This window comes from Trachurus trachurus, assembly GCF_905171665.1.
Source record: "Trachurus trachurus genome assembly, chromosome: 10".
NCBI lineage: Eukaryota > Metazoa > Chordata > Actinopteri > Carangiformes > Carangidae > Trachurus > Trachurus trachurus.
Window position 1 is genome coordinate 7,686,569 of NC_139894.1, and position 63,357 is coordinate 7,749,925.

The 63,357-nt window shown below is 40.8% G+C and overlaps 2 protein-coding genes across 2 annotated transcripts; one reads left to right on the forward strand and one right to left on the reverse strand.

The window, feature by feature from the left end:
• Positions 1-36,544: 36,544 nt before the first annotated feature.
• Positions 36,545-43,972, reverse strand: gask1b (golgi associated kinase 1B). The gene is made up of 4 exons (XM_083981061.1): positions 43,059-43,972; positions 41,686-41,903; positions 40,118-40,344; positions 36,545-37,660 (listed from the first exon to the last, which is right to left on the reverse strand). The coding sequence occupies exons 1-4, from the start codon at positions 43,957-43,959 to the stop codon at positions 37,453-37,455; spliced, it is 1,554 nt and encodes a 517-aa protein (XP_083837187.1). The 5' UTR covers positions 43,960-43,972; the 3' UTR covers positions 36,545-37,452.
• Positions 43,973-45,877: 1,905 nt separating this feature from the next.
• On the forward strand, positions 45,878-52,686 carry tmem144b (transmembrane protein 144b; the record flags this gene model as incomplete). Its single annotated transcript, XM_083981186.1, has 12 exons — positions 45,878-45,905; positions 46,023-46,190; positions 46,358-46,480; positions 47,252-47,351; positions 47,489-47,569; positions 47,703-47,781; positions 47,995-48,074; positions 48,552-48,670; positions 49,035-49,154; positions 51,206-51,303; positions 52,326-52,379; positions 52,603-52,686. The coding sequence occupies 12 exons, from the start codon at positions 45,878-45,880 to the stop codon at positions 52,684-52,686; spliced, it is 1,134 nt and encodes a 377-aa protein (XP_083837312.1).
• Positions 52,687-63,357: the final 10,671 nt, after the last annotated feature.

A 63,357-nucleotide genomic window follows, 5' to 3' on the forward strand; every position in this document is an offset into this window, starting at 1 on the left:
CAAAGCTTTTGTCCACGGCTTCTGGAAACTTCCCTTGTGCTGCTCTACTGCGCATGTGCACTGCCGAACCTCTGCGTTAACTCTCCAGCAACAGAATGTTACGAGTCCAGTTTACTCAGATGAACTTAGTTTCAAACCTCTTTAAGGAAAAATGACTACATACTTACATTCCATGAGTTAAGTCAACAGGATAGGGACAGATAAGTAAAGTACACTTTTATGATTTAAGTAAGCACAGTTGTTACCTTTTAGAGTGTGGGACTTTGACACATGAGAATGCTGCTTGCATCCAGTGTTGTTTTCTTTTAACTATGACTGCAATCTTTCCCCAATTAACGAAGTAACTCTTTTATCTTAAAGTGATAGTTCAGGTTATTTGACACAGTTATGCAAAGCTGTTATCTGTAGTCAGTGTATTACCTGCACTAGATTCAGATCAGAGCTCCCAGCTTTGCCAAGCAGCACCACAGCATCGTTATCTTGCCATCCTGCCATTTTTTGATACGCTGAACTAGCATCGGTATGCACAAGCGCGCTCAAGCTTTCCCAATGTGCGTTGCAGTTTAGCGATAGGATGAAAGACTAAAATATTAGTTTTCAGTATTTATTTTTGCAGATTGCCGTCCACAGCAGCACATCTCTCAGCTTCAGTGCCGGTGCTCCCAGCTGCTTCTCCAAACTGGATGTGCACTGATCCAAATCTATTGTAGCTAACGCACTGACCATAGCAGATAGGCACTTCATACTTTATCACTTTAATACATTTTGCACCTGTCTACAATACATCATATTACAGTTCGTCTGCGCTCTGTTTCCTGTGTGTTGACGATTATTGTCCACGTTTATTGATTTATCAGTCGACCTCGCATACAAGTTATAGAACACAGGCTTGTTTCAGTTGTGGTGGGTTTATTTGTGTTATGATCTGCAGAAAGGGGTCAGCCTCATTGTTGTGATGTATGATGTTGTTGTTCTCTTTGTGGTGTAGGTGTGGAGCGTCTGCTCAATCAGTGATATTGGAAACAGGTGTGCATCATTAGCTCCTCTAAGCAGTGACTGATGGGCTACTGCCAAGTGGTCAAAGAGGGGTAATATTGATCCGCGGTAAATGGCATTCTGGTCAAGTTGGTGCACTCGTGGGTGTGCATGTGTGCCCATTGGTTTAACAGTGATTTCAGTAGTAGATTAATTATTTGTTTTGTTTGTTTTTTTATTTTTTATTTTTTTGCATTTTCTAGCATCTGTCTGTGAATCCTCACCAGAACGGATGGAGGGGAGACAGAGGTGTTTAAAGGAGGAGTGGGTGGCAGCTTACTGTGAGGTACATTTTCCCCTGATTTTTTCTTTCTTTCTTCCCTTCCCTCAGTTTTAATTTGTTTTTGCCAAGCATCCAGGGGTTTGAATTTGCATCTGTTCCATTAATATTTTTAATAAACACCACATTTTGATACACAAACTCTTGCCTGAAGAACATTTTCCCTGCGCCAACCAGCATCTACTGCGCCTCATAACATACAGCTGTGTTGTAACTTAGCTCAGAGGATTTTAATACACTGTCTTCAAAGAAAGCAAATTATATCACACATCAGAAACATAGACTCTCCATCCCCATAATGATGTGGTTATTGTTGTTTTACATGTATCTGAGAAGTTCTCATGTGAAATAAAATGTATTGCCAGTATGTTGGTGATGGCCAAACCATCTCTGAGTGCCTCTCTCTAATTATATCTTCTCCAAAATTGTAAAGAAACATAATTTCTAGGAGACACACTCAGTATGTGAGCATCAGGGCACACACTAACACACACAGACCTTGGAGTGGGTTCTTGAAAGCAAGCAAACCGTTTCCTATTACTATCTTTCTTTCAATTTACATGACAGATGGAGTGTATTTGTTAAACACACCTGACTCCACAGGACACAAAACAGAAATAAAACAACTGTGTAGAGCGCGCTGCCCTGCAAGGTGTCACGTTGCCATTCAACAAAAAGGGCACAAAGGTGTTGATCCGAACTGACATTTAAAGTTGTTCCATCAGGGCAGAATATATGCAGCCAAGCGTTCACTTATAATCTGTCACTGTCTGCTATTGTTGCATTTAAACAAGAAAAGAAGATAAGACCTACGTGACACCGAACAACTCCCAGAAACACAGCTGGCTGTCAGCTATGTTAAACTTTGTCTCCCTGCTTCGGTTCAAGTGTTAGCTAAAGAGGCGTGACTGTGTCTTAGCAAGCTTTGCTTTTGTTTTTTTGTTGTTTTTTTTCTTCTTCATATACATAGGCTATCACAGCAGGTTGTCAGTTTCATATTATTTATTTCAGCTGTGATTTACTTTGCTCAGTCGAACTTTTCAATTTTCAAATTCAGGAATATTAATTTCAGCTGTTATGCAGTCCTGTGCATGTGTGTGTGTGTTTCATGACATTAACTGGCTGAAGAACTCGTCTGCTGTGTACACCTGCTAGGAGTTCCTCCGAGGGCCAATGCTGAGCTTTAATTGAATCTCATTCTCTCTCGGAAGCGCTGTGGCGACAGTGGAAATCTGATCTTTGACTTGGCGTCACTCCATGACAGGTGGAATGCAAGCAAACTGCTGGCACACCAGCTGTCATAAAGTTAGGACTGGGACTTTAATATGGGCTTTTTCTAAAAGTATTTGCCACCGGTTTTGATGATGGCATTTTAATGAAGACTGTGTATGAGCCATTTCTGGTTTTTGTGTGTATTGGGCCAGTAGGTGTCCTCAGCGTATATACTGTAGGTGGGAACTATCCTTCAGGTGTAAGGTGTTGCTAGACCGTTTTCAGTATGCACAAGCGCGCTCTCTGACTGCAGTGGGGACCGCTCATCATGGATTTATGGGACTGTTCCATGACACTACTGCGAGACTGACCAATGGTGAGTGCTTTGGGACGGGGACGGGGCCGCTAATCGTTGAAAACAGCAGTGATACGTGCGCTTTCAAGAGTCTAGTCAGAGTCAAACCAGAAACGTGTGTAACAACATCGGAAAAAGTCTCTTTTGACAAAAAAAAAGGAAAAAAAACTGACAGTGAGCGAGTGTCACGACTTCCTGTATCTGGCCCTTCAAATTAAAAGCCCTATAGCCTTTCATATACAGTTCAGTCATATTGATTTTGACTTGACACAGCTCCAATTTTTTTTTTCCTGCGACCAATCGACCAATGAAAATTTGGTCGACTAATGACTTTTTGGTCGACTAAGCTTTGTTGACTATTTGGGGGCAGCCTTAGTCTGTACTACCTCAAACAATTCACTAGAGGGCAGCCATGGGACATGGTGGATGAAGGGTCCAAACTTTTTGTGCAAACCAGAGGAGGGCTGGCAAATGCCATAGAGACTGCAGTAGCTCTAGATGACATAGAAGTAAAAAAGGAAGCCATGGTGAATGTTATCAATGTGGAGGGTTCACCTGATGCCAGAAGGACAAGCTTTGTCAGCAAAGGATCCTCAGGAGGTAGATGCCATCATCCAATACTTCCAGCAACAAAGATTTGGGGAGGAGATTGCTGGTCTGTCATCTGGGGGAGCTAGTGGGAGCAGGCAGAGGTATCTACAGGTTGGATCCATATTTGGATAATGGGCTTTTGAGAGATGGAGGGCAATTGATGAGAGGCTCCTTGCCAGAGGAAACTAAACATCCAGTTATCCTTCCCAAGGATCAACACATTGCCAGCAGCTTGGTCATAGTGGTCGAAGAGGAGGAAGTTTTGGGTCACGTCAGCCAACTCAGCCGTGAGAAGGGTCATAACAGAATGTGGTTTCTGCAGGAGGCATTATGGAAGAGCAATGGAGCAAAAGATTTCAGATTTGCCAAGAGAAAGGATTCTTCCGGACGAGCCAACGTTTACCAATGTTGGGACTGACTATTTTGGACCTATTTTTGTGAGCAAAGGAAGAGGCACAGTAAAGCGTTATGGTGAGATTGTGATTGTGAGTGGCTAAGTCTTCAGATACAGATGCATTTATCAATTCCCTTCGCCATTTCATCTGTAGGAGAGGTCAAGTTGCCCTCGTTCGGTCCGACAATGCAACCAACTTCATCAGAGCAGAGAGAGAGTTAAGGGAGGCTCTTGCATCATTGAATCATGCACAAATTCAAGGAGCTCTGTGGAAAGATGGGGTTAATTGGTGTTTCAACGTACCAGCAGGCTCACACCATCTTGGAGCAGGTAATCCGCAAAGTGAGGAGGATTCTGAGTTCGGTACTTCAACAGCAGAGATTGGATGATGATGGACTTCAAACAGTAATGTGCAAAGCTGAAGCCATTTTTAATGATCAGCCCATCACCAAACTCTTGGATGATCCAAACAATCTGGAGCCATGCACTCACTCCCAATCATAACATGATCTGTATGTAAAAAGAAGATAGAGACAAGTTCAGTACATATCTGACCTTTTCTGGAAACAATTGGTACGGAAGTACTTATATATTTATTTATTTATTTATTTATTTATTTATTTATTTATTTATTTATTTATTTATTTATCTATTCATTCATTTATTGCACATTTCATTTCGGACATGTTAGTTAAATCAGACTTCATCACACATCATCTCAGTTTAAGTAATACAGCAACATGGCCGAAAGGGAAAGCGGGAGAAGCAAAAAGCTTATCTAGTCCCGCCCCTGGTACCCTCAGAATACATTCTCTTCATCAAAACTTAATGGATGCTACAGCTCCACGAGGTCTTTGACCACTAGGAAGAGTCTTGGTTGGATTTTTATTTTCATGACAATAGGGGACTTGTGCACTCAGTGCGTCTGCTGACAAAGTTCAGTGTTATCGAGCGTCCTGTGACAAAGCTGCATGAGGTTACAGAGTAACAGGTCATCCCATGGTTTTGTATGTGTTATGAAACCATATTGGGTAAAGTGTGTTCATTGTACTCATTTTTGATTATGGCTCATTGATGTGTATTTGAATTAATTGTATGTCTGTAAGCCATTTCAATTAGGGGCCGGTATGTATGAGCCATTTGTGGTGTGTATTGGGCCAGTAGGTGTCCTCAGTGTACCAGAGAAAGTAGGTGGGAACTATATTTCAGGTTTAAGGTGCTGCTAGACTGAGGAGCACACAGTTTTTGACCGTTCCGCTCCACCACACTACAGCAAGTCGAGAGTTGTATCTGGTGAATGTTGCACAGACTTTGCTCACAATAGTAATGGATCTAACACATCATTATTGTGAGGAATAAAGAAGCATTGCTGGAGATGCCAAACCGGAAGTCGTCTGTCTTCTTTACTAGACACATAACAGACTTGCAGTAGCTGGTAAGCGAGTCGATTTACGTTTATCCGCTCCATGCAGCCCCTCAGTGGCTTTAAGCTTTGGGCTTAGCCTCTACACTGAGTCTGGTTCATAAACTTACCGAGGGCATCAGTAATTTCACATAAAAACAAACTGAGTCAAATGCATCTGCAACAAACATACCATCATGTGTGATAAGCTAAGAAGGTATGAAAAATCAAAGTTCCTGTGATGCTGAGGGGTTCGAGCACTGCTAGCCTCTGCATTTCAAATAATTTATAAAGAGAAATTTGGCTTAAAGGCTCCAGAAGGTTAAAAAAAAGACTAAAGAAGTGAGAAGACAGTGCAGGTTATGTGGGTGAAAGCAGCTTTTACTATAGAAGAGAAAAGAGAGAAGATGTGGTTCAAAAAGATGATAAAACCAGGGTTCATTATAGAAGAACAAGCAAACAGGGTCGTTCAGTATTTACCATGGGTGGCGCAGGCTGATGGCAATGCATTAAAGACCTCCTGTAAAAAGGCACTTGTTAAATGAACTGCTTCACTTTTAATTATAGATGATTCACTCAAGAAAGCCTTGACAAAGCACTTCAGAGCATCACCACCACAGATATAAGAAAAGGCCACTAGTGAAATCTAATGCCATTGACTGCGTTTGATTTTCTTTTGGTGGGAAAAGAATAAGATTCATCAGAAACATGCTTTTCCCCCCTATATCTCTTTGTGAGAAAGTAAGAATGACACACTAATGACTGTGCCTCATATACATATACAGTGCACAGGAAGACAGAGGGAGCACAGAAGAGCCACATAGATACTTGAACAGGTATAAATTGAATTGTTGAAAGATCCAGGCTCAAGCTGAATTTTTCACTGCCGCTGCTACAAGAAGTGAGTGGGCTGGAGACAGAAGTCCCAGCATATGATTAAGACTTTAAGCGATTATTCTGGCACCCACTCCATAGAACTTTTGAATTATGTTCTCGGTAGAAAATGAATCATGCATTTAGCTTTGTTAAAGTGAAATATCACCCACAGAAAGAACTGGGCCAAGTCATGATCTCTGGAAAGAGGAGATCGATGCAAACTTTTCTGTTTTGGATGAACATTTGGAGAGGTCCGGCCTTCAGTGAAAGAAAGTTTGACTTGCTACCACTACCTACCCTTGATTTTTCTCTCAGTTGTGTTTTACTTTTGTAAACAAAAAGTGGATAGGCCTAGTTGATTCTGTGACTTTAACTTTTAGCTAGCTGTGGATAAACAAGTCGTGATTAGTAATTGTTTTTTGTGCCTAGTGACATGTGTGCTGTTACATTCTGTATCCGTGGTAACGTCTTGTCCTGAGTAAATATCTGTGAAGTGAAGCCGCAACATTGTGTCCACCACTTCTCAATTTTGATAGGGTTAGTTCAACATTTTGGCAAATTCGCCTATTGCCATAATCCCTATAGTCGGTTCATTACCTTTAATCATTGATGCATGTTGTTTTGAGATCAGCGGGGCAGAGACGCGAGCTGCTCAGCGAACACGATGGAGGTGAACGGTACTGGTCCCCTGTCCCTCATCAAACCCATCAAATACACAATCCAACAACTCCAAAACGCTCAGTCCAAGGCTGTCTGACTTGGTTAGTATTTCCTGAGAAGCAGCCCAATGAGTGGTGAAAGGAACCTAGCTTGACCGTGAACTGGTCTTTCTCTCTTTCTTTCTTTTAAATTTTTGAGCAAGTAGGCTATATACAGAACCAACAAGGTAGGCTATAGTTATCTGTTTCGTGGCGGAGGAGGGGGGAGTGAATGTTTCATCTTGGTTTTGGATGAGAATGGTTTAGTGCGACATCTGGTTGCTATGGATGACCATTTACAGCAGATTTATGCAAAGTATGCAATGAGTATGCAAAGGAAATATGCAAGGAAACATATTCTTATTTGACCACAATTACCAGATCTTAACACTAATTAAAGGGATAGTTCACCCCAAATTCAAATTTCACTCATTATCTACTCACCCTCATGTGGACTAAGGGCTGGGAGAAGTTTCAGAGTCCTCCGTGCCTTCTCTGAGTTACAGCGGGGCTCCGTGCAGCACTGCCATATGGCGGTAGCGAACGGGGCTCACTTTTCTTCATCCAAAAAGACACACCAAAAAACATCCAAATACCTCCATAGTGCTCGTCTGTAATGTCCCTCTTGTATTGAAGCCCCAACATGAGAAATTGTTCCGAAAAAAATTAAATAAGTTTATATTTTCAGCTTGTTTGTAGTGGAAGCTCCCAGTGTTGCTCTGCCGGAATCTTGCGCGATTTGCGGAGCCGTGAACTGGGTGTCAATGCAAATCGCGCAAGATTTGGACTTAGGAAGAGCAGTGCTGGGAGCTTCCGCTACAAACAAGCTTAAAACATATACTTATTTAATTTTTTTTGGAACAATTTCTCATGTTTGGGCTTCAATACAAGAGGGACATTACAGACGAGCACTATGGAGGTATTTTGATGTTTTTTGGTGTGTCTTTTTGGACGAAGAAAAGTGAGTTCCGTTCGCAACCGTCATATGCAGTGCTGCACGGAGCCCCGCTGTGCATGAAATTTGAATTTTGGGTGAACTATCCCTTTAAGGAACATTTGTTGTAGATTTAATATTATGGAGCTTCGAAGTATGACTGTGTACAGGTCTTTTGACTGTGTGTAGGTGGAGTTTTAAAATAATGCCTGTAAGCTGTCTGGGTTGAGCCTGTCTGGGTTGAGCCCAGCAAAAAATCGACCATTTCAATGCCTATATCCTCAAGCAGTGAAACAATCATGATGTGATTGACTTGAGTAATACATTTTACAGTAGTCTGAGTTATTTTGTAGCTGAAAAATATTTAGGGAATCAGGCTCCTAAATGCCAGCATTTAAAAGTGAAAGCTCTTGCTAAATATTTAACTATGCCTCTGTTTCTCTAGGTTCCCAGCGGAGTTACAGTTGTGTGTACAGTAACTGAAGCTTAAAATGTTTCTTTGAAACAATACACCTGTTCTGTCAATCTAAATCACAGTGATTTTTTTGCAGTGAAAAAAAATGTCCTATTACTCATTATAATTAAAACAATTCATCAGTACAGTGTAATTTCCCTAAAGTGAAGGACAAATTAATACCTCAAAAGCCTTGTCTTGGAAACAGCAGCAATCAGACCGTTCCATCCAGAAAATGCCCAAGTCGACCTTATTAGATCAAGTACATCTTTCATCTCAAAGCATCACAGGCTGGCTGAGCTGGTGAACATGAGCAAGCTAGGTGTACTTCACAGTGGTTTTGAGTATGAAGTGTATTTTCTTTTTTCTTTTTCATTCCTCGAGCTGTATTCAAAGTGCCCTCCAGGCACTTGAGCATTTATGGTGGCATCTGTAATTAAATCAGAGATTTGATTTCAGTGGTCCAGCAATTTCCTTCAAAAATGTCAAGTTATTCTTTTGTGATTGACTGGCTGCGTTGACAGCTTCTAACTGGACGTGTCCGATGGAGCCACAGCTGCAGAGATTGTGGTTGAGTAGCTCAGTTTATCCTTAAAATGATTAAGCTTCTGTGGGTCTCCATCTCTGTCTCTCTTGTCACTTCAGTTCCACATATCTGCTTCTCCCTCTCTCTCCCTCTCTCTCTCTCTCTCTCTCTCTGGTCTAATTCCCTCTTCAGTTGGAGTGACATGTCTTGTGGGAGGGAGTGTGTAACAGTGGGGGTTAATTTAATCAGCATCATGCTTGGGTAAGGCAACCATTTCTCAGCCAGTCCACTCACTGACCTCAAGGTAGTGTTTGTGTTTGTGTATGTGTGTAGGTGTGTGTGTGTGTGTGTGACAGGAGATTGATAGGAGGAGTTGATTGTATCTCCTCACTATCCCTGGAGACCTCAACTCTCTATACCTCGATTCACCTCTCCGGGTCCGTTGGAGGTGGGTGGTGCTTCTGGGTCTCGAAGTCTCCAGCAATGGGAAATTTTCTGTCAGGAGTCTAGGAGGGCAGTGTGTTTTCTGACTTCTTTTTGTGTATCAAGTATTTTGTGTGTGTGTGTGTGTGTGTGTGCATCAGAGGGGGGCTCAGCATGGTAGCTGTGTTGTGCAGCAGCTTCTCCACCTCTCAGTGTGTGTCTGAAGGTAGCCAGCTATCCAGGTTCATCTGTGACGTGCTACACAGTGGGGCTTTGTTTTTCCCTTAAATTGGCTTTTAGAAAAGTGGTTTGCTCAGCTTGAAATTGTATAAATTAGGGATGCGCCATATTAAAATGTTCACCAGTAGACAATAATTTCTCTAGCTGTTCCATCTGATACGCTTTTTAATTATAATTATTTGCAATAGCACCACTTGTCTGTTTTCCACCAGGAGAGTGATGCTTGGAACAGGTGTAAACACCCAACAAACACTGCATCATTTCCAGCTGTCTGTAAGAAAACAATGAGTGTGTTTTTTTTTTCTTTGAAAATTTCCTAGATCTGGTAATTAGCAACATTTTTTTATGAAGTTAATGAGCATAGGGAAATTAATCAACAAAAACCGTTAAGAGTATTCATAAGGGAAGCAATCAACTTGGTTTTCAGTGAAGAAATGTTTAACATTGTGGTTACTATTTAATCCAGTCTCTTTTTGAGGGTTAGATGAGAGTATTGATACCACTCTCATGTCGCGTTAAGTTTGGAGTAGCTGTAGCCGGGAGGGGATTAACCTAGTTTAGCATTAAGGATTAAAGCAAGTTGGAAACAGCTAGGCTGAACGTTTAAAAATACACCTTCTACCACCTCAAATATGTATTTATTAATTTTCTTAAATGCACACATAAATGATATTTTTCCTTATCCATTCCTGGCACTTCTGTTCAGCATTTATGTTTAAGGTTGCCAGATGTGCTCACTGAAGACTGCCAGAGGTGCAGGAATTATGGCACCACAACTGCCAATTTAAAGAATGATTTGCGCTTCTTCATACATAAAAGTAAAAGAAAGGATGTGTGTGTGCATGTGAAAATGCTGGGAAGAACTATACTGCATAAGCTTTGCTAAGCTAGGCTAATTGTTTCCCAGCTCTAACTTAATATTTAATGCAAAGGCATTAGATTGAATCAATTTACTCATGTAGTTGAACGGCTCCTTCTGACAAAAATAGCCTATTGTAGCGAAAGTCAACCCAGAAATGCACACAAATGTACTTGCAGTACATGAATGATTTAATAAAAATGACCATTACCTCCACATAATGTTTACCATTTTACCAGTTTTAGAAATCCAATTGAATGAAGAATGATAAATCTACCCTGGACTATGCATATCAAGGGTTTGTGGTCAAATGTTGTAACTTGCATTTATAATATAGCCACATTTTCTCAATCCTCAATCCCCCACAGTGCTCTTCAACCACCCCCAGAGAACATGCTAGACTTGTATTCAGCTACTGAAGAATTCATGTGTAGGCGGAGGGAGCAGGAATAAGAGCAAGAGTTGCAGCTTGAGAGAAGAGCAAGGTAATGCGACTGATGTTGGAGAAATATTTCTCCCTGATAGATCATTTCCCATCTCACTGTCAAATATTGATGCTACTAGTGAATCTGGATAGAAGCCTTTTTTGTTTATGTCTGAGGGACTGACAGATGTGGACGTTCTAGATGATTGAAAAATGCTGTATAGCTGTATTAGGACTATCTTTTCTGTCTTTATAGAGTCACATAAATAAGACAAATATACCACAAAACATCACAGTAGACACACTGATGCATCTCAAACAGCTGTTTGTGAAGTGTTAAGGCATTTTATTATCATTACAAGGGCGTATAGGCCTACATGTTGCATTTAAAGGTCTAATCTTTCATTCATATTGTGCAAAGAGAAATGTCAGTTAGAATCATGGACCAATCATATTTTATTTGCAAATATACACAGGGTGTCTGTTACTGCAGACTAACACAGACAAAGAGATGTTCAAAAGCGACATCTCACGATGTGATTAACAAGCCGTGGTTTGTCCTGAGCTTACATTGATCCCGGGTTGGAGGGTGCAAATAGATTTTTAGTTGTGGCGGAGCAAAGTTCCTGTTTTGGGAGTGGCAGTAGTTTTCTGATAAATTAGTAATCTGGGTGAGCTTGTCAGATCAGGCTCATTGCTCTCAGACAAATTAAACTTTGACAGGAATCCACATCTTTTAGCGTTTAAATGTTCATTACACTGAGTCATGCAGCTGAAACATCCTCGGGGGGGGTATCCTCTCTGAGAGTCAAAATGTAGTTGTACGTATGTTGTAAATCTGTTCCAGCTTATCCAACAGTGCAGGTTTAGCATCATCAGACTTATGACTGCAGCATATAATTGCGGTGGCGTCTTAAATCCACAAAAATGCAATCACTCTTCTATATTCTCCCTCATGCATTCACTGCTTTGTCAGCATTTGCCCACGCTAATATATTGTCTCTCCAACCTGTTGATTCAGATCTATTGCCGTCCTCTGCTGGCTGCTGTTTGGTTTTAATTGCAGCCGTGTCCTGTAACCTCCCTTCTAACATATATTTTTCAGATTCACTGCCTATGTAAATCTTTGGAAATTGCTGTGCGAACTACTCCTGCTCCCCTCCTCCCTCCCTCCCTCCCCTTAAAGTGAGGTCAAGCCTGTCTCCTCTCTCTGAATAGGGATTGAAGTGCAACAGCACAACCTGGTGGATTCAGATTCCTCAGTTATAGAAACATCAGTATGTGTAGTCTTGCTTCATCTTTAAATTTGTATTCCTCTTCTTCTTCCCATCCCATATGTGTCGCTTTCATCATTCGCTTCCCATCCTCCAGTTTCGTTTCTTTTTTCCTCTCCACCCCCTTGTTCTCACAAGTCCCCAAAGCCTTTCTTTCAGATCCTCTGTCTGTCCACCTTCCCCCTCTGTTCTTTTTGCCATCTCCTTTCACAAATTTTATATAGGATTTTTTGAGTGGGTGATATTTAAAGCATTAACAGCTGGTGGTTCACACGGTGTGCCTCATGCGGCACCAAGTGTTCCTCAGCGCCACATATTTGGCAGATGACTCATTATATCTGAATCCTTTTTTTTTTTTGTATCTCCATCTAACAGCTAACTGATGATGTGATACATGCTGTAACGGAGCATCATTAAATTGTAGCTTGAAGAACAATACAGTCTAAGAGGGTTGCTTTGATGATTTTAACATGATCACCAAAATAAATACCTGTGTAAAGGCTTTAAATCATTGCCAAATAGTGCTATGATAATGATGCTCTGGTCTGGTCTGTTACCTGTGTAGATAAACCTTAAGTTTGAATTTGTTCAAAATAATCAAACACTTTATTTGACTGCAGTCCACACAAGCCATTACTGTAAGATCCAAATTGATATTGTTTATAATGGTTTAGTATAGTTTTCCTTTAAAAATGTTGAAATGCTCCTTTAATGCTTCCATGCTGCTGGTGACATCACAGCCACTTAGTTCTCAGACAAGGGTTGAGCAGCCTATAAGGAGCAAGACAGTATTTTTTACCGAAGCACCGTTGAGCCAAGAGTGAATCTTGTAACTTTGTTTTTGCTTTTTAAAGTTGTGGTGGAAATTTTAATGGAGTCCTGTTCTGCGAAAGTCTGTTAGAATGATCAGTGTTAACCAATTGTATCCTGGTATGGTGAACCCTCTGTTTAAGGTGAAAGCAACAGGATGAACTCTGTATAACCTCCTCTGAGACTGATTTAGGTTGTAAATTGCTAAAGTTAAGCAACAACTGGGGTTAACATAACACCATTTAGGGGCACACATCCGTTGAGCATTGCACCCTGATTGTTTATTATTACCTATGTGAGCTCATCTTATGACTGGGAATGAGATAACCAGAGGCATAGGATGGAGAAGGGGCTGCAACCACTGCTCAGTGGGCGCAACCCTGAGCTACTAGACTGCTGTGTGGTTCTGTGTTGTGTCCCTAGAGATCCCTTCTCTATACCTCTCTATAGAGAATAAATCATTGCGCATGATGTTTCATTGGTCTTGTTTTTTGACTCTCCCCAGGCAGGCCTAAAAATTTCCACAACAAAGTCAAGTTACTGCCTCAGAAAATGATTTTCGTGTCAAGCTTATTGCCAAGGTGATCTGCTTAATAGTGGCGGTAATGTGGGGTACTGGGTGGATGAAAGATTAATATTTTTTTATTGATTTGAAGCAAAGGTGATACATTTTTTATTAGTGACAGAATTTTCTGTTGCCAATGCCATTTACTCTGCATTTTATTCATCTTTGAAATCTTAATTGTGTCAGACAGCAGTAAGAGGCTAGTATGAAGTTTGTTCATTAAATTTCAAAATGTCCGTAATGTCCTACAAGGTCAGTACTATATTTTCCCTTTTATTGACCATTGCCACATTAAAGTAGTATAGTTAGTAGTATTGAGGGATTGATCACACACTAACTTCCTGTCAGCCGATGGAGGTAGCAGTCCCCGCCCTCGTCCCTACGTCACCACATTCACGCGCATCCCTTGACTGCACACAGAGAGGACGCCCCTTCATGCCGTTCTCACTCCTCATTGGATAAAGGTTGTAGGATACAAGGAAAGTTTTCTCCTCGGCTTACAGCAGAGCAGAGTGACTGACAGACCCGTGTTTCAGACCAAACACTCTATATAAGTGATTTCCGTCGGAAGATATAACTATTTTAGACTTATATTAACACAAACATTCCGCTTACTTCTGCTTCAAAGTGGCAAATAGCAACAGAAGCTGGGAAGCTCAAACTCAACTGAAGATTGATATATTTGGTCCTCTAATGAGAATTTCTTGCAACAGGACAGTGGTTCACAATCATGTGTTCATGGTAATGACAAAGGTATATTACTATGTAAAATGTGGCTCATTGGTTTGTTCTAGTTTGCACCACTACCATTTGAAGCTACATATGTTGGCTATATCATTAATTAAAACATCAGCTGTTTTCAGTTACTGTGATCTAGCTTAGTTAGACAACAATTAGTCATTTATTCAGTTGTTTTAGATAATCGAGAACTTATTTCTTTGTTTGTCTTAAAAGGATAGTTCAACATTTTGGCAAATTCGCCCATTGCTGTAATCCCTAAAGTCAGAGGAGTTGGTTCATTACCTTCAATTGTCAGTTCATGTTGTTTTGAAATCTGTGGGGCAAAGACACGAGCTGCTCAGCGAACACAGTAATTTAGGTAACGGTACATTGTCCCTTGTCCTTCAAAACTCATCAAATATACAGTCCAACAACTCCAAAACACTCTTGTGGACAAGTTGTGACCTGCACATTCACCGCACTATGAAATTATCATGTATAATTATGTAATATTACGACACATAAAGCAAATACTCTGAACTAGTTGTGCTTTTGAAATCACTCTGCCCAGCACACTGGAATGTCTGGAATGTAGTTTGGCTACGCATTTGCCTCGAAAACAACTCTGTCACGTAATGTTACATTATTATTTCATAGCGTGGTAAATGTGCAGGTCACAACTTGTCCACAAGAGCGATTTGGAGTTGTTGAACTGTACAGCATATTTGATGAGTTTTGAGGGACTTCAATTGTTTTACGTAGCTGAGCAGCTCGCTTCTCTGCACAGCACAAAACAACATGCACCGATAATCTCCTTCCTTTCCGATAAAACTCCTTTGACTATAGGGATTGTGGCAATGGGCAAATTTGGCCAAAATGTTGAACTATCCCTTTACAGGTAACTAGTTTTTACAAACTCAGTGGTATCAGTATCTGTAGCTTCTTTATGCTGACTGAATGGACTTTTATCAAGTCATCATTGGTATATCAGACTTTTTTCTATCAGACAAATGTGCAGGAAATACTTGTTGCCTGCATTGTTGTGGGAAAATATAGAATTTCACAAACTAGATGTTTTTGCAATATGGCGATAAAGGAGCCTGTAACATGTGGTGAAGATAGCCTACAGTGTGGGTGGATTATTACTGAAACAGTGATATGATATAAGATTTCCTCAACTTATTATCAGAGAGAGACGTGACCATCTTATCTGTATGGATTTCCTGGGCCACACGATCAGCCACATGTAAATTAACAAATATATATATATAATGTTTGCTGTGCTGCAGGTGGGAGGAAGTAATCTCATTCTCACTGCTTCATAATAGACATTCTCCCCACAAATCCAAGCTCTCAGCCTTGGCCTGTGTCATGTTCAGTCCCCAGAGCTATGACATCCATCTCTCTTTCTCTCCCATGTCGTTCTTTCGTTATTGTGTTTGTGTTGTTACAGTATGTCTGTGTCTGGTATTCCTCCTTGTTCTTTGCCTTTGACTGTATCTTTGTCTTTGTTTCTTGTCACCATTTCTGTGGATAGACTTTTCTCTATACTCTGTCTTTGTTTTTCCCGCTGTGGTGTGGTGGGAGGTTTAGTGTTTGTGTCTTGAATGTGTTTATGTGTGAGGGGTGAATATCTTGCAGTTTCAACTTTTAAGGTAGTTAACCATCTCTGAAGCTCTTGTATATATTTTTACATTCTGTGCAAAGTTCAAAGTTATTTGCACTATAGTGTTTACATTCAGGTATTCAGACAGGAAGCATCTCTCATATTTGTCTATTAGCGCCCATCGGCAGCTGGTGAGCTTAATTGAAAGAATAGAAATCAGTGTAAAGAAAACATGCCTTTACATGAAAATGTCTTGCACAAAACCACTGTAAAATCACAGCTTACCATTTTTACACTTTTGTGTTTTCCTCCTTATACTAAACTAACCACAAACTTGTATTGAATCTTGGGGCCCTAGTTTCGTTGACCGAGCGAAGTCTAAGTGCAGCGCAGCTTCGCCACGCCAACGGGGCTGGACCAGGTCCATTTCGCAAGATTCGTGGGCCGCGCAGTCAGACTTAGACCAGCGTAAAACCTCCCCTCGTCCCTCCCACCGGCGCAAACGGCGAAGAGGGAGGAGAGAGGGCGGGAGGGAGACAGGAGGAGGAGAGAAAGGCGTGGAGTGGGTTTGACACAGCCGAGTCAGATCTTCACCAATCAAATGAGCTCCTCTCCTCACCTTTAACTGCGCGGAGGGCGATGCGCGCTGCAAGTTTGTCATTTTATACTTGGACTGGACGGAGGAGACAGCGACGCCAGAGGCCGAACCTCTCCCCGGAGGAAACAGCTGTTTCCCCGGAGGTCCGAGCTCAGAGTGACCAATAATGAGTTTACTAATAATAATACAAATATCCTTAATCAGGTTTGATCTGATACACTGAGAACCCCTGCCCAATGAAAGAAACAACAACTAATAAACTAATAAAGAAACTCACATTTATTCAAACCCTGTAAGCAAGATGAGAGGTATAATACAACATAAACAAACACCATGCGTAACGGATAAAATCAGCGTAAAGGACTCTCTCTCTCTCTCTCTCTCTCTCTCTCTCTCTCTCTCTCTCTCTCTCTCTGTCCTCCTCTCTCTCTCTCTCTCTCTGTCCGTCTCTTTTTTTCTCTTTTTTTTTCTGTGATAGAGATGCTGAGTATACGGCTATATACTGACTATCTGATACCGAGGCTGTGGTGGACTAAGAGAGATGAAGATTTGTGTTTTGTTTTTCATTACTGTACGGCTGCCTGATGCGCTAATGAATTAATAAGTAAATAAATAAATAAAGCGATCATCACAAGGGCAGAGTGGTATCTCAACACGGCACGACATGCAGTCATCCACCCTCAGTCCTGCTTGGGACATCCACAGCTGCTTTTCAGTGCCAGTTCGTCCCTGCTGTGTTAATTCAGGTGGAGTTTCCTTTACGCGCCGACAGCCTTTGATCTCTGCTTTGATCTGACGTCAGATGTGACGGGACAATCTATATAGATATAAATTCACGTGTTGATTCCATTAGTTGCATTAAATAGTGGTTATTGTGGATATTTATTGCATTGAAATGTGTCTGGAACTGTGGAGATCTGCCTGTGAGGTCTTGGTGACGTGTGTGCACTGCAGGTCAGTCAGCCAAACTTCCACTGCACCTGCTGCGCTCCGCTCTGCGCTGAGACTAGACCTGGTTGGAGGTGGCGAGCTTTCAGCGCAACCTCGGCGAGACATTTTCGCACAAAACTTCCACTGCACCAAGCTGAATCTGTGACGCCTCCCCCTGCTGCGCGGCCACGCCTATCTCAGCGCAGCGCGATCTACAAATCTCCCAATCTGACTTTGCGCTCGGCTGCGCTGGTCGAAACTTGCATTAGACTGGCTGCGCTACCTTGCGCCACCTGCGCTGCGCCAGCAAACTAGGGCCCTTGGTGTTTCTTTTGAATGTTCTGAGCACTGACACTTTCAGTTTTTGCACTTGCCTTCTCTACTGGAAATTTTTTGCAGTTCTTCTTGCAGTTCTTTTTCCTGCTTTCTTTGTTTTCATCATCTTTCTCCTTCCTCAACTCATTGTCCAGTTCTGTTATTATTCCCTCCACTCCCCAAAGGAAAAGAGAGGAGAGAGGAAGGCCCCGCTGTCGACTTTGTACTGTCTAAATGTTATTTCATCTCATTCATCAGCGCCAGCTTGTACCCTCAGTGGAGAGGCAGGATGCTGGTAAGAGGGAGGTGATAAAAGCGGTTTGATAGACACGCTAAATTACCGGCTGTTCCCAGTCCCCCTGGACTTTTTTTTTCCTGTGGATACTCTGAAATCGCTACTGTCATGATTTCAGTGTTAATTAAGTTTTCTTAAGATGTCACTTGAAATATAGCAGCACTTATAAGGAAAAAAAGAAATCACTTGAACATCCTCAGATTGCTTCCCTGAGGTGAAGACTTTCCTTATAGCCATTAGTAAATGAGACCGCATGTATTGTGAATTATCGGTATATCTCAATTCATATCATCAATTCAAGGTGGAAACCCACACAATGTCACAAACACATGCAGGCATATGCCTGTGTGTGTGCTGTTGAATTCAGATTGTCCATTTCAGGCAACAGAAGGTGTCTTGTACACTGATTGTGTCATCCTTCCCCTCCCTTTTTTATTGCCATATCTCTTGCAGATAGGAGTTTGTGCTTAATGTGTATCTTCCGTCATTGCACCAGTGGCTCAGCCCATCTGCTGTGCCACCAAACTGAGCATATTCTCATGTGAATGAAACAAGATTTATGTGCTGTCGTTTCACGTGTGACGATTCAATCAGATTTTGTTGCATGTAACCTAATTTTGACTCTGAAAATAAACATGAGATTATAGCTCCAGGCTCATAAAAAAAAACAACAACTAGGGACGATCTTCCAATGGCATCACTCCTGCTGTGACAGCCATCAACATGTTGACACACCAGCACATGGGGACTCTGTATTCATGGTCAGTGGACCACATCCACTGTCAAACCTGCCCTTCATGGTACTTGCCAACTGACAGGTCCTACATACTCGTTTTCCATTTTTTTTGTTTTGGTAATAAAAACAGAAAACTGGTAATTTCCTGTTTTTGTTTCTCAGTTTCTAAATCGCAGTCAGGAAATGAGTCTTTTCTCTATTTTGTTTTTCTCGTTTCAAAATTGTGTCTATCAACTCCATAAATGACTATTGGTTTCTATTGATAGACAGACTTATACCAAAGGTGAAAATATTACTAATACCTGTGTTGTGAGGAAGATTCAGACACTTGAGTAGCTGCGCTGTGGAAGCGATTCTCAATAATATTTTACTGTCCCTGCTGCAGTGTGTGCCCATGAGAATATCTATTTCTCCTTTGGGCCACACATATCAACATGCATGCTGTTTAAATCAGCAAGTGGGTAATTTTGACACATCTGAAGCCCAATGTGAAGCAATTAAATTCATGAGATCAAAACTGCTGTTCATGGGTGCATATTTAGCATTTTCCCTCAGTTCCTGGAATGAGGCCTTTGTGTCAAACTGTCTGTGTAAAGCGGTGACAGCATCCTGCCAACTGGTGTCCTGTCTCATTATCTCACACCTTCCTTGAACTCATGCTGCAGACGAAAACTACCTGACATCCTCAAAGTCAAATGAAGGGGTTTTACTGTTGGCTATATATTGTTGATTTGGAAAGAAATGTACAGGGTTTTAACAACACGTTCAATGTTTTACGTCCTTAAAAAGACGAAGGGAACAGTGAGCAACCTGCAAGTCTGCAAGTGTTGTGATTGGTCAGCATGGGCTTTTTATTATACTGGAAGGGAATATTGATGGAAGACTATGGAAATAATTTAGAGAAAAGGCCCAGCTGTCCTCTTCTGTTCAGCAACAGACATCTGACACGGCCATTTCCACTGTGAATCCTTGGCGAACTGCATCCCCCATGAATGAATGAAACAAGGTAAATCGGACAAACCACAGGGAATAGAGTGTAGTTTGGCAGTGAAACAAGGCAGGCACAGTTTCTCATGTGATGGAAAACAATGGAAATGAAATGAAATTAATACAAATCATGCTCCGTTTCGTCTATGCACCCATTGAGAGATGCATAGGCCATATCAACAAGTCAATTATAACTTTACATTGTAAAAAAATTGTAAAATTATATTATACATGGCAGTTAAAAAAAAAAGGGTATTGATATTTTATTGTGAATTAAAGTTTTTTGAAGTACTTTTCTTTTGAGACTGTGTTAGCCAGTCTCTCTACTTGACAATCACATTTGATTTAAGTGAGGTAATCAGATAAAGAGCTGTGACTTATTAATTTAGATAAAACGGATGTTGACAAAGTTTCCCAATCGGGATATAATGTTTGCAAAAAGGAACAATATGTCATTTAAAATTGCAATAATAATATATTGTGACTTAAATATGTAATGACATCATCGTATTTTGATTCCCACCCTTAAGAATCGTAAAGACAATCACTAGTAGTGTAGGACTGGCAGACAGTGGCACCCATAAACTCGAGCTCCCAGTCTGAAATATGTTACTGGAGTTCACCAAGGTTACAATTCAGCTTCAGTTTTTGTTTTTATTTTGATAGATAGCAGGAGAGACTAGTGAGCCCTGCAATCTCCAGGTGGTCAGCCATGTGTCCTTGAGCAACACGGTGCAGACCTGTGTCATATCTGTCATATTAACCCATGTGTCTTCATGGAAAAAGTCCTTGGAGGGATAAAAGTTATTTTGCTCGGTCAACCTTTCTTCTCCGCCTCATCCAGTGCTTGAGTGGGACGTGAGGGTGTGTGCGTTTTGTGGAGAAAGGTTAGAGATGTGAAGTGGAGCATTCAGCCATTGTCAGTTTGTCACTGTCAGCCGGGGCCACCAGAGAGCTTCGCCCTGCGTGGCGGGATGGGGTTGGGGGGGTTGACACAAGGAGGTCGAGGTATTTCTAGTTTCTCATCTCCCAGAGGAGAAGGCATCATGTCAGAAAAACTGCATGAGCAGAGAGACAAGCGAGAAGACACTTTGTGGGTCTAAACGATGCATTTTTCATCACACAGTGTGGACGGTGGCCATGTTTAGCTCTGTGGGTAGAAGGTGGCAGTGCAGGGATTTGTGCTTGTGTTTGTCGACCAGTTCCAAGAGTTCCCAGAGGAGGAGGACTCCGTCGCCATGCTACGTGAGGATGATGCAGGTTTTTTTTTCTTTTTTTTTTACACCTGTAAAAGCACTTGAGGAATTAAAAGGGATAGTTCAACATTTTGGCAAATTGGCCCTTTGCCACAGTCCCTATAGTCATAGCGGTAGGTTCGTTACCTTTAATTGTTGGTGCAAGCTATTTTTAGAACGGTGGAGCAGAGCCGCAAGCTGCTCAGAGCTACGCTACAGAGGCTCATGGGATTTCTTGGTTTCCCTCATCAAACTCATCAAATACACGATCCAACAACTCCAAAACGCTCTTCTGGACAAGTTGTGACCTGCACATTCACCACGCTATGAGATAATAACAGAACGTTACCAGACAAGTCATCGAGGCAAATGCAGAGACTGCTTGCCAAAAAAACTGTCCCAGACGGAAACGCGCATAAGCGGTTTTGCGTGAATTTACCTCGAAAACAACTCTGTCTGGTAACGTTCCATTATTATCTCATAGCGTGGTGAATGTGCAGGTCACAACTTGTCCACCAGAGCGTTTTGGAGTTGTTGGATTGTGTATTTGATGAGTTTGATGAGGGAAACCAAGAAACCCCATCAGCCTCCGTAGCGTAGCTCTGAGCAGCTCGCGGCTCTGCTCCGCTGTTCTAAAAATAGCTTGCACCAACAAATAAAGGTAACGAACCTACTGCTATGATAATAGCGATTATGGCAATGGGCCAATTTGCCAAAATGTTGAACTATCCCTTTAAACTTGGGCATATTTCTTTCCACAAGATTGCAGTTAGAGAGCACAGACAGGGTCAGACTGGTCTTCCATGTTATTAAGATTAGCACCGGGGGGTTGTGCGCCGGTGCCATATTTATATGGGAAATATTCCACATTGTGTTCGTGACGGGGTTGCGAGTGGACATGTGCACGCAGTGATGCATGCGTCTCACACTCGTCTGTGACACAGCTTCCCACGTCCCAGCGGTTGCTATGGAAACAGTCCCACAAGCCTAAGAAACACTCCATCACTAAAGTGATTTGGTGCAGATAGAGAGCGCCTCTGAAAAAAAAAAACTCACTCACACACACAGGTTATTTCTTCTGGCTTATATTTCACCAGACCCTCGGGAAGCAACAGTTCATCAGTCAGTCACACCCAGAGCGTATACTGTACTGTACGCAGAAGTTAGCAAGAGCAATGACAAATGGTAGGGAAATGCAGTTTCAAGGCATACAGCAAGTAATACAGCTGCAGACATCTTGGCAGCATAACTTCACACTGTAAAGAACATTTTCTGTGTGTGAAATTTCCAAGTCTCTCTCTGGCTGAAAGTTAAATACTGATGTGACTCCAGCTAGTTAGTTGTCTCAATCCTTCCTCCCTCTCTTCGCCCACTTTTTTTTTTTTTTTTGCCCCTGTTCATTTTGTGCATAAATAATGGCAAGCATTCAGTAAGTTCCAGCCTGATATCTTATTTAAGATGCTATTTATTCCACATTCATGTGTTACAGTATAATATGATTTTAATATGGGCATTAATGGATAATTAATTAAGCACTTGTGCAAAATCCCAACATAATTAACTTTAGCTGAGAGTGAGCAAAGATGAGGGCTGGAGCAGAACAAATTAATAATTTGTCAGTTTAAAGAGAAATACACAAAACGACTGTTAAGAAAAAGATAACAAAGATCAGAAGTAGCATAATCATGAATCATAAATCAAATCGACTTTTATAAAAGCAACCCATGAGGGTATTCCATGAATGGCGACAGCTCTTTGCAATTAGAGGAATGATGTTTAATGCTGAACTCACAATGTTCATACTCATCTAAGTGAACAGGTGTTAACTTTAACACTGGCCATGTAGCAGTAGCAAAACCTATATGGCCCCTTTAAAATAGCTAATGAGTTCAACCAAGAGCTACAGAGCCATTATGGAGTGCTGCTGGGGGGGAAAAGCCTTTTCAACTCATAGGACAAAATAAACATAAAATACAATGAGCATACTTTGAAAACAAATTCCTCAACTACAACATACTGAAAATTGTTGCCATTGCTTTTTAAAACCACCCATAAACCTAGTGCAAAATACAAATGGGGAGTTTAATGTAAACATCACATAACAGAGAGTCCAACAGTTCCATTTCTTTTTAATCTTTATAAGCTTCTGTACTGCAGGGACCTGTATGAACATTGTTAAACTGGCTTCATTTCACCCTAAAGGCCAATAATGTATGATAGTGCTAACTCAGGCAGCAAGCATCTTTTTTTCTTTTTTCTTCACAGCCTAACATTACACTCATTCCACCACTAGATGGCAGTAGAGTAGCTCTTTAAAAATGGCACTCCTTCCTCCGTTAAAGCTCCAGGTGCTGTCAGTGAATTCACTTGATTAATAAAACCCTGCTTCCATACTGAAGCAGCCTCTGCGAGTTTGTTCAGCTTCCACAGGGACATTCCTGTAGTTACTGACTTCACTGGAGCGGATCATTTTACTCAGCTACATACCGATGTCAAGCTCCTTCTGCTCACGTGTTCGGGGTCAGTGGCATGCAGCATATATCTAATCTGGCCGGGGGATATTTTAAGCTCCACAACCACTGTCAGTGTGAAATGTGATATTTGTTCAGGCAGCTGTAAATATATTGAAAAGAGATATAATCTAATGGTTCGAAGACTGAACCCTCCAGATCTCAGTCAGATGTGAGGAGATCAAACAGTACTACTGTGTGACCAGGACACTCGTGTTTTTTTCCTTGATATTCTGTTTGAATTTCTCTAGATGGCACTGTTTTCCTGCATATGGTGCAAATTGTGCTCATGTTGTTGAGGACTGTGCTTTATAATATAGACTACAATATATTTTTCTCTTCCTGTTAAATAAAACAATGCATAACACGTTTGAAGTTGCTTGAAAGTGCATTTTTACATTTTTGATGCACACTAACTAAACTTCTGTCTTAGTGCTAAGACTAAATACTTTATGTTCTGGGGCTGTTACCCATTGATGGAGCAATGAGTAATGAATTTCAGCAGTGAATTTTAAAAAAGTGTATTAAAAACTCTAATTTGAAACAAGATGGACAATATGAACAAAGCAAATTAATCAACCAATAAAGAAAAACAGGTATAAAAAAGGAAGAAGAAGAAGAATTTAAATGCACAGTGACAAGCTTTTTCCAACAAATTTGACATCAGCAGCTGCGATCAAAGAACCTCTTGTTGCGAATAAAGACCAAGTGTCTGGGGTCACGACCCATGTGGATGATGTGCGCCAATTGTATGTGGTGCTGGTCCACATTCAGCCTCCATGCTGAGTCATTTTCAGCATTTTGAGCTTTTAATCTGAAACAGAGGTTTTTTCAGTTGATGCTGTGAAAGAAAAATCAATGTTACAAGTGGTATTTGTGTGGAGGTGGAGGTTTGAAATGGCGCCACCCAAAAGGGAGGACACCAAGGATGCAGCGTCTGAGATGTCTGATGTCACAGGTTTCAGATTGCACTTTGGAAGCAAGGGTTAGAAACCACTCAAGCACTTTTTTTGAGAGTGAGAGACCTTGGGCATAATAGGAAGACTTAGATGAGTGAGCATCCACCAAGACATGAAGTGTGATAAGCAGATATAGAAAAAACCCATATTCTGGTCCCGGTTACAGTGGTCAAACACTTGCATGGATGAAAAAGCAGAATCATTGCTCAAAAAATTGTGTTTAAATACAATGAGAAGATAAAAAAGAACAGGTTTAGAGCAGTTTTACTGCCATATAGGCTTTGACTTATTTGTCTGGGTTTATTGGACTCCCTGTTGTAATGTTTGCCCCTGCCTGCTCTCCCAAAATAGGTGAACTTCACTGTGTGTGGATGTCTGTCTCATGTAAGTGTGTGTTTTTTTACGCAGTCACACACTAAGTGATTTTTTTTTCTCTCTCTCACAGCAGCAGGTATATTACATTAGTAGAGTGTAATGCTTTGATATTGACCATTCATACTGGGCCTGCAGCAGGAAAAGGCCGTAGTGCACAGTGTATTTTCTCTTTAATTCAGCAGATAGCAAAGCTGTCCTTTTCATTTGTTGATATGCTATATATTTACATAAACAGTAATCATTCAAATGTCAGTAAGATGATAATCAGCATGAGAAACAAAGAGAAGGAAGGAAGGAAAACAATTGGTTACGATAATTGTTATTTTTATAATGGTCAGTCTGACTCAGATAGAAGTGATCACTGTGATCTGTATCCCCTGCAGTTATAGCAGCAGCGAATAGCAGGCAGTCATTTAAATCTGTTTCAGTGATATTTAGCCAGTTTAATAGTGCTGCTGATAGTTTGGCATTTTCTTATTGCTGAGGTTAATGGGTGTTTGTACTGCCCTGACCTGCACAAAAGACTCACACTGACATGCTTTTTATCTTGCTCTTGGCCTCCAGTCTGCCCAGGAAGTTGTATAATTAAGAAAAGAAAAAGAATTAATTAAAATGACTATCATAGCTCTGTCAGGGGAAGTGAAAGTCTCCTATTAATAACAGCAATTTCAGTACAAGAATAACAGAGCATGTCTGTAATGTAGAGAAACATCAGAGACAGAGATGACCAATGATGTTCAGATCCTATGAAATGAGTCATCGGGCTACGGCCTGCACTTTATCCTGAGTATGGTTAGAACACAGGATAGGGAGAGGTGGGTAAGCAAAAATATTGACTGACACTGATGATGCTGTTAGCCTGACAGAGAATATAAGTTTATTTCAAGTTGAACTTTAAAAGATAAAGTCTAGTTCTCATAAAATATTGTAATTAAGAAAAAAAAGTCAGACCCCTCAGAGCCGTGGGCACCATGATGTGTGATGGTTACTTCCTTGATGTGTTTGGAACTCAAATGAGGCAGTCAGTGACTGGAGCAAACCGATAAGCAAACATGACCCAAGGTGACATATAGAAGTGTATAACAAGTTGCAGTAAGCCTCTGTCGAGCACTTTTTAAGGAGCTGATACAACTGTTTCTGAAAACACAAACTAACTAGTGGGCATGACCATTAGACTGAACGCACCGCACCCTGAGGCCGGTCTCAGTCATTTCCTTTCTGCCAGCGCAGGCCAAGCTGTTCCTGTTTGGAGTCTCGCCTCAGCCACAGTGGTGCCACATTCTTTCCTCTTCCCTCTTCATACATACCAAGGATGAAACCCCGTCTGGAGATTCATGTGAAGAGGAAAGAGGACTTTTTTTTTTTTTTTTTTTTTTAGATAGGAAGGCAAACAAGCTGGTGGAAATGTATTCCATTGTATTTCCAAAGCATTCTTCTGCTCTGCATAGCACTGTCTGGATGGAGTCACTGTCTACTTTCAAGTGAAAATGTGTGTTTCAAAGTGTGTGTTCTTTTTTTTTTTTTTGATGGTGAGCTCTCGGACAGATTTTAATGTCGTCTCTGGTAGTGTGCTATTTTGTTATCATTCATAGCTGAAAGCAAAAATAAGTATATATTTTTAAAGTGTACAAGTCTTTCCACAATAATATTTTTAAACAAGAATGACTCATTTTCTTTCAGACTAATCTCAAATAATATTTTCTTTGAAAAAAGCAGCAAACTATAAATTCTTATGTTGCCCCGCAATTCTACCATGAAAATTTGATTTGCAACTCCACCACACTGCATTCCTATATTATTAGAGACATTTCCTTTTGAATGCAATCCTGTCAGTTTTACAGGGGAGTTTGCAGAGCGCTTACAGTGTCTGGCCCGCCTCTGATTTATGACCACTTTGCTTCCAAAAGAGTGAGTGGTGCACCGACCAAGGCCCAAGGTTTCCCACTGACCGTTTTATGCTCATGGCCTCTCGTCTATGCAGCGTCAAAATAGCACCTCCTTCAAAGGGACGAGCATGGCGGGACTAACTTTACTGCTTTAGCTGTTATCTTGGGCATTAAGACCTCAATGAATAAATCACCCCCATCAGAGCTCTCAGCACTGTGTATATTTGCATAGTAACATGAAACATTTTCCACGTGAATAAATGTCTATTTTTGTTGTGCTTATTTGACTTTTAGAAGAAGTCGCTGTACCATCCCAGATAGGAATATGGTTATGAACAGTTGTACCTTTTCCGTCTAAACAAACACAGTATTGGGGAGCAAAAGATAAGTTATTTTGCAAATAGACAGTGTTCTATAAAACCCACAACAACAGATTGTGGAGGCATTTAACAGAAAAGAGACAAAACTTTGAGGTTTGACCTTCATGACTATTTGTGTTTCTCTCCCATGGTGCAGTAAGACACTGAACTAATTTGAAAATTTGAGAGCAATTCGTCTCTGACAGCAACTGTTTCGAAGTCTGCTCCTCAAGATGAATTGGGAAAAGAAAGTTTGTTGTGCTGGTTAACAACAGAATCACCTATACGAGCATTTTATTGATCTGCCAACAGTACTTTTTAAAAAGTTTTTTAAGTTGAGGCAGCTGATTTATTGTGCAAAGAGGCCAGCTTTTTCCAAGATAATCAATTTCCTTGTCAATGGGTGTATTGGGTATTTTATTTACAAGTTCACTAACTTTATAAAAGTGCAATAATAATAATACTGGAGTAGGATCATTGCCTCGCTGTAGGAGAGCGAACATGAATCATCCCTGATGTGAGGAGAAAAGTGCTCCATGAAACACCTTCAGTAATCATCTCATCACTCTGATGCATTCAAATGAATGCTTCAAGGGCTCCTTTCTCCCCTCAGTCATTTTCTCAGTGATCAAACCATTTACCCCTCGTGCCCTATGGATGAGGTCTTTTCATCCCAGTAGAGACCACTCCCATCAGGATAGAAATGGTTCATTGCAGCATGAAGGTGATCACTCAGAAGAAGTTTTTCTGATTGGCAGTGACTCTTCCCTCTAAAAAGGACAAGTGGACCTAAACCACAGCATAACAGCTTGACCGGATCTTTTCACTGTGGGGGTCAAGTATACTCTTTTGGTGTGCACCATGCATACTCTCCCACTTAGATGACTCATCTAATGATGTCGTCTTTTGCTCCACTAATTTCTCAAATGTGCATCTGTCTTTGTAATGAGTCTGATCCGATTGACATGACAGCCACTTGATGAACAGCTTTCCTTCTGTCTCTCCTTTTACATTGCACTTGTACACAAGCATTTTGATTGTCACACCTGTACTGTCGACCACAGTGTCTGACCTGATTTCCGTCTTTTTCATACCTCTAAATGCAGATGTCATTTCAGTCTCTTTTCTTATTGAAACACTATCCAGTCGAGTATTGTTGTGACTGAAGCTCCTGCCATCTTCGTCCAAGCAATGAACCCTCGTTCAAAGTAACTTTGATCTTTTCCTTCTTGCTGCCATCTTGATGCAGAATCAGAATCAACTGGGCCTGTTCAGCATTTTCATACCTGCAGCAAAGCACGACTGAATGTTAACTGCTTTACTGGGCTACACAGTGCACCTGTGTGCATTCATTATATTACTCCATTCATTTTCCCTTTTAATTTGTTTCCAGTGAGAATCTTATATATTTCTACTGGTATATGCTATTTTTTTTTAATTTTCTGTATTCTAGGTCTTTTCCTGTGTCTTCGCAGTTCCTTTTACACGTCTCTGCTGCTGTGAGACAGCACTTATTTACCCTCGCTGGGATAAATAATGTGCTATCTGTATATTGTACTTTAAATCTATTCATCCACACTGACCTTCTTCCTCGGCAGTGTGCGGGTTTGCAAAACTTCTTGCTATTGAACATTACTGTTTAGCCTGGTGTGAAAATGTAATCATTGGCTTTTTCCTGCTGTTTGAATAAGCTTTCCTGCTGTATATAAGCAATCGATTTCAAAGTACATTGAGCCAGCACAGCCAGGATGTCTTCGTTCCAACCAAACTAAAATTCAGCAGATGGCGAGAATATGCAAAATGTCCCAGTTTACCATCCCTGAAAGGCTATAGGCTACTTCCTCTAAGACATGCCATAATTTGTTCCCACTGGTATAGAATATACAGTAAATTCCTCCTGTATGACTTGAGATCTTTCTATAGCTCATGGATGAGGCCCAGCTGAGTTAAGACTACTGCTGCTGGGACAGTTTTGACCCCAGAGAGACAAGCCGGCGATGGGGTAGGTGAGGAATGTTTGGTGCCTCTCTCTCTTCAGGCTGTTTACGCCTTCAACATGGTTGTGTCAGTTTAATAGAGCACACTGTCAGTTTTTGAGTGGCTTCCATTATCTTGGTTTACACTGTATGAGTTGTTTTTTTGCCTTTTCCTCTCCTCTGGGTCCTTGTTTGTTTTTGCTGGGATGTTTTCCACCAGAGATGGCTGTTGGATGGATGATCACCAGCTTCAACCATCTCCAGCTCAGCCCCCCAGGGTTCATATTTGGATGCTACTCAAACTGTACACACAACACAAGGCGCATGTGGGATAATATTAAGTACAGTGTCCTCCTCTGAAAGGGATAATTCAGTTTGTTTTGATGAGAAACTGTGTGAGGTGGTCATATTTAGATGATATATTCACCTATAGGAGAGTCTAATCAGTACAGTGCACTCCATAGGTGTGCTTGTTTATGTGTAGGAATATGGTAATTATAGTTGAAAGAAAAAAATGTTAAAGAGAAGTTCTGTTTCTTCTGGAAGATAAATCGCTGAAAATATTCTACATGAATCTCACATTTTAATGCATATTGAAAATATTTCAGTGGACACTTTTAAAGATACCCCTAGAAGTTTGCTTTTGGTAATAAAATACAGTAGTCTCATATTGATGTGGATGAATCTACTTTACCCACACTTGTTAATGGGTCCATTTTCAATAAATATATTGTTTTGTCTTTATGGTTATTTCAATAGCATTATTTAGTGGTCAACTCGCCCAGCATTTCCTAGTTTAGGTTTCCCGGACGCTGTTGATGGTCGGAACTAAGACGGCATCTGATCGTCTTCAAACCTCCTCTTGATTAAAGAAAACAGTCTTGGCAAATGTTTTCGCTTTCATCCGTCTTCCGCCGGTCCAAGAATTTCACTGTGCACGTGGAGGCTCATGGGAAATGTAGTGTGAAAACATTTTGCTTTCTGAAACTCCTCGTAGTCCCTTTAAAAGTTTCCAAATCACATTTTCTCTCATAGCCCCATTGACAGCAACACATACATCTACAGCACCACACAGTGCTCTTATATGACTACCTCTCACGACCCCATAAAATAAACCATCCCTTTGACTATAAATGAATCCACTCAAAAACAATCTGATAAACCACCTGACGTTGCCTCTAGGCCTTTCTCATTCTGCACTAGGTGTGTATATGCATGTACTAAGCCTTACTTTAAACATTTCTGAAAACAGCTATTGAGAAAAGTGGTAGTTGGACATTCGCTTGACTCCCGTGATCTGTTATTTTGGTTTTGAAATTAAGACTTTGTCTGCCAGTTGCAGATATTTTAGAGAAGTGGACGTCACATGCTCATGAAATGTGTGCAGCAGTACAACGCAACATTACACACAGTCCTTTTACTGTGCATCTACAGAATAACAGTTAACACACTTAACAAATGACTCCTTGAGGAGATATCATCAGATCTGAAACTATTAAAACAGATTTTCCATCATGTGATGAATTGGCAGCCGAAGACCAGAATCATATGAGGAATCATCCTCAGTGGTCTCATTCAGAGTCTGCTGCATGCTCCACATGCCACACCTCGCTCATCACAAGATCTCTAAATATAGAATGTGACATATTCAGCCCCACAACTGTTTGATTGCCCCATATATCTCTGGGAGCAGATGTTTGAGATGCCGGTCCATGGAGAGGCCTCAGCCCAGTTTTCATGTATGCACTCACTCATCCCTTTAATCTCACATCATAGCTGCTCAGGTTGTGCTTATGATGGGGGTTCTTCCTCTGATCACAGTTCTTCTTATTTAGTGTCTGTAGTGTCTGGTACATGGATCGATTCAACAAGTTATAAATGTTCCTCTCTGTCAGGGCTTCAACCAGTTCATGAAGGTTACTGCTCATGGGCCTTAAACCTGCAGGTTCACTGTGTCTCAGGTAGTTTCTGGCAGCTGAAAAACTGAACTACAAAACACACCATAAATCAGCGTTACTCTCCTCCCCGTAGAGGAATTTCACCTCAAGATTAAAATCTAGTCTGATTGCACAAATGAAATTGAACAGTGAGTGAGTTCTGCTCCTCTTGTTGCAGAAACGTTATAGTAGTAAACTTTACAGTGCAAGGAGAAACAATTCAAAGTCAACACTTGGCATTCAGTGCATGAATGTATCAAGGCCAAGATTCAAGAGTATTTGTAGGTGAAGATCAAGACATTTGACAAAAAACTGCTCACATCTCAGCTGCAGCTGAATTGTTGCTGTCTGGGTTTTGTGCAGGGAAAAACCTTTCTCCTCTTTTCAGGTCAGTAAATCATAGGCATGAAATGTTAACAGGAAAATATCTCCTCTAAACTTTACAGATCAGACAGGTGGTTGGAGATGCTGACATGTGGCCGACACCTAGATCGATTCCACCCTCACCTCAGAAGTCGTAGTCAGAGCAACACAGTGATTTTTAACCATCTCCAGGGGAAATGCTCTGCCACCGACTGTGCCCCCCCCCCACCCCACCCCACCCGACCCGACCCGCTGGCTTTCTTCAGAATGAAGAGAGGATTGAAAAGTAAGTGGGAAACACAGAGCTTAGTTCTGGGTACCTGACGCGGTGGAATAATTTATCCATGCATTTGGCAGGAACCTTCTATTCTCTATAATCCAATCACAGATAGGTGTGATCAGAGATGCACATCATTGCACTAATAGAGCCCACTCACGCCTTCCTCTTTATCTGTCGCTAGATGAGTCCAAAGCCATTTCCCTTCATCTCTTCTAACACTGTACATGGTCTCTCACACACATATGACATTCATTTTAAAATCAAAATGATCAAACAGAATTCAACTTTGTTAAAAAAATAAAATAAAATTAGCCTACTTTGGGTCAAGCTGTTTCTTGACCCCCGCTTCTTTCATTAAGTCGGCTTTGAAAGATAACAGATACTGAGTGTCCGTACGCTGCCTCAGGCTTTTTCACTTGGCTGCATTCTTACCTGACAGAGAGCCTTCTGCTTGAATAGACCTCTCCTCAGACTGAGCTGCAGCTCTGGTTTTAAAGGGAACACAATAGCTGCCCCAGGAGAATGAGCTTTAAAAATGTCTCTAATCACTATTACGCAAACACCATAATAGTACATGTCAAAGCTTTTTTTTTAGGTCAGGGGTTTTGAAGTGTAGGAAAGTGAAACATCCCTCTGAGAACATAAAGACAGCTGACCCCTCCCCATCATCCACCCTCGGTTGTAGCCTACTGTATGTCTTAATGACACGTCTTTTTGAAAAGATTTTTAATCAAATTTGGAACCATCTTTTGAACACACTTTTTGAACCAAAGTCAATGTCACACATTCTAAGGTATTTTTGTGCAGTTTTTCTGAAATCTTCACTATGAACCATTCATATATCATTGTGTGTAAATCCTTTTCAGCAAATAACTGATTCTTATTATGTGGCCCTGAAGGGCAAGGAATAGATGTGTAAATAGGTGCACTGTGCACAGCTCCACAAAGTTGTAATGGCACAAATCTACTAAAAATCAATCTAGGGTTAGGGGTTAGGGGTTAGTTTGTTCCTATAGTAGAGTGGGTTATGGTTAGAGTCACATTTTTAAAGCTGTCGTACAGTATATATATATTTTTTTTTACCATCATCAGATCCTTGCTTCAAAAAATTAACAAAAACCAAGAATAAAACTTGTGGCAGGAGGGAGGATTTTCAGAGATGATATAGAGGTCAGATTTATAAGGAGGGTGGAGGTGGATGATGACACACACAAGGAGTGAGAGGTAAGATTTGTAGATGAGATATTTTCAGTCAGGGCAGCTGAGGTTGAAAGGTCCTGGCTGCATGCCAAAAGCCTGCAAGAGATGTTTCTACACGCAGTTAAAGATGTCAGAAAATACTCTCATTTACAGTGTGCTCTGATTCCATAAATCTTCAGGTTCTGAATAATGCCGCGTTTTTGGCGCAACAAGCTTTGACATGACTTTATCTGACACATGTTGACATTCTTTCAACTCCTACTGTAAAGTCCTTATCAGCATAAAAAGGAGCTTCCTGCACCGGTGTTATGTTAGAAGCAACGTGGCAGGACATTTTGTTGTGTCTGCTGGCTTCTGTGCTCAAGGAGACAATAAGGAGTCATTTTGATGGGTTTTTTTCCACTTGTTATCCTTCCATGTAATCTCCTTGTGGCCACACATGTGCTGTGCTATGTTGAAATGCTCTAGGAGACTCTTGGCAGTGAAAGGAAATGCAGTGCTCTGCTGGATCCAAGAGTTGTTGAGGCCTAAAAAGAAACAACTGCCGGCTTGAATAATAAAGCAGCTATGAAATATAAAAGCAAACATGTCCTATCAGGAAAAGAGCTGCAAAAGAGAAAAAGTCAGAAAGCCTCAAACTGATAATCGATAGATCTGCTTTTTAAAATAGGCCTACTGAATAAATGAATAACAGAAAGTGTGTTTAATTCAAATTATGCAACTCTTCTATCCATCTATGAAATATGCAGTTGGTTAGCATGGGAGCTAGCCTGGAACACAATCTATAATTTTATTGTCTTTTTTTTTAAACTTTGAATTTTCTATGGATTAAACTTGTAGTGAACTTCGACAGGTCCATGAGCAAAGTTTGTTGTTTCAACCTGTCTCCATTTTTATGTGCTGCTAAGATAACTTGCTCCTGGCTATAACCAAATATTGAGCACACAAATTGAAGTGGTGTCTATCTTGTTATTAAACTCTTGACAAGGAAACAAGAAATTGGATTTCCTATTGTCATAAAACTCCCTGAAAGTGCCCTGGACCATCTGCATTGCGTACTGCCTGTGCAAAAGATTACAACATAGCCTACTGCTGTGTGTTGTGTGGACTTTTCTGTGGAGCAACAAATGGAACAGTTAATTGTGAGAAAGCCAACGTGGGTTCAACAAGGGTGAGTGGCAAAACTTTGCAGCAAGAAATGGGACAAGTGACATCATGGTAAACCAGAGTGAGTACTTGGGCTGAGCTAAGGTTATGAGGATAAAGAGCTCCTCTGTTTGGAGTCTGACCAGGCAACAGCCAGCTGGGCACAGCTGAGGCAGACTGTCCCAAATTATTCTCATAAACTTCCTCAAAGGCATGATCTTGTTATTTTCCCATACGTCCTTGGAAACAAGATAAAGTTCAACTGCCCACAATGAGAAGACAAGGTGAAGGGAAAGAAAAATAAGAAGACATAGTGTGAGGAGGAGAGAAAAGACTCATTATCCGTGCCAACAAGAGTGAACTTGTAGGGCCTGTCAAAAAAAAGAAAAAGGAAACATCATAGAGAGTAATTGTATACATTTCACAAACCATCCCTGAGGCTTCTCCCTTGTGAAGTTATTTGAAATCTGTTGCAAAAATAATCCCATTTAACAGTTTATCAAACACACACAGACTTCTGTGCTTGAGCCAAAAGACGCTAAATGAAATGTGAAAATTGAAGTACAAAGGGTTAGGGTTCTTCTTTAACATCCTGAATTTAAACAACCTGCCTGAGGACACACAATTTGGAAACACTGCCTTTTCTTTTAGGGCACATTAAGTATTAGGTAAGCTTTTTTTTTCCTCATTAAACTTTGATAATATATTTCACTAATGAATGTGTTTGTTCAGGATCAAATATTAAGTGTTTTGCTAGATTTGCATAAACCCTCCAAAAATTAAAGGAATCAAAATGATAAATTGAATTGAAAGTATTGTTTATATAACGCACACAGTGAAGTTGTCATATCACTACATTGGTTCTAAGGGCCAGTAAGAGTCTCTGCCAGTTGCCTGGCAACATGGTCCCTGCCAAGAAAGAGTCCAACACATGATCCCCCATAAAGCAGTGTTGTGCATTTTAAATCAAGAGGATGTAATGTGTTAATTAGTGAGCTTTAGAGGTGCTGCTAGGAGGATTTTATTACCCTTGGGCAGAGCCAGGCTAGCTGTGTCCCTCTGTTCCCAGTCATTATGCTAAGCTAAGCTAACCATTATATTTATCACACACAAGACATGAGAGTGACATCAATCAAAGATAAAAGATTTTGAGATTCAAGCTCTAAAGCTCATTGAGTTGCCTTAGTATGAAATGCGCTATATAAATAAAGATGCCTTGCCTTGCCTTGCCTTACACCGTGTGACTCTCAATTGCTCCAGTCCATGTATGAAGTTATTTATTGAGTGAGTATTTTCACCACTTCAGCAAAACTTGTAATTCAGGCTATTTTAAAGGTCCAGTGTGTAAAATGAGGGGAAAAACAGTGACATCTAGCATTCATATTCTATTACTTATCTAATAATTATATTGAAACTCTTGAAACGTGCTCTCTGGTTGGCTGGATTTTCCACTCCGTATAAACATGGCGGTGCAAGATGGCGACACTCTCTAAGCAAGACCCTTATAAAAGAAGAATTAGGCTATGAAAACCAAACAGATTTTATTTTATAGCGATTATACACTTATACAAATATATTCATATTCAGATTTTGCCAATAAACCTTGATAAATATTACACACTAGACCTTTAATTAAATTGTTTAGCTGTTAATTCATAAAATCGCAACAGAATTGGTAACTCACTGTGTCAACTGTCTCTTATCCAATAAACCTGGTAGAAATTTCAAGGATTTTAATTTGCATAGGAAAATGTCTTTGCTTCCATCTGCTGCTGCAGATGTTTGCTCACTTGAAGAGAGGACTTAACTATCCTCTGCTACGGTCATTTTCATTTTCAGCTTTGAAAAGCTGGAGCATGGCAGGATGAGTCTGAGTCAACTGACTAAGCAGTTTCTTGTAAAGTCTTGTTTGCCAGTTTGGAGTGTGGCACTTGACCTGCAGAGCCGTACACACTGTGCTCTCGTTTCACTGAGCGGGTCTGAATGTGGAGACATGGAGAAGGTCCAGGTCCCAACCCTTGTCTATGTGTGTGTGTGTGTGTGTTTGTGTGTGCCTTTGAATATATTGTTACATATATGTATTGGTCAAAAGTCACCCTTTGTCTGCATTGTGTGTGAACATGCATACGCACATTCATGTAAAGAAAAGTAAGTTCCGCTGCAGAGCACTCTGGGAACTACAGAGGTTTTTCTAACACAAACACACACAGGCACGGACCCCACTGACGCACTAATGCGGGAGCAGAGGGGTTAAAACAACAGGCGAGTGAATGCCCGGCATGGACGTGACAAAATAACCCTCAAAGCCCTGTCAACTCCAACTCTGAGAGCCCAAAGCACAGCATGAAAGGCAGACGCCACGCTGGAACTCAGATTTCACAGCCACAGACTATTTCTGATTGAGGTGGTCAGGAGGAAAAAAATGTCTTTGCTATTGCATTTTTATATACTTAGTACAGTAAGAATGAGCAGGCTTAACACTAAACAGATAATGAAGAACAAGTCTGAAACCTTTTACACAAACGCATACAAAGCAGATGAAAATGAAACTGAGATCCTATCTTTAACTGACAAATTACCTGTCAAATGCCCTCATCTGCCACACCGCGGCAAAATTCAGTATACCTAAGTTAAAATGAAAAGCTACAGATCATTATTAGGCTGAAATGTTTGACAAATATTTGTTTTTATTGATCATTTCATGTTCAAACGTCTTCAATATTTAGAAAAGAAAGTACAAAAAATAAATAAATACAATGAAAACTGTTATGACGGAAGAAGTCGCTGCACAGTAGTTGAGCTAAAATGAAGCATGTGAGAGTGAACAGCACAGTCTGACTTGTCATAAAGAGCTTTGGTTTCTTTCACATACAGTCACTGCCCCCAGTTCTGTCCATGTTGTTGCATAATAAAAAATGTTCATGATAATACTTAACAATCTTAAAAACATGAAATAACACAGGTGAGGAAAACAAGTGAAGCCTCCTCTGGGTTTTGGCAAAAAGAATATTTTTAAGACTGTGCATGAGAGACTCAAAAATAAATTACTCATTAAAATCGAAAAAAAAAAATTCTCAGCTTAATAATGTGCAGAGTGGATCCGGGCTGTGGCTTGTTTCATACAAAGAGGCTTCACTGACATTTTCATTCTTAGCATCCGCTGGAGGAAAAATAACATCATGAAGAGTCTTCCTATCATATACAGTGCAAATTTCACTCGCTGGAAGGGTAAAGGAGTTATAACGGCACCAAGTATTTACATAATGACAACAGCACACTGGCCTCCGGGAGAGAAAGTAATGAGGACTTAAAAGACGGAAGTAAAACTAATTAGTTTCCTTAAGTAAAAGTCAGAATCAGTCTCTCTTGCAAATGATTGGTTGAGCAGTTTTCCATTGCAAAGTTATCACCATGACAACTATTTTGACAGTTTATAATAATCCTTCATTAGCAATATTTTTTAAAATACATAAATTAATTAATCTGTGTCACACTCTTTTGATACATAACAATATTAAACAATTTGCATAATTTAAACCTAAAGTTTTTAGTCACGACTGTAGCTGATGTTATTATCCAGAACAAAATGTAAGTGGATGAAGCTCCAGTGTCTTGTAAAAGGGCCGACTTGGGACTTTTGTTCTGTGTGTGTCTCAGTAATTTGGCTTCTGTCTGGTGTGAATTTCATCACACATTCATTGTGATGACTTTGATCCCGTGGGCGTTGATGTAGGTGAGGAGGACATTCGCCCGCCTCTCGATCACATCAATCAGCTTGTCGATGCCCTGTCGCCCGCCCTGGCTCTCCCAGTACGTCTGGTCCAGGAACAAAGACTGGAGGAGTTTCTCCCTGAGCCTCCGACTCCTCAGGACTGCCACCGCCTGCTCTGGGAGCCTGCAAATACACAGAGGTGAGAAAAAAGTCAATCCAAATTATAATTTCAGACACGTCTCTTGGCTGGAGAGCAGAGGTAGTCTGGTAGTTTGTCAGGAGGTGAAGCTGGAGCATCTTTTTTGCAAGATGCGGTGTATATTATAGTAACTGCAGGATGAAACCTGTTGAAAAAAATACATGATGAATATGATGTGACAGTCAGTTTCATTTTTGCTGCAAGTTTATGTTGGTTGTTTCTTTCCAGGAACTAAATACTGAGAAGGTGAGTGTGACCTCAGAGAAAAAAGCACAGAAAACAATATCAAGTGAAGGAGCGATTGACAGATACCACCTTCAAACTACAGCTAACACTATTCAGCAAACTAAACACACTGCCATGAAGGGTTCAAGGCAGGAGCTGGCTTTTCAAGATTGTAGTGGAAGCTTATGTCAAACTGTGAAATAAATCACCACATATTCAATGATTGTGGACACAATCTGAAAAAGGAAAGGTAACAGGGCTTGCTTCCCCTTTTCTCTAAATTTAACCTTTTTGTGAAATATTAAATAATTGAATGAAGTCTTTTGGCCTTGACAAGACATTGCTTTCCACTCTTGTAGCATTACATTTGTAATGTGTAAAAGTACCTACAATTGTATGGTACAGTAAATGCAGTTAATGAATTACAGTATGTATTCAGGATGGGTTGATTGTGGGAAACAACAGTTAAAGCTTGTACCATCAAGGTTTGGCCCTTACCACAGCAGCCTGCACCTAATCCAACCCACAACCCTTTGCTGCCTGGCAAGTGGCAACCCCTCTTTTTATCCCCCCTACTGTACCTTCCTGTCTCTCTCACACTGTCACTGTTTTTTTTTAAAAAGTATGTTTCCCCTCTTAAATGTCATGTAAAAGTATAAAGCTGTAAAGAAAATACAAAATTCTGAAGTACAAGCACTTCTCAGGTGTTTAGTGGCTTTCTATAAGTGGTGGAAAAAATAGTTTTGACGTTTGAAATTACACTTATTGCCCTGTAAAAAGTTGAAGTGCAGTAAAATGAAAGGTTACTCATAATTGCAAATGGAAAGTTAAAACTTATTGTATTTATAGACTTTTCAACAGCTTTTGAGTGGATGAAACCTGCACTAATGGGAGTGAAATATCAGAACAGACTAAATATGAGATGAGTGGGCTCCATCATGAGATGCTGAGTAGCAGCTGGCTGCAGCCGTCAGGTTTGGAGTCGGTCCTGGGCTTAGTCGTACTTTTTGTCTTTTAAATATGAATGTGGGTGAGTGACACCTCCAAGTGTGTTCAACAAGAACAAGACAAATGGATGTGGGTTGAACCTATGTACTTACAGTGGCTTGCCTTGAACATGGTTAAACTAAAAGTGCTGTGTGCTGCTTTGATCCATCATCCTTTGTGGTTTGTCTCAGAGTTTGGACCCTTTCAGTGCTCGATGTGCGATTAGTTAACTTCGAGAACAACTGGGAAAGAAAAAAACTGTATCTACTGTATCGTAACCTTTAAGCCCAACTTTCCCAATTAACTGTAACAGCGTCTGATGGGAACCTCAAACCTCAGTGTATTTCGCTTTGATAAAAGTCAGAGATTAAAACCCTTTCAAATCTACAAAGAATCCAACATCGAGATCAAAATAAAAAATCAGGTATAAATGACGCCCTGTGATCTTTAATGTCATCTGTTAGTGGCTAAATATAAACTTAGGTTGCCCTTTTATCTGATTCTGATGCCAGAATAGAAGCTGCAGTTTTGATGAGGATCACAAGGACCTATGTTTGGAGCAGATACAAGTGCCCATGCCAAACCACATCTCCTTTTCTGTCACCACTGATTTATTGATCAAAAGATAGATGAAATGAAAGCAATGTCTCTGCAGGATGGGTTGGAATTACATATCCAGATCAGTAGGGAACAAACAGAGGCACACTTGTCACGTGGATTCATCTGAGCTTTACTCTGTCAAACCAAAGTAAAATAAGTCTTTGATTGATTGTAACACAGCATTAAATAAGGGTTTGTGGTTTAAACTGTGGTTTTAAAGCTCAAAAGGGGATTTCACTGATTAAAAATGACATTTTTTATTATCTCTAATAGCTGATTTGTGCTTAAAGTTGCAGATTATTGTGTTTATATATTTAAATCCAGTCTCTAACACACTTTTGTTTTCAGCCACGTAGCAGAGGAGAGAAAGGGAATCAGAAAATCTGATTGCCAATACATAATCCTGTGGTAAATATTAAATATATTCTTAACCAAAAAACATTTTAGAAATAACACTGTTGACATTTTCAGCAACATGTGTTGATGTTTTAAGTGCAACAAAAAAGTCTCATTGAAATCTAATCTATTGATCTAAATGTGTAAGGTAAACAAAACTGAGATAATCAATATTAATCAGATAATAATTTGTTTGTTTTTTAATCTGTTTCAGTATTGTGACTCAAACTCACTCCTTGATTCCCTCCAACAGCCTGAAGTCCAAGTTGTCCTCATTGCGGTCGAAGAACCCCTTGTTGTTGGCGAAGACCAGGTGTCTGGGGTCGTGACCCCGGTGGACGATGTTTGCCAGTGGTATCTGCGCCTGGTCCCCACATTCAGCGTGGAGGCCCAGCTCCACACATGCGTCCTCCTGCCGGGGCCTGAACCCACAGCAGCTCTGATCCAGTCTGTTGTGAATCTGAAAAAGGGAAAAGTTCACATTTCTTCAGAGTGGAGTTTCAGTTGCGAGTATAGGCTACAAGTGGCATCTATGGATTTCCCAATTGGTCTTTCTGTAATTTTCTTTTTTTCCGTTTTGAGCCGTTTGAAAACCCTGACAAGTAAACTGTTTTTTTATTCTCCTGAAGCTGCAGTAGATCGGACCGTTGATTGACATGATTGCTCAGTGGACTTTCTCAACCCTGTCAGGCAGCACCTCAAATAAACAAAAAAAAGGATCTCGTCCTTCAATCATTCTCACTATGTTAAACCATTTGATTGGATGAGGTTTTTGATGGTGCTACCAACCAGGGTGTAGGGGGAAGCCCTAAGGATGCAGCATCTTGACACATGGGTCTCAGATGGGACTTTTGAAGTCAGGATTAAGTGACACTCATGAACGCCTTTTAGAGAAACCAGGGGGATTGGGAGACTTGGATGAGTGAGCATCCACCAAGAAGACATGAAGCGATGTGCAGAAATACCTCCAGGTTACCTGTCAATCAAGCCAAAAAGCCATGAAGCATACCTCTCTGTGAGTCCTAATACCTTTAAACCAAAACTATTAACCCCTCCTCCGCAGCCAACATCTGTCTCAATTAGAGGAACCTCAGGAGATTCACGCTGGTATTCAGCTGTTGCTCTCACTTGTGGGTCAATTCGGGACAAGTAAATAACTTTCTCTGATATGAATAGATGTGACTTGTCTGTAACTCAGCGCCAGATAAACCGGCGTAATAACTCCATCATATTCAATTCACTTCCCTTGACAAGATAGTTCATGTACTCTCGGGAATGTGTTTCTCTAAACTGCACAATATGAGTTTCTTGTTACTTATTCATTCATTTATTTATAAGAAACCTGAAATGAAGAACTAACAGGAGATGCACGATCAAAGCTGTGGCACTGTGGCTTCAACAACTAATTTACTGGCTCTATCAAAGCTGTTTTGCAGTCCTCACTCTACAAGACTTTGCTGCTCCGTGATCAGCGAGCGAATTAAAGAGTTCTCCGGGGACTTGTCCTCAATGCCAAACTGTGATCCAGTGAGGCTTCCCACACAGGAAACAAGGAGTCTCTCTAGCCAAAGGACGAAACCTCAGAGGATATTTAACCTATTTATTTTTTTCAGCAGCAACAGCTGTTGGAGCATATTGCTAAATGTCAGACAAAAAGAGGTTAGGAAAAGTCATGGAGCATTTTAGGAATTCAAAGACAGCAGAGGAGGCTTTAACTTGACAAAATCAAAAACACAAGAATGGAGAAGCTTTTTTTTAGTTCCTTATTGTCACAGTTTAGTGTTCAAAATGCCTAATTTACCTGCAACAAGAAGTCAAACAGAGCCAGCTTGCTCCACTCGTAGTGATGGATGGTGGAGCAGCCGGAGTCGGGCTTCGGGCTGATGTTCTTGTGCCAGCACCTTTGCTTCAGGGAGCTCTGGTAGCCCCCCCATGTTAACCTCACAGTGGCCCAGCCTGCAGCAAGGCCCTCTGGGTACAGCGACGCATCCCATGACACCACTGGACAGGGCTGACCATCTAAAGAGGAAGGACAGAGGGATTAACATCGGTCAGGCTGGAACAACTGCTCAGTCTCACAGAGTTTTTAAACCTATTTTTATCCAGGGAAAGCTTACTGAGCAATGCATGCGCTTCATGAGTGGTGACCTCATTGGCATTTTTTCAGGTTAACACATAGAGAGGCCTGGAGGCTGTACAGTGTCTACCTCATGTTACTGAACAGATCCAGCTAACAGAAACACAGAGAAAGGTTTTTCCCACCCAGAATGTCCGAGATTTATAAACCTGAGTGTCTCTCGCTGCGGGAACTCGCCCTCCTCAGTGAGGACCGGAGCTGTTAATGGACTGATGTGTTTACTTCTCCAAATGCAGTTTATCAAACACGTCGGCAAATGTTGTTACTGCAGTGTTTTCTTTGGAACATGGTGGAATGAGCCAGGGGAACCCAGTGAGCGGGGAGAAGCTAGACTAATGTGCCTCAGTGTGTTTATAAATATTTCATACTTTAATTTTTACATGCTGTTCATTTCCAATCACAGCACTAACAAATCAAACTCTCAGACACATGATGCCACGCTATCCAAGGCACAGTGGACAAGGCTTTTTATGGTGTGAGGACTAAAACCCTGTTTCCACTACAACACACTGCTTCATTTCTCTTCATTCACTGGAAACTTATTTTATTTTATTTTCATACAAATGCTGTGTGATTAGATTGTTGATCATAATAATAATTAATTTCTCATGTCCAGGTACTTAAAGCATAAATAGCAGTGGTATTCCTTCTAAAACCAGCAAGACTGTAACAAAACTACTGCTGGATTTGACTTAATCAGGGTGATATTATTCATCTGTTCAATAGGGCTGATTACACCATTGTCACGTTAATGGTACAATTTATTATTTGGATCCTGAGCACATTCAAAGGAGGAAACCGACCAATCAGGCCATGTCATTAATCCTTCTTCTTACACAGAAGCTTCCCCACATCCAACCTCACTCTCTTCTCCTCTTCTCTGTTCCTGACTGGCACACACTTAATCAGTGATTATTATCATGATCCCCTGTTTGCAATGAAACGAAATGCACAAGTGAATCACCAGTTGCTCAAACTTTAATCCAGTTTGGATCAGAGAGTCAGACCTCATCTCTTCAGGTAACCGGTGAACCTACCGTGCAAACGCCTGAATCTCCTGCTGACGGCTGGTAACGTCCTGTTCAGCCTCAGCACCCTGTCCAGGTGGAAGGCGAACACCTCGGTGGTGTCCACGGGGCTGCTGATCACCCCGCACTGCCCCGCGCACACGGTGCCCCGCGTGCCGTGGTCCCGGTTCGCCGGGGAGACCCTCGTCGTCTCACCCTCGAAAATCAGACGCGAGGCAGAGTCTCCGTGAGAAACTTCTCTGATGCGCAAAACTTTGGCATCCGCGAGAAAGCGCATGGCTCTCACGTCCTGTGGGCTGAACCATGGCGGTGCCCTTTGGCTGTAGATCCGTATAGAACTAATGTGAGAAGAGTCTGCTGCTGCTGCTGCATCTAGATGAGATTTATGGATTATATCTAAAGATTTGTAGTCAACGTCTCTGCTCTCTCTCCAGGAAGCCTGTGGTTCAAAGTTGTGCTTAATTTGGCCCGCGTCTCGCTCCAAAGTGCCCAGTCTGTTCTGCGTAAAAGCTGAATTAACCGGTTTATCCCTTCTCACTTTCCTCCTCAGTTTTGGTCTGACTGTGCCCCGTATGTTTGCTGGTTTTAGCCGCTTGGACTTGAGCGTTATGTAGACCACGTTGGACCGGGTCGGGACACCAAAGTTGGCACCGGTCTGAAAGTCCACGGAGTCCGGATGGTCAGCATTAGGCTCCAAATTATACAGCCCACGGGTGTGTCGGTACTTGTCTCTGTCAGTCCTCCTGTCCCGGTGCTGCGGCGAGTATCCAACATGTAAAACCACAAAAAACAAATAGACCCCACACACGGTCGCAATTAACAAACTCCTTTTGGAAAGAGGGCATCTCCGAAAGCTGCTTGTCAGTCTTAGGAAAGGGAAGCACAGCCGGTGAGAGCGAGACTTCCCCATTAGAACTTATGTTATTATCATTGCGTGTCTTTTTTTTGCGCTAAACTCAAAGCAGGGAGGAGCGCACAACTTCCGAAACTCATTTTGAAAGGGAGGCTTTGTGGCCACAGAGACAACTACGCAATGGATGGAGGCGCTGAGGAAACCTCCCCACAACACAAACATGAGCCTGCGTCAGGTTTTGTTGTTGTTGTTGTTGGTTTTTTCGTCCTTTTTCATGGCTTGTGGTGTAAATTTGTATATTAATGTGGACACCTCTCATCAGTCTACATGGTATGAGTGAAATTTAATGAACATCCCCTGAAAATGTGTCGGATTCACTTTTCCACTGCTTGGAAAAAAAGAAAAAAAAATCATATATATATATATTCCAACACTTATTTTCAGCCCAGGGCCCGTTTCAGGCTATAATTCCCCAAAAATGCGAGATTGATATTATTAACCTAACAAGCATTGTTAGGAGGATTTCAGTAAGGTCAGTGTGGATTTTAAGGTTATTTGATTACATTTAAATCCAGGGGTTAGAGGTGAGGGTGAAAAGTCACACACACCTCTTCTCAGTGAGGAACTTCAAGTATCCTCATCTATTATTCATCTGCGCGTTTCAGGCGACACCTACTGGTCCAGTTCCCTAATTAAAAAGCATCTGTGTCCAAGTTATTCATAATAGAATAGGGAAAAATAGATGTGAAAAGGAAACGGTTAACATCAGGAGATAAATATTTCCTCCTCGGGCAAGGAGCAGGAGTCCATTTTGCAGGATATCCTGGCGCGAGTTAGAAACTGGTTTAAATATAGGGCTATTGTGTTGTGGCCCATAAAGACAACTGATGTCTACAGTATACAAGTGTTGTCATCCTCAACATACCAGCTGCATGAGTCTTCAAATCAAAGCAGGGAAAGTTATCAACAGGTCCATGTGTTTATCAGAGCTGTTCAGTAGAAACCAATGTGTACATAACTAATGTTAAATTAAGGCTAGGGAATGAGGGCTGGAGTTATTATAAGGGTCTGGAGTCTGGAGGGATAATTTTGTGCTTTTGTGTCTGATGTAGAACAAACTAGCCCATGAATATGTGATGCTCATGAAAAAAAAAAAAGTTAAGTAGGCCAATTTCAGACCATTTCTTCTGCCAGAGGAGAGGACAGATGAGGTCTGACTGAAACGTTGTGTTTAGTATAATCACACATTTCACAGTGTCTGGATTATTTTTCTAATAAAAGACAACGGCTTTGGTTTTTATTTCCAATTATAGTCACAAAGTCTTCTCGTGTTATTCTGAGCTGCGGATGGCATGAGAGTGTGGCCTAAAGGCATCTGCACAGACAAGGACCCAGTTAAATGCAGCTATAACCATCATTATGCAAACTAGCCTATGGTTTGGCAAACTACAGCAAAGCGATTCTCCTGATAAACATCTTTTAGGTTACTCTTTATTATTTTTGTCATTTTATTGCACACTGTCATGGTTTGATGTGAGCCAGCTGAACGAGGCCCTTATCAATTTATTTATTCATGTTCATTTTTAATTAAACACTACTGTTTTACCTGCAAGCTACAAATATGAGAGTAAACCTGCAGCCTGTAAACAACAGCGTAAAGTGAAAGAGAAGAGAAACTTAATTAGAACACAGTTATTGATTAATGAGTTCACTCACGCTCCAACAAACTTAATAACATTGATGAGCCCACAGAGACAGAGGCAGCCCTCATACAGCTCTGTGTCATCTGCACACTGAGTGATTAGATAACTGGCAGCACCTGAGTGACTCTCGTCCTCCCCACTGCAGACACACGTGGTCTCAGCCGGTGGTAGCTCTGAGGCCTGGCTCCATCACAGGAAACACAACAGTGTTCAGTTTTACCATGCTCCAAGGAAAATGCTCACCTTTGCTTTTATTTATAGCTACATTATTGATGGAGAGCTGCCATAGCGCCGGACAAGGTGGGGTGACCTAAACTCTGATTGGACTGTATATGAATGATTTAGTGAATGAACGTGGCTGTAGGTGTTTTATTTTCTGATGTTTGGTTTTTGTTTTTTGTTTTTAAATTACTCCAGGAGGCCGAGGCTCTGGAAATGCTGCAGTTGGAAAAGTGGAAACATTTGATCTCACGTATAACTCGACCAACATGACTCACTTCGCCTATGGAATTGCTGCAAATGTAGTTGCTGTGTTGTTGTACGGCAGCAACTTTGTTCCTGTCAAGAGGATAGAGACGGGGGACGGTGAGCTATTACAACACAGCTTTTTTAATGACTTAAACATTTTCATCCAAAGAAGTTATTAAGTCTGCTTTTTTTGATACTTTTTTTTTTCTCTAGAAGATAAATCCTCAAGTGCTTTTTAAAAATGTGATGGCCTACATAAAAGTTTCCCTCTGCTCTGTTGACAGGGATGTTTTTTCAGTGGGTGAACTGCGCAGCCATATGGGCTGTATCTATGGTTGGAGATCTGATGCTTCAGTCGCCCAAGTTCCACCCGTTTGCGATGCTCGGTGGAGTGATCTGGGCTACAGGTATTGTACCATGAAAGCCAAACTTGAAGCTCTAGTCATCCTTTATGTTGGTGTGATTGAGTGCTGTTGGCCTCACAGGATCAAATCTTCTTCAAGTGTCCAGCTGGACATTTGGATGCTGCAGCAGATGCACTTAAAGCATCCATCTTAAAGAGTCCATCTGCTGCAGTCCATGTTAAAGTGATGGTCTTGGAGCATCAACTTTAAGGACGCTGGCGGAGTGTCCCAATTTCATACTATTTACCACTGCTTCAAAGAGCTGCTGTTGCTGTAAAATTACTATCCTACTTTTCTCACTCGCTGAGCTCTCGCACCACATTTTACCATCATTTTTTCATCCAAACGAGAATAGATTGTTACTTTCTGTGTCTCTGTGAGAAAGCACAAATGATAATATAACAAGCTCCCAAATGTTTAATAAGGCAACATGTCGACCATCATCAACCTCATCCTGTTAGGGGTTGGTAATCAGGCTCTACGGTCTTCAGTGTTACTGGGCAAAACCAACTGATTATTGCTCCCATGTGACACTGTGGACATCTGAGGCACACTGACCAGAAAACAGATGCTAATGATGATTCATTGAAGTAAAAAACGAGACATTTCTCCTAGTTTTTCCCCAAGTTGGAAATAAATATCCAAAGCATCTTAATTCTCTGGTGTAGGTTGTCGTACTATGTGTCTTCCCTCTACCAATAAAGAAAGAATGCAAGTGAAGTCCATACTCTAAAATGTTAATATTGTTTAACTCTCTGCTCATGTCGTTCACAGGAAATATAACAGTTGTTCCAATTATTAAAGCAATCGGCCTTGGCCTTGGGATTTTACTCTGGGGGTCCTCTAGCTTGTTGATGGGCTGGGCCACTTCAAGGTCAGAATCAATAATGTGTTTTTCCATCCAGAATGGAAAAATAAAGTCTTGCTTTTGGTGAATTTTAACTAAACAGTAACTTTGAGATGTTGCCCAATGTCAGCAGTTTTCTTTCCCCTCCCTTATCTATTTCACAGATTCGGCTGGTTTGGAATAGTTGCTCAGGATGTTTCCAGGCCAATACTAAATTACTGCGGAGCTGGTTTATGTCTTTTGAGGTGAATCTGGAACTAAGGTTTCCAAACGTATTGCCAGTGCTGTTGTCTAAGATATAATACAACAGCAACACATATGTTTGTACTCTGTTGCCTTGTCTTGTTTTGAATGTGAATTCTGTGTTTTCTGTTCCAGTGGGCTGATCTTTTTCTTTGTCAAAGTGGACGTGGAGCTGCATCCTGATTCTGAATCTATTCCATTACTCATCGACAGGGTGAGCACATTGATTGCACGCTAGTTTATTTTTCTCACCTTCTCTTCAGTAATTTAAATTTGCCAATACTCTCAAGTAAAATGTGAAGGATAGTCAATGCCGCTGCTTTGGGTTTTTTTTGTAGCAGCGGTTGTGATGACTTTGTCCTGTCTTGTTTACTCCGATGGTGTCATTCAACATTGTGAAAGACAACATGACTGTTTCTTTCTGCAGAGAACACATTCAGGCAGCTATGGACCAAGTTACTCTGAGTTCTGGATCGACATCCTAGGACCAAGGACCAGGCGGTTCATGTGAGTTCAGCTCATTAGCAGTCGATGGGCCGTGTGCAAACATTCAAATACCAAGACAAGGGAGCGTGAATAAAACATTGATTCTGATTAAACTGATATGTTCCTCGAGGATAAAGTTACATATTTTACAAGAAGCCTTAGCCTTAGACCTTTTTTAGTTACTCATTCTGAAGGTGCTGACCTACTTGATTTTTAAATATAGTACCTCTCTTATCAAATGTGACACTCTTCAGGTAAGAAACGGTGAGACGTTACTTTTATTAATGACTCACGAAAAGAGTTGATGATGATTAATGGATCTCGCTGAGAGAATAACCTGCAGCAATAAGGACACTCAAATACACCCAACGCCTGAAAATGCACATTCAGTCTTGACATTCATTTAGCTGCTTCATAAATGATGCTTGAATTTCTTGAGTGGACATTTCAGATCCTCCTCCTGCAGTTCTTCAGTCTGTCCCTTATCCTCTTCCTCAGAGGCTGCCTGCTCGCTGTAATCTCGGGCCTGCTGTATGGTTCCTCCTTTACACCCATCCTCTACATCAAGAGTCATTCATCATGCCATGACAGCATGTTCCACGGAGCGAGCGTCTACGGTATGGATTCTGTGTTCAGTAACGGCCAAAACCCAAAAGAAAGGAAAAATAATTTCAAAGCGATTAAAAGGATGTCTCAGTGTGAAGAATGTGGCCCAGTGTTGGTCTATAAATAGCCCTGGACCCTCCAGAGGATTAGATTTAAAATCCAGTTTCCTGAGTGATTCTCTAAAGTCAGTGTGTGTGTGTGTTGGCTCAATAAAATGTGATACTCCTCTCTCTGTAAATCACTTAAGCGCTAACATTGAACTTGCCCATATTGATCGACCACTTGATTTTCAAGCATGTCTTTCATTTATTGCAAACCCGCAGAGAAAAACGCTTAACTGTTAAACTGTCAATTCTTGTAACTTCTCCTTTGCAGACCTCGACTATGTTTATGCTCAGTGCTCTGGCATCTTTCTTGCTAACACCGTGTACTTTGCCATCTACTGTGCTGCAATGAACAACAAGCCCAGGGTTTACTCCAGAGCCATCCTACCAGGTAACACAGCCTCTGTGTTCATACTTGTGGCATCACCATGATCTGATTGCTTTCACTTTTTAGTGCCACTCACACTTAAGGTTTTTTGATTTCGTTTAACTATATTATATAAACCCTCTAGTGCCTTCTCCCTGTAGGCATCGACTGTGCTCTGAGCCTAAAAACCTGTCAGTGCAGGGAAAATAGTTACTTTTAACAACAACTTTACAAAACAGGGACTCATTTCTGTGAATTTTGGAAACATATGTAGAAATTAAAGCCAGCTTTTCAATTGGAGCAGCAACCTTATGTATTTGATTTTGAAAAAGACTGTAGTCAAATTTTTTATTTTATTTATAGATAAAAATGCATTCAAATGTCAGTAAACATTGGGCCTCTTTCACCAATATCTTCTTAAGAACCTTCTTAGATTCTTTCTTAAGTTGTTCTTAGGAGGTTCCTTAAGAAAACCCTACGTCAGATTCATCAACGCGTTCGTAAGCCTCAGAATTGTTCGCAGCTGTGTTCTTATGTCATCTCCTCGTAAGTTGAGGGCGTCTGCCAGGTGAGTCTAATTAACATAGGATCATCATAGGTAACCGCCCCATCAATGCCCGTAAAAGGGCATGAGACTGCAGGGCCGTGTGCACACAGAACCCACAGTCACTGAGCAGAGAAGGTGAAGTGAGAAAAAGTTGAAATGCTCAAATGAAAATCTGGGAGGGAGCACCAGACTCCAAACGTAAAAAGAACTTAAGTAGTGAAGTGGCGCTACTGTGGCAGAAATGAAACAAAGAAACAAACAAAAGGCTTATATTTAGTTTAGATTTTTATATTTATATTTAGGCTATATTTAGTAGCGTCAGCAGTGGATGCAGCTCTTTGGGTTATCAGAGAGACCACACTCTCACGTGTGCCATCATAAATATCATGTTATCACATATGAAAAAAAACAGTTGTGTGTAGTGTGAACACTTACAGTAAATGTACCATTGCAGCCCGCAATTAGGAGAAAAAAAAGCATATCGTCAGCTGTATGTTGCGCACAACAACACATTTACTACCCCCCCCCCCCAAAAAAAAAAGAGAAAAAAAAAACTCATATGAATTAAGTGTCTATAATGTTTTTTAAGAGACTGCAATGATTAATACATATGATTATTAAAAACATCATAAAAGATAAGAAAATAATCCTTATTCTAATGATATAATATCATACAACTGCAGAACAAAAGAAAATGCTATAATCGTTTTTTTTTTTTTCTTAGTTAAGAACAAATTCTGGATAAGAAAACATTCATGAATGCCACAATATTCGTAAAAACTTCATAAGTAGGACTTCAGAACAAATTTGTTCTTAAGAACGGTTCGTGAATGAGGCCCATAAGTCCCTGGGATTTCAATAGATTTCTTTATTACCGTGTCAAATATTGGGCGTTTCATCTCTCCAGGTTTCCAAAATAGTGAATTGAAAGTAATGACTCATGCACCGTGAGTGCAGGAACTACAAGCTTTTGTCTCAGACTGGGCTTCTGGTCTATAACACTGCTCTGCTCTCAACTGAGAGTGGAAAAGCTTAGGGGCCTGAATATAGCATTATTTTCCACCAGCTGATTATGTCCATGTACCGCTGAGCTGTCGTGCACCACAGCCCACCAGGGCATCTAATAATAGCTCCAGTTTGAATCTCACCAAGCACAGGAAGCATCAGCTGTTGTGGAGGAACTACAGCAGCTTCCTTTGCCAAGCTGCATGTGCAAACACATCCACTCGGGGTTTGGAGGTGATGATTCAGGGAAGACTGCGGGAGCTAAACATGTCCACTCTGGCCCAAAACCTGGCCTGCAGTGTGGCTTGTGAGTTTAGATCAGCCATTTGGTTTCACAGCTGGGTGGATGAGGCTATCAGAGTGAACTTTAATTTCATGACACCATGCAGTCTCATCTCTTACTGTGCATTACTGACTAAAAATGAATGAGTCAAATGTGTCGGGCAAGTGTTTTTCCTACTAAACTGTATTTTCCTGCACTGTGAACTGTTGACGCTGTTTTTGACTCTGCTTTTCTCCTCAGGTCTGTTGTCTGGACTAATGTGGGCATTAGCTACATACTGCTGGTTCCTGGCTAATAACTACCTGAGTGCAGTCATTACCTTTCCTATTGTCACCGCAGTAAGTAATCATCCCCAGCAATTGAGCGGTAATGGAAATAATACTGTCTTTTCACCGCCTCTTAATCTGGCAAATTCAATTTGAATATTCACCTGCTACTTACATTGCAAGAGAGCAAGAGCACAGACACGCTAGAATAATCTTCCCCAGGTTTTTAATTTTGAGGTTTTAGCAGTTTTTAATGTTGACATCCCTGTGTAGTGTGAAACATCCCTGTGTAGTGTGAAACTCATTTTGGATGTCCACCAACAAACAAGCAGCAGGACAGATGGATAATTTCTTTATTAGTTACTAGTGATACTGGATCTTCCTGTTGAGATTCTGACGTCTGCATCAGATTTGAGATTTTGTCATGGGGTGTTGGAAACCTCGCTGTGTGTCGAGGCCATCTGTACACAAACACAATAAACAACATGAAGAGTAATCCATAGTTTTCAAGGGGCAAACAACACTTGACAGATCATCAAACTTATAATGGCATCCTCTCCAGCCAGTAGCTGCTGAGACATCTCATTATGTCTGAATCTATAATCTACTTGCACAACTACATGTGTCTCATTATTCTAATTCCCCATGAAAAGTGGTGTAAGTTGGCACTGGATGGACTGAATATAGTTGCTTAAACAGGCTTAAAGAAATAAGTGCTTGCTCATGTTTATTGGAGAGTCTATAGCCTCAGGTAAAGTGCTGATTGCAGCATGTACGTATATAAATGGAAGGCACAAAAGAGAAATAAACAGAGCCCGGTGGCCTCAGCTTCTACTTCTATCCATTTTTTCCTTCCTCCTTGAGGTCAACTAATCAGCCGTGCTGCACAACCACATTCACTCTCTGATTCACATTTGACTCCTCGAGGAGCTCGTTTAGTGCAGAATGTGTGCAATTCAACAACAACAACAACCCCCCCCTGCAGTACTTTCACTCTTCTACAAAGTCAACACAAATACAAGGTGAGTGATTGTAAAGTCAGTGTTGTGTGTTGAGTAAACAGCTTGTTGTTGTTGTGGTCTTCTCCTCCTCAGGGATACGGTCTGGTTGCAGCACTGTGGGGGTCCTTGGTGTTCAGAGAGATTAAAGTAAGGATCCTAACACTGCATAACACTGATCATGTTCAATAATCCATATAATCTTGCTCATTGGTTGGTTGTTACAGTGGCTCCAACATAGGCATCGTTCACCAAGGAGAACATGTCTGAAGACTGTTCCCACATTGGCAAATCGGTTTTGATCATTTAGACTGAGATGAAGCATGTTTAGTAGGCTACCTGGACCTGATGTTAAACATGTTTTATCTCTCAGGGGGTAGCCAACTGTATCATCTTCTTCTTGGCCTCCTGCGTCGTGCTGACCGGCTCCTTGCTCACCGCCATCTCAAAGCTCTGATGATGCAGAGGTAACATCTAGCGTTTGTCATTTTTCCTCCATTTGCCTCAATGAACTTTGAGCTTCATGAGATTGCTGTAGATCCACATGCATGACAGAAACTCAGTGAAATGATGATTTAAAAAAAAAAAATTTAATAGTAAGTTTTGTTTTTGAACCAACAGGATTAATACTCTGAACTAACAGTGGGTGGCGGTGTCTCACAGGAACCCCTCACCGTGCTCTGTGGTTGGAGGAGAGGAGGGTTACTCATGCATTTGTTGTTAAACACCTGCTTTGTCACCTGTGTTCTGTTCAGGAGATTGTAAAATAGAAACATGTTTAACACATTGCTCACTATGTTGTACTGAGATATATACTGCACATTTATATTTTTACTATACAGATGAGATTGTGTGTGTCTATTACATCTATTTGTATTTTTGCAATACTAAGATATTAAAAATATGTGATAATTATTGTCCCCAGCTGTCTGTGTTAGTTTTTGTGCAGTGTTACTAATACACAGGTCAGTATTTTCCCCACATCCTGAAAACAAAAACACTGAGTTACTGACACATAACGAACAATATTTTATAAATGTGCCTAGAAATCTGCAGTATTTATATACCTCTATTTATGGCAGCATGCCTGTCTGCTCCCCGCTGAGCTCAGCCGGTGTGTTGGCACTGTTGCAACATTAAAGCTGTGTGCTGTAGTTGATTTGGAGATTGGGAAATCATGAGTTATAATAAAGTTGGCAGGGGAAATTAAAGAGGCGTCAAAGTTGAACTCAACACCACTTTTGCCCATTAATCAGATTCTTCGTATCAACATGAAGCTCCTGCATGAAAGATCCTCCTGACGTGATTAAGACTGAGCCTTTCATACAGTGCTCATTCAAATAGTTGAAATGTTACAGCACTTTGAAAACCAGAGTTTAGGTCAAAGCCCAGAAAGACGAACAGACATGAATTATTAAGAGAAATTTCTGTTGGTTGTTAAAACCCAGGTTCATTTTTAATTTACTAAAGTTAAAGAACCTTTAAGCCAAGGCTCTTTTAGAAGTTAAAAGTTGAAGACTCTGGAGAAAACCTTCATGAAAATGTGACTTTTGTGAAGCTTTGTATAATCAAACTCAATCATATTTCTTTTCTTTTTCCTTAAACGTTCTCAGCACCATGCCCCTAGACTTTCCGACCATTTCTGAGGAACTGCCCTTTTATATTGACAGCGTTTTGGCATTCATGCTTCAGTAGACTGATGACTGTGACAAGAGAAATGCGAGATGACAAAAGTCCCCTGGATAAGATGGCTTTTCACAGAACGAGACGACATTTGCTTGAGGTGTATTGGTTTTAGGTCGAACACGACACCTTTAAGGAACTCAAGGACGAACTTTTTCGATTTTTCACATTGAATGGTCACAGTGACTTTTACAAAAAGTACTTTTGGCTTGATCTTCAACTTTTAACAGGAATTGCGGCACAAACACAGTCACTTGGATTCAAGGATAAACCGATGAACATATTGGTTAAAGTGTGATAGCACAAAATGCTTTTTTAGTATTAACTCAAAACTTATGACAAACTTTACTTTTACACACCTGAGGCAGTGATTCTTGACTACAGTACATCTGCTGAGAAAATGTCTTAGATGCTTGTGATGGATCCTAAAACAGTTCTGCTCAGTGTCTAATACTCACATTGGGTAGAAAACTGAATCCCTGGGGTCCAGGTTCAGTTCAGTTAATTATCTGCATAGCGCCAAATCACAACATACATCATCTACAGACACTTAACAGAGTATGGTCTAGACCAGTGGTTCTCAACTGGTGGGTCGGGACCCAAAAGTGGGCCGCAGACCGGTTCTGGATGGGTCGCGGACAGCTGGTCAAAAAAGTAAATAGTATTTAATGCACATCTGATGTTGGACATGTCTTTTATTTAAAAAAATAACTTATATTGAAAGGCACACGTGAACTCATGCAGTTGTAATGGTCCTCAGTTTCTTATTATTTGCTCTGAATGCAAATATATCAGATTCTTATTAATGTGGCCTCAATGCAGTGAATCTTGTTTTGTTTTGTGGGTCTTTATTTTGTGCAATTTGATATTTATTCACTTTTGTCAACATGCTCTAAATGCAGAGATGCATTAGAAGTCAAATATATCATTTTGTTGGTCTCCATTTTGTGCAGTTTGATATTTTTCTATTCACTTCCGTACATGCAGTTGTCATGGTCCTCCTCAGTTTCATTCATGTGCTCTGAAATGCACTTTGCTCAATAAAGAGCAAAATGAGTTTTTAAAGGCTTAAAAAAAATCTTGGTTTGAATTCTATAAAAGTGGGTCGTGACTTAATGACCATGGGAAAATGTGGGTCCCAGAGTGAGACTAGTTGAGAACCCCTGGTCTGGACCCAGTTCCAGCAGTTCTCACAATGAGCATGTCATCTTTCACATAGGGGTCAGTGCGGACAGCCATCTGCCGCGACCTCGATTTCCACAAAGTTCAGCATGAAATACAAAATTCAATGTTGTAGGCCTACTGTGTGTTCAGTCAGATAAGGTTGTAGGAAGAGACAAATGAACCATGTGAAATACAGCTATTCAAATTATGAATAGAAATTGCAGAACAGGACATTTTTCGGTCTGTGCTGCTCTTCATGTTTGTCGCCGATTTAAAGCATTCATGTTCAATAGATTTTAGCATCTCATTTAGCCACAACCTGTTCTTGTTTTCACACAGCAGCTCCGGTGAAAGCACCACTTAATGACCTACTCAGCAACAATGACTGAGAAAATTCTAACGCTAACTCAAAGCAGCAGCCGCCTCAACTCCAGTTTGTGTCTAACACACAAGATGATGCGAGCTGACAAGTTCAGCTTTCATTTCAAGAGTTCTTTCTTTTGCGACAAGGGCTAAGTTATCTGCTGTTATCTTCGGTTTCATTCATCAAAGTTAATCCAAATGAGCCCATTACGAGGATCCGAGCAGTGTGTGTAATTCATCGCAGAACATACTTAATTTCCAAAATTGACTGACTCGACTATCCTCAACTGTTTCAGTGCATCTCTGAAATAGACCAGTCAAGTGAAAATCCCAAACACGAGGTGGCAAATTGGACTTGACACTTAAATTCTTTCTTAATTGATGCAATTTATCTGGTGTTTCCAGCTGTGTCCTCTCTGTGCTCCAGCAGCTTAAGATCAGTAGGCCTATACTCTAAGAGGAAATGTAAAATTTGCTTATTAAGTGTCACACCCGAAGGCTTGACACGTTTTGTAAGGCACATTCTGCTCCTCTTACACACAGTGAGGCATGAAACTGAGCCCACCTGGCGTCAAAACTGGAGCAGTGTTTGCCACATTTAGTGAGGAGCTTGAGGTTGGAAAGAAAATTTGTCATAATGCTGTTATGCTACTAAACAGGATAATCACACGGTAAAACTATATCCCTTTTGTGATGTAAATCTTGGATACACAGGGTGGCAGTATAAAATGCTTTGTCAGCTTATTAAGGCAACTTCATTTCCACACACACACACACACACACACGGTGTATGTACACATGATGCAAGAGGATCATGTTTCTAAATCAAGCTCCATAGAGTTATCATCTGTTAACAAGGAACAAGCACGTGACTGTTTGGGCTCTATATAAAATTATACTTGCAAAATTGCGATGCACATACTGTATTGTCATGTAGCTACTATCTATTTGGGGTATGCACACTAAAATATATGTAACATGTTAAGTGGTTAAGTGCTGGTTGACATATACTGGACAGGGCCAGGCTAGCTGTATGCTAAGCTAACGAGGCTGTTGTCTCACAGATGTGAGGTGGTGTTGATCTCCTCATCTACTTTCAGCATGAAAGCAAACAAACATATGACCAGAAATGTCAAACTATTCGCTTAACATAAAACTTTCCCTCTGACTTCAAGAGGAACTATGCAGGATTTCTAATTTAACCCTTAGATGCATAAGTGGGGTCAAAAATGACCCCAGGGGTTGTTATTCTTCAAAATCTTTGAAATTAAAAGTATTTATATTTTCATATTCCAGGTATTCCTCATAAAACATGTTTGTGACATGAGGCCATTTGTATTTTTTAAAAAGATTTCATTAATTTAAAAAAAATTGCATTTTTTTGTATCACTACCCCACTCTTCCATAAGCGGGGTCAAAAATGATCCCAAGCATTTCCTATGGAATCTCCAAGGAACCTTTGATTGTTATCAACATTGACAGTCAGTCTCGCAATATCAGGGCCGCAGTGTTGTTTTTGGCAGGCATTTTAGATTTAGTCTTAGTCTTAGTCTTTTTGACGAAAATACTTATTAGTTTTAGTCAATTTTAGTCATTCCTATATGTGATAGTTTTAGTCTAGTTTTAGTCGACGAAAACTCAACAAGGTTTTCGTCTAGTTTTAGTCAGTTTCAGTAAAAAAAAAAAAAAAAAAGTCTTTCAACAAATTAATTCAATAAAGGAATGGTTTTACACATAATGTTTCCACCCAATGCCAAATACTTTATGGTCTAAGGATTATCCATTAGCCTACACACAGATAAAGTGGTAACAGTAGTGCATTCAGTTTTTTTTCTGATGGAGTGACGGCAGGTGTGTTGAGCAGAATGTGCGCTGCATGCCAGGTGGTGGACGTGACCACACAAGGATGCAGCAGTGTTGCAGACACTTGTTTATTTCAATGGACAGATTACATGCACAATAAGCAGAAATGTCATGCATTTGAACGTCTGACCACCCGTCAGCGCCGCGGAGCGGCTGCACCGCACTGACCGAGGGCACCAGAGCAGCTGATCACTGCCTGCTGCTCTCTGCCGCTCTAATCACAAGCACCGGGCGGCGGCGCACCGCCACCGCGGCTCGTCTCAGCAGCGTTGTTCTGTTGTTGACGGAGCCGTTGCTAAATCGTGTGCAGCTAGTAATGACAATCCATAATATGGAATGTAGAGGCGATCACAGCCCGACCACTAACATTTACGTCCGTTCTCGTCTCGTCAACGAAAACTCACACACGTCTCGTCATGTTTTCGTCATCAGAGAGCCATGTTCGTCTCGTCACCGTCTCGTTATCGTCATGAAAAAAAGGGGCGTCAACAAAAATATTTCGTCATCGTCATCGTTAACGAAAACAACACTGCAGGGCCGCAGCCCCAATGTCCCAGCTCTCGTCTCTGCGCACCAGAAACGCGCCCTGTAAACCATAATCTTTTGTTTATGACAGGTTAAACTATACAAATATACACGTCAAAACATAATTTATGATATATAACGTTGTCTTCCGCTCTATGGATTGATTTCTTGCCCGCTTAATTCATTGTAAACAAATGCACATGGCCAGCAGGAGGAGGGTTAGCAAAACAGCAGAAAAGCAACCAGACTTAGTTCCTCTTTCATGATGTATATTTCATTATGTTGGTCCATGTACATCCAAACAAGTTCTGGGGAGATAAGAGAAGGTCTAATTTATACCTTGATGTGCGTAACTGCATGTAGTGTTTGTGCATTTTCCATTTTCAAGTGAATGTCAGTCAGTCAAATTGCATGAATTGGAGCCAGAGAAATCACAGGTCAATTTCAAACTAGGACACTGTGCACCATGAAGATTATAAAGTTTTTTTTTTCCATTTAGTTTGCATAATGATTTCATCCTTTCAGCTGACACACTTAGCTTTGCAGGTTAAATGCATGGTGCTAGGAAAGAGTCTTTAGAGTTTGCGGCATATTGGTCTGCACTGAGGAGACAAGTCCAACCAGGCACTCACAGGGAAAGCTATAGGCGACCAGACAGTCATCAGGACAGATGCAGGCAGGCAGGCAGGCAGATGAATGATGGAAGGGGGAGAAGTGACTGATAGCCGTCGTCTATATGTGCACAGAAGCTGCCTATAAAAGGAGGAGAGGCTGGAGGCAGGTAAAGAGATAAAAGTGAAGACATCAGTAGTGACAGCTGGTGGACAGGTTTGGGATGGAAAAGTCTGGAATAACAAGTGAGGTTTGTATGAATAACACAGAAGAATTCAAAGAGTTTAAACCCGACAAGTTCTACTAATACTGTACAGTACGTACATGGTGTGCAAAATGACAAGAAGAGAGAAATGAAAGATGAAACGGTGAAACTTTTATTACCCTTCATCTCCATACCTCTGTCCATAATAATTATATTGTAACAAAATGTATTCATGAACAGATTAAAGCCCACACAAGACCAAAGGTTTTAATTTAGATGATTGGTGTCATTGTGGAAATTAAAAGGGGTTTATTTAATTATTATTTTTTATTAAAGGCTACAGTCTGTAACTCTCCTCAGCAATCATTCACTCTCTCTTATGTACACAAACGTGATGGAACAGCATCACATGACTCGTTCAATGAAAATGAAGGTGAGAAGCCATGTTTGATTTTAAAGGGATAGTTCACCCAAAATTCAAATTTCACTCATTATCTACTCACCCTCATGTCGACTAAGGGCTGGGAGAAGTTTCAGAGTCCTCTGTGCCTTCTCGGAGTTACGGGGGGGGGTCCGCGCAGCAGTATTTGTCCATACTGTATAATGGTTGTGAATGGTGCTCACTTTTCTTCGTCCAAAGAAGTACATACTTTGTATGAAATGGTGAAAACGATTTTCCTTGAAAAGGACAAATAAACTCATCCAATCCATCCAATCCAATCCAAAAAGACACACCAAAAGACATCCAAATACCTCCATACTGCTCATCTGTAATGTCCCTCTTGTATTGAAGCCCCGACATGAGAAATTGTTCCGAAAAAAATTAAATAAGTCTATATTTTAGGCTTGTTTGTAGCGGAAGCTCCCAGTGTCTCAGTTCACTGCTCTGCACTGACCGGCGGAACAATTTCTCATGTCGGGGCTTCAATACAAGAGGGACATTACAGACAAGCAGCATGGAGGTATTTGGATGTTTTTTGGTGTGTCTTTTTGAACGAAGAAAAGTGAGCACCGTTCACAACCATTATATGGACAAATACTGCTGCGCGGCCCCCCCCCCCCCCCGTAACTCCAAGAAGGCACGGAGGACTCTGAAAATTCTCCCAGCCCTTAGTCGACATGAGGGTGAGTAGATAATGAGTGAAATTTGAATTTTGGGTGAACTATCCCTTTAAGGGTATTGTCAATCACATTATACTAACAGTCGTAACCCTTACCCCTGCTTCTCTCTCACATCATGTCCCTTTTGAGCTTTTTGATTGGCCAGTCGACTATCGCAGCCTCTACTGGGCCTCAGTTGTGTGAACTTGTGAAACTCATTTGGCTTTGAAAGGCCAGTCCTTTGTGTGTGTGTGTAAATATAGCACATCATGGCTGCAGAAATTGCCTTTATTTTGGAGGTAACCTTCAGGCAAATTTCAAAAGCTGAATTTTAGAGGAACAATGAAATTACCGCTCTACTGACGACTCAGAGTCTTAATTAAAAAGCAAATTTCCTGCCACGCCATTACCTCTAAGCTTTTGATATTCACTGTGTCACGACATAGGTGATTTAACAGCACTTTTAGCATGCTAATATATAGTCATTAATTTTTACCTTGGTGAGGGCACAGCTTTGTTCTCTGTTTCTTTACTAATATAGAACTGTTGCCATTCTTTTCAAGTCACCACAAGACTTCAAGCTGTTACTGAAACTGCTGCAGTGTGTGTGTGTGTGTGTGTGTGTGTGTGTGTGTGTGTGTGTGTGTGTGTGTGTGTGTGTGTGTGTGTGTGTGTGTGTGTGTGTGTGTGTGTGTGTGTGTGTGTGTGTGTGTGTGTGTGTGTGTGTGTGTCTCAGTTACTTTACACTGGGTTCGATCAACACTGTTATGGTTTTTTTCACTCTCCTTCACACGATTTCTAAGATGAGACGAGCATCTAGTCCCCTGCTGAGACGCTTCACACAGAACGTGCTAAAAAATGAGCCCCTTAGCGGCTTTATTTATGATGCTGGGTTCCTAATTGCTCTCTTTGGGCCCAAAAACAACGGTATAAGTCACACAACAAAGATCCAACTCCAAATTTGTGTCTGAGTATTTGACCAACAACTCTAGAAAGCCAGTTTAAATCACTTGATTTTCCTCAGCCACTGTAAAATATTATTTTTCTGATCATGTTAAGGTCATTTTTCATGGATTGGAATAACCTCAAAAAAGTCAATTTAGCACCGTCCTGTTCTACAGCTTTTGATAACATGACATTACTGTAGCCTAATTATTGATCTAAATGACACTGTCAGAAAATCGAATTAGTTTTTCACTTTTCTTACAATAGTTTGCAGTTCCTGAACAGCCCACCTGCTGAGGAGGATTATGCAACATCATCAAAACCTCCAGCTACTAAATGGACTCTGTGGTTATTTTCAAGTACTTTTCTAAGGTCAGTAATTCATTTTGAATGTTGAACCTTTGTAGGACTTTTTTATATGCAGTGCCCACATTTTAGAACAGTGCAACTCAGCAAGGATCCTCAACACATACCAAGCGAATAGGTCTTTTGCAAGTCTTCAGCTTGACTTTTCAGTACATAGGACGCAGCTACTCCTTCGACGGCGAGAACTTCTTGCCATGAATATAAAGTTTTAGATGGTGGAGGTGAAGCTTTAGAGCTGAGACAAGACAGAACAACCAACATTCAGTCTTCTTCTAATGAATTGTGAGGTGAGTTTCAGCTGCCCTTTTGATCTTTTTGTGGAATTGGGGTCTTAGCTGCTTTTAAAAATGTTTTAAAAAGGTCAGGCATTTCTTAATGCATTGTCACAACTTTTTCTTTTCTCAGGAAGATGTTAAACTTTTTTATATGTGGAAGCAGTGGGATTCATAATGCCAAGACAGACGGGGGGTAAAACACACTGCCACTCAGGAGATCAGTAATGCAGAGCATATGGACATGTGGCACATGAGATGGAGATGAAATGATGCCTTCACTCTGATGTGTTATTTAAAGTTCAAATGGAGAGTTTTTCATCTAAACAAACACTGATTTATTTACATCCTCTTGTGCACAGTGGCAGACAAGCTGTGTGGAGAAGCAGCAGCAGCAGCCTGTGGTGTTTTGGCCTGCATCGACCGTCAACGTCCAGCTCTGATATAGCCAGAAAGAGAAGTCGAACCTCAGGAGGTGCGACTCTTACACCACACCGTTTACCTACCTCATCTGTGTGTGGTGACATTAAATTAGCCTTTGATAATGGTCAGCAACAACAGAGTGTGATATTTCACAATTCAAAAAGTGAAGAGTTGTACTCAGTTTAGTTATCACTGTCACCAGAAGGCTGCGTTTCCATCCATGTTTATTTTTTAGCAGGATTATGCAAATGCATGGCCAACATAGCGAGGGCCAAGGAAGAACCTATAAATTAAATTATGCAGATCGGATTAATTTACAATGTACAAGGAATCTAACTTTTTTTCTGCAGTCTGAGGTCTGTTGTTTGACACTGACATTGGCAGAGCTCTGCAGTCACTCAGCATTTACTTTGGAAGTTTAATTACAGTGTAGGATTGTTTGGCCTTGGCTGAGCTATATACTGTACTAATTGGTTTGTACTTAAATAGCCTCTGCTTTGTCTTTTCATAACATGCCAAAGATAATAGGTATGTACATGTATTTATATGTCAGCTTATTCTTCTCAAAAATATTTCCCTTATGTTTGTGAACATCATTAACTTAGGGGTCATATTCATAATCAGCCTGTTTATCAACAAATGGGGCTTGTCAAGACATTTAGAGGTGTAGTGGTTAATGTGAACAGAGTAGCCTAAATAGAAAATTAAAATTATTTTATATAAAAGCTATGAAGAAACCTCAAACCTGTCAAAATTAAGAAGAAAATGAAGTACTAGTCTAGTGATGAAATAGGACCACAATAATGTTTTTGACTGTACGGACACACTTAAATCAGGGGTCATTCTGTTTTAAATTATGACTTGACAAAAATGTGTTTTCTCAGTAAACACCAGGAGCACAAAGACAATGTGCAATATTATTGTGTTACAAACTAAGTGTTTGCTCATAATTAGACATATAATAATTTTAAAATTAGTGTATTTAACCCAAGGACCCCCCCCCCCCCCCCCCTGTGAGAACACAGTCATGGTATGACCTGTGACATCACATGCATAAAACAGGGAGGTGCTTGGCTGCCACTTCCTTTGACTGCTTATCTAGTTTAAGGTGAGTACTGACAAAGATACTCTATTTACCTGTCTTTGGTACTGAGAATCAAGGTAAACACAATGAACCAATTAAGCATGGTAGAAATGAGTCTATTTAACCAAAAAAATATGCTGATGCATCAAAACAGGTGAGGGTTTTTAAAGTATGGGCACTTTATTGTTAGCATTAGCTACCAAACATCTTAAGTGTGGACATGTTAGCTAACACTTGTAGAAGATTTTCTAGGGTAAAACCACTAACTACTACGTAGACTTCAGGCTAATGTGTTAACTTTTTAGTTCTACTCACAACACTACAAAGCTAGGTTGAGCTTTTCATTGTTCTGCTGAGTTGAACTGAACTGTCCTGCTTTAAAACTGCAGTGTCCGTAACAGATTTATGATCCGTCTGTAAAAACAGTTTCTTTACACGCTGCCGTTCAAGCTTCTTTTGTGTGTTTTCGGAACTGATCAGAAGTCACAGTAATTTCATCCCAATCAAGGCAGCAGGGAAACC

What these genes read in the sequence shown, in the direction of transcription:
- gask1b (XM_083981061.1), bottom strand. Translation starts at nt 43,959, where the DNA reads ATGGGGAAGTCTCGCTCTCACCGGCTGTGCTTCCCTTTCCTAAGACTG. An exon ending in GAGATTCAGGCGTTTGCACG is followed by an intron (nt 41,904 to 43,058) that starts GTAGGTTCACCG and finishes CTTCCTCTTTAG; the next exon opens with ATGGTCAGCCCTGTCCAGTG. An exon ending in TGTTTGACTTCTTGTTGCAG is followed by an intron (nt 40,345 to 41,685) that starts GTAAATTAGGCA and finishes TCCCTTTTTCAG; the next exon opens with ATTCACAACAGACTGGATCA.